The 72,089-nt window shown below is 46.2% G+C and overlaps 1 protein-coding gene across 1 annotated transcript; it reads right to left on the bottom strand.

The window, feature by feature from the left end:
• Positions 1-42,555: 42,555 nt before the first annotated feature.
• LOC119441571 (uncharacterized) lies at positions 42,556-47,868 on the bottom strand. Its single transcript, XM_037706183.2, has 4 exons — positions 47,499-47,868; positions 45,817-46,516; positions 44,656-44,858; positions 42,556-43,436 (listed from the first exon to the last, which is right to left on the bottom strand). The coding sequence occupies exons 1-4, from the start codon at positions 47,687-47,689 to the stop codon at positions 42,950-42,952; spliced, it is 1,581 nt and encodes a 526-aa protein (XP_037562111.2). The 5' UTR covers positions 47,690-47,868; the 3' UTR covers positions 42,556-42,949.
• Positions 47,869-72,089: the final 24,221 nt, after the last annotated feature.

Raw genomic sequence — 72,089 nt, 5'->3', positions numbered from 1 at the left:
GTCCATCTGAGAAAGTGAGCGAGGTCAAATATTGTTGAAACACAAGATTAACCGCCTCAAGGTCCTTAAAGAAAAGCGAACGGCGTGACGCCAGATGAATACGCGTCTCATCAATGAAGCGAAAGCCATGATTGAAAGCGCTGACAGTGCAAAGATTTCATCTTTGATCGAACGACTACAAGCAAATAATGAGGACTTGGACAAGCTTAACACCGAGCTCGAAGAAGCTATTCCCGAGGACGCGTTCGCGGCATAATTTGAAACTGTGTTGACTTAACAAGATGCTGCGCAAAGAATGTTGGGGGAGCTGAAGGATCGGGAGTGGCTAGTCAGTCAAAATCAGGGTTCTACGACTGCCGCTTCCGCACCTGCAGGTTCGTCACCTGCACTCGATGATCGCGCCCAGCGCAAATCAATCAAGCTTCCAATTCTACAATTGCAGACATTCGACGGACAGCTTTGTCAGTGGCCTGCTTTTTGAGAGCAATTCAAGGCATCTGTGCATGAAAACGAAAAGCTGACGAAAGAAGAACGATTTCAATATCTGAAGAATCTTCTTAGCGGTACAGCAGTAGCTTCAATTTCTGGTCTACAAGCGACAGGCGAGTGCTACGACGACGCCATCGAAATTCTAATGAGTCGTTTTGGCGATAAGTGTCGCATTGTGCAGGAGCATCTACGCCGTCTGGACACACTACCAGCACTTGCCTCCTCAGAAGATGTATACAATTTTCGAAGGCTATTGGATTATGTGCAGGGCCATATCAGAGGCCTGAAAGGTCTAAACGTCAGTCCTGCCAGCTATGCAACTATGATGACGGACAGTCTGTTGAAGGCATTGCCAGCAGACATTGTCATTGGCTATTACCGAAAAGAAGCCAGTTCAAAGTCATCACCGTCTGCTATCGACAGTTCAGGCTCTACAGCAGCAACACTCATCGACAGCGACAGCCGATGAGGAGTTGCAAGAACTCTTGACCTATCTTCACGTGGAAGTTGAAATCCCAGAAAGAAGTGAAGTTTATGACTTTAAAGGAAAGATATGTGCTAAACCACCCGAGGAGCAAAGAAACTTGCACTCCACCTTACCAACAGCAGCTGTCATGCAATCTTCCTAGAAAGTTAAATAAAAGGACTGACTATTCTGTGGGTCTTCAAAGCACTCAACTCCAGTTTGTGACAGCGGCATGAACCATGAAGAAAAGTAGAAGAAAATACAGCGTCCGCCATGGACTGCAATCGATACAATTACTGTAAATAATGTAAATACAGTTGTGCTTTACCATAGGCCGTGACTGTCTTCATAACAGCTCTCGTTCGTTCGTGGTGGCTGAGGTTTTATTGCAGACATTTCGGGCATGGATAATCGGAAAAAAGCAGAGGGCCTACATTCGTGGAATTGTAGACAGTGGAAGCATGGCACGTTCATTCGTGAAGATATATCCAAGACACTTGGCTTGAAAGAACTGGGATCTTTGAATTTAGAGCTAAATACTTTTGGACAGAAAAGCTCGGTTACCATCCAACATCACCTTGTCGAACTAAATCTTTGCAGTCAGTATGACACTCGGGAATACCTGGTGCAAGCCACTGAAGTACCGTTCGTATGCAAGGATGTTGTTCAAGTACCACTCGAGCATGACTTTGTTACAGCCATCGAAAGCGACAGACACCTCATTGCAGATAAGCTGTTGTTAGCAGGCATGGCAGCTGTTCCTGGTATTAGCCTTTTAATTGGTGCTGACCAGCTATGGCAATTCATGTCCGGAGAAATGAAACGATACCATTGCAAGGCAGACTTGGTGGCGCTGTGTTCTGCATTTGGCTGGACGTTACAAGGACCACTTTTGTTCAACACCTCTTTGGAAGCAGCACTCAACGCATGCGTATTGCGAGTAATGCATCTACCGACTCTATCGACCATCTACTTCATAAGTTCTGGGAGTTAGAGAGCATCGGGATTATGCCAGTCGACAACACTCCAAATAAGGAACCTAATATGGTGCTAGAAAACTTCGAATACGATATCGCTTTCGTCAACGGTCGCTACCAAGTAGCCCTTCCGTGGAAAGAAAGCTGTGGACAACTAGAAGATAACCGATTGCAAGCACGGAAGCGACTGATGGGTCTCAGAAAGAAAATGAAGAACAATCCAGAGTTTGCCGTAGAATATGATACGACCATCAAGAACTATATGAAGATGGGTCACGCCGACAGAGTACCTAGCCAAACTGAGGCGCAACCCTCTAAGCTCTACTACATGCCGCATCACGCCGTTGTGCGAAGCGAGTCTACAACTACTCAAGTACGAGTAGTTTTTGACGCATCCTCTCACGATCCTGATTCATCGTCTCTCAATGAACATCTCGAGAAAGGACCAAAGCTACTAGCCGACTTGGTTGCTCTTCTCATAGGTTTTCGTATGAACCGTATTGCTCTGACGGCTGACATATAGAAAGCCTTTCTCCAGATTAGCGTAAAAATTGAAGACAAAGATGCGTTGTGATTCCTATGGTTCAAGGATATACCCTCTAGGAGAAAACCAGATCCTGGAATAGAGGAATGGCGCATGACAAGGGTGCCTTTTGGAACAGTAGCAAGCCCATTCCTACTCAACGCCACACTCCAACACCACCTGAAGGGAGTAAAGGATCAAACAGAAGAAACGGCCAAGTTACTTGCTGCTTCTTTCTACGTTGATGACCTTCTTATAGGAGCAGATAGTGAGGATTCAGCTCAAAAGGTATACAGAGACGCAAATGCTATAATGGAAGACGCTGGAATGCGACTAAGAAAATGGTCATCAAATTCTAAACTGCTGAGAGATCTTATTGCCACGGTTGAAGGAGATAGCGCCCCCTCGGGAGCTGTCAAGATATTGGGACTCTTGTGGGATCCTCTAACAGACAAGATGACAGTCGCCGCAAAATCAGCGCTATGCTTCTTGGGAAAAGATCAAAAGCCATGTAAGAGATATGTTCTGCAAGCAGTGTCAAGGATATCTGATCCGCTTGGAATGGTTGCACCCTTCAGCATTCAAGCCAAGATATTGTTTCAGGAGTTGTGGCAGAGACAGGTAGATTGGGATGCAGATTTGCCTTCAGACCTTGCTTCACAGGAGCAAAATTGGTGCTCAAATCTGCAGAACATTACATCTATTACTATCCCATGTTAGGTCAAGACTGGGCTCGAATGTCACTCCATGCAGCTTCATATATTTTGTGATGCAAGTCAACGGGCATATGGAACTTGCGCATATTTGAAATTTCTTGACCAAGAGAATTGTGCTCATAGCCACCTCATAATGGCGAAGTCAAGAGTGGCGCCTATGCAGAAGGTGACTTTGCGAAGACTGGAGCTTCTTGGCACTTTGCTCGGGGCAAGGCTAGCGAAATTTCTGAAGACTGCCCTTCAGAAGTGCACGTTAGAAACATTCTTTTGGACGGATTCCAAGGTCACGCTGCATTGGATAAAAGGGTCTCCGAAGAAACGGAAGCCATTCGTCGAGAATAGGGTGGCTGAAATTCAACGCTGTTCCGACAAGAGCCAATGGCGACATTGTCCTGGGACTGATAATCCTGCAGATTACCTTACACATGGAGTTCAGCTGCAGTTTCTCAAGACAAATGCAGTGTGGTGGAAAGAACCACCATGGTTGACAGAAACTGAAGATGCATGGCCCATGCACACCCTGGAGGCAAAAGTCGTCGTGCAAGTTTTACATGTGAGAACGTTGTTGCCTATTTTGGACCTTGAACGCTACTCAAGCCTCACAAGAGTATTACGAATAACAGCCTGGGTATTTCGTTTCATCAAAAGCTGCAAAAATAGATGCATCGGGGGCCAACCACAGCTCACAGCCAAAGACATTAGCGGCGCTGAAAATTACTGGATCAAGGTGGCTCAAGAGGATATTTATGCAGAAGAAATCAATCAGCATGAAAAGGAACTACAGCTGAATCGCAATTCAGATCTGAGAATGCTTCATCCTTTTCTCGACATGGAAGGACGGTTGCGTGTAAGTGGACGACTGCAAATCTCACAGGAAGCAGAAGTTAAACATCCTATCTTGTTGCCTCCGCTTCACCAACTAACAAAACTTGTCATAAGAGACTGCCATAAGCGTACACTCCACGGTGGTCTGCTAGATACCCTTGCCGAGCTTAAAGAGAAATTTTGGGTACCCCACGGAAGACAAACTGTAAAGAAACTCATCAGAGGATGCAACGCTTCTACCAAGATACGCTTAAAGCCCAGCAGCGCATCTGTTGCACCATTACCAAGTGAATGAGTACGCCGATCTGATCCCTTTCAAGCGGTTGGTATCTCTTTTGCTGGAACTCTCTATATGAAAGACAGTACGTCGAAGGTCTACATAGTGTTATTTACTTGTGGCGTCGCAAGAGCAATACACCTTGAATTAACCACCGGACTGTCAGCAGAAAGTTTCCTGCTCACGTTTCGATGATTTTTATCACGTCGTGGATTGCCTGCCGTAATATACAAAAACAACGCGCAGGCTTTCAAGAAAGCGTCGAAGGTAATCCCCTCCTTGGCAAGGGTATTGTTCAGTGGAGAGCTACAGGACTATTGCTCTTAAAGAAGAATAGAATGGAAGTTCATCACAGAAAGAGCTGCATGGTGGGGCGGCTTCTGGGAGAGACTGATAAGAACTGTGAAAAACCAGCCTCCGGAAGATACTTGGCAAGGCAAAGCTTACACCACAAGAATTAACGACGGTAATGTATGAGGTAGAGGCAGTAGTAAACTCCAGGCCTCTCGCTTACTTGTCAACGTCACCAGCAGAAATGGAAATACTTACTCCGGCTAATTTCTTACCCGGTAAATGACTAACAAGCCTTTCTTATCACAACGAAGATGTCGATACTTCAGGGCCAAGATCTACGGTCACAAGAAAGTGGCTTCATCGCAAGCAGTTACTGGAGCACTTTTGGAGAAGATTGAGGAGAGAATATCTTGTTAGCCTGCGCTCAGCGTGCTATGCCAATGTTCAAGCTTTGAACAATCTGAAAGCTGGTGATTTTGTGCTTCTTTAAAGAAAATGCACCACGGCAATTATGGAAGACAGGGCGAATCCGAGAAGTACATCGAGGACGTGATGAAAATATCAGAACTTGTTCGGTGAAGCTTCCAAACGGCTCTGTAATATGGCGACCCATCCAACTTCTGTATCCAATTGAACTTTCTTCGCTGTAACAGACTCGAACTGCGCGCGTTTCCGGGGTACGGAGGATATTGAATATTTACCCTTCTTGGAAGAGCTAAAGAAAAAGAAGAAGCCAACTGCACAGCACGCGGGAGCACGGACGCAAGAAGACGACAAAGTAGAAGAAAGAGACAGCGCCCGCCATGGACAGCATTCGATCCAATTACTGTACATAATGTAAATACAGGTGTTTCACCATAGGCCGTGACCATTTATTCTATAATTGCTACAGAACAGAGGGCAGCAGAAAAGGCGGTGAAATTGGGACATTTATTCATTAATGTATGAATTGGCAAAGGGTCAAGCAGGAATGCAAGGAGCATTTATGGCTAAAAGGGAAAGTGCAAGGGGAGCAGACACTCCTTGGCTTTGTATACCTGTGGATAGGAGCAAATGCCAAAGAGGAAAACAAAAAAATGCGGAAATGCATATCAAGTGAATTTAATGAGCTAGGAGGAGGGTGCGAGAATTATACTAGGAGACAGGAACGCACACATAGAAGACATGGACGGGTACACAGATTCAACAGGCCACATGATGCTAGATATGTGTGAAAGGCATAACTTAGTTGTATGCAACGGTACTGAGAAGTGTGAAGGGCAGATAACATGGGAGGTAAGGAGCCTGCAGCCGACGATAGATTATGCACTAATATCACATAGGATGCGTGATAGGCTAAAGGTAATGAACATAGATGAATATGTCTCCAGAAGTCTTGGTAGTGATCACAAACGTATTAAGCTGAGTTTTAGAAGAAGGCAAGATGAACAACCAGGTGGAAAGCAGCTGGAAATAGCAACCCAACAAATTGAGGAAGTAATTTCAGAGGATACTAAAGCAGAAAGGACATATGCAAATTTAACTGGGCTATTTGAGCTAGAGCTTGCTAAGGTACGAGTCAGGCCCAAAGGGAACAATACATAAACCCAAGAGCGGGTGGATGAGGAGGTTAAGAAGGCCATAGAGAAACGTCCGGAAGCATCCAGGGAACACAGATATTCAAAGCAGAGGGGTGAACCAGAAGCTGATGTAGACAGAAAATGGGACTTCTTAAACTGTAGAAGGGAAGCATCACATTTGATCAATGAGAAGATTAGAAGAAAGGGGACCCAATGGTTGTCAGAAGTAAACAAAAAGGATAGAAAAGCACGGAAGCAATTTTGGAAACAACTCAACTCCTTGAGTAATAAGACTATCCTAGAGCAGGGTTTTATAGTTACAGCTCAAGGTGTTTGGGTAGGAGGAGATGAAGCACTGGAACATATAAGAACAATGATGACAGAATAATTTAAAGAACGAAACGTAGCATGCGCTCAATCAGATGAGGATAGACTGGTTAGTGCAGTGGCTCTACTTGAACAAAGAGAGTGGGAACGGGCAGAGAAGAGGGTTCCTAGTAGCACGTCGACAGGTCCGGATGGCATCCCAATTAAGTTAATAAAGACATTGGGCCCAAAATCTAAGAGAGCATTAAGAGAGGCAATGAACAAAATGATAATGGACGGTAAAGCCCCCGACGGGTGGAGACTAAGCAGGATGAGCATGACATATAAGGGAAAGGGGGACAAAGCCGACATAAACAACTACCCTCCCATAACAGTGAAGTCAATGGTTTACCGGGTAGTGATACAGATTATAAAGGACTGACTACAGACATGGGTGGAGGGCGAGGAGGTGCTGGGGGAACTACAAAATGGGTTCTGGAAACAAAGGAAGTTAGAAGATAATCTGTTCTCGTTGACGCAGTGTATTGAAATAGTGGAAAAGGAACACAGTCCCCTATGGCTCGCATTTCTGGATATCAAGGGAGCCTATGACAGTGTAATCCAAAAGGATTTGTGGGACATACTGGGCACTCTAGATGTGGAAGATGGAGTAAGTAATCTTTTAAAAGACATCTAAATAAGTAACAAGGTGCTTATAAAATGGGAAAAAAAGGTATCTGAGCCTATAGAGATACAGCAGGGGCTTAGGCAGGGGTGCCCTCTGTCACCTTTGCTGTTCATGCTGTATGTACAAGGATCATAAAAAAATTTGAGAGGAGCGAACTTGGCTTTAACCTTTCCTTTTTCAAGCAAGGAGAATGGATTAAACAGTCATTACCAGGACTGATGTATGCGGATGATATCATACTTATGGCTGACAGCAAGGAAGACTTCCAGGTATAATGGACATCTGTGGTAAAGAGGGAGATAGTTTAGGTTTGAAGTTTAGTAAAGAAAAATCGGCAGTCATGATTTTAATGATAATCAGGGCAGCGAGCATAGGATACAGGAGGTTACGCTGGAGGAAATGGATAACTACAAATATCTTGGAGTGTGGATAAACAATGGGGCTGAGTACCCAACGGAACATGAAAAATATGTAACGACTAAAGGTTTCAGGAATACAGGTGTGATTAAAAATAGGGCACTGTGAAATTACAATAGGTAGGAAGTGGTGAGTGGAATTGGAAAGGGGGGGATGGTCCCTAGTTTGACTTTCGGCAATGCAGTCCTGTGCATGAGATCAGAGGTTCGAGCAAGGTTGGAAATTAAGCAGCGAGGGGTAGGTAGGCTTGCTTTGGGAGCACACGGAAATACACCAAATCGGGGGTACAGGGTGACATGGGATGGATGTCATTCGAGGGCAGGGAAGCTAGCAGCAAGATAGAATTTGAGGAGCGATTGAGAGAAATGACGGAAAAGCTGTGGGTAAGGAGAGTTTTCAGTTAATTGTACATGAGGAATGTTGACACAAAATGGAGGAAGTGGACCAGAAAATTGTCAATCAAATATTTGGACTGCAGGAGGGTGCAAATCAAGAAACAGTGGTTAAGAAAATAGTTAAAGAAACAGAGAGGGGTCTGTGGAAATCAGGGATGCAGACGAAATCAGCACTGGGAATATACAGGACTTTCAAGTGAGAAATCGCCATTGCCAAAGAAAATATCTATGATAATTCTAGAGGAAGCTCTTTGTTGTTTGAAGCCAGGGTAGGAGTGTTGCGGACTAAGATGTACCGAATCAAGTACCAAGGTATAGACACGTTTTGCGGTGCCTGTGGAGAGAAAGAGGAAATGGCTGAACACCTCACACTTTTCTGTAAAGGGCGTAACCCAACAGTGCAAAGCAACGGGGCTGATTTTTTCAAAGCATTGGGGTTTAGGGACAGTGGATAAAAATAGACTTTAAGCGGGAAGAAATAACCAAACAGAGGTTATCTGATTGGTGGCTAAAATCAAGGCAAGGGTGAAATTTCACCCTCCACACAGTACAAATATATGTTAATGGTCACGGCTTGGTGGCGTGTGCCACCGCTCGATTTGAAGAGTTCAGCCTCATCCATCCATCCATCCACCTTCAACGGGAACTTTCAAGGGGGCGCCGGCTTGCTCTCGCAAGCAAAAAGTAAAGAAAAAAAGCGGTTTAGGAGAGGAGACGGTGGAGGAGATGGCGGTAGTTTTCCAAAGGTAGAGGGTTTTAGGTTCGAGGAATGCCACCGACGCGAGTTGAGGCAGGAGTGGCCGATTCGCAGACAGCGGCAGAGGCGGCGACATACAAAAAACTTCATGGCCTCAGCTTTGGCACGGGTGATTCAAATTGAGGAGTTGACGGCACTTTTCTGCGCAACATACGTTGGCGCCCACAAAACGATGATAGACTTCTAGACAGATAAGCTATCGAATTAGCCTAATATTTTCCATTAGTCTCCCCTTAAGGGGTACGCAGGACGTGCCAGGGCTTACGACAATCTTGCGACTGGGGTATACATTTCGTCCCTGTCAGCAGCCTATGCGGCCGGTGGCAATCGGCAAAACTCGTACGAAGTGGCCGGTTAACTATTGTCCAACCGCCCAGTTTTACGGCCCAAATATGCTCAATCCGCATGGCCTTCCGCATGCCATCTGCACAGGTGCATACCTGGTGTGCCACCCCGTCTACGAGATTGCACACATGTGCACAAATTTCGGTTTACACAGGGTCCGCACGAGCGGATCGCATGTGCACTCCAAATGGACGGTGCGACGTCAATCGCAAGCTGACAACCGTTTGGGGGAAGCAAAGGTGCTCGAGGTTGAGAACTATCGCCAACAACCGACGACACGGATTTTTTTTGTCCATCTGAGCTCAAGTTTCAGCGCTACGGCGAAAACGCGGCTGTTCGCTACCACAGTCTGAGTTCTGCGATCGCATGCGTTGCATGGGCGCAGTAATCCATGCTCGAAACAGGGCTTAATCATTTCATCAGGAGGCCGTACTGGCTCAGTCTTTGTGCCGAACGCAAAATTCTTTCACTACAAAATGCATATTGGCACCTTGGGTATGCATTCTAATGTGTATATACCATTCAAATCCAGAAATAACAAGTAATCTTTTATTCCTTTCCAAATTACTTATCATTGCATACACCTTATTGCAACACTGTGTGTGGAGTAAAATAACCAGACAAATGCCAGCCGTGGTCATTCATTACATCGAAAGCAACTTTGCATGACGCTGGGAATAATGCATTTAGTGAATTACGCTCAAGACCTCATGCTTCTATACCGGGTATTTCAGCAAACACTTTATAAAATTTTTAAAGGTTGCCTGTGGCAGATAGCACACTTCTAGTTCATGAGCTTGTCTACTCGAAGAGGTGGACATTACTTGCACAAAAAATTGAAATGCATAATTGCGTAAATAAATTTTTGTTTGAACTAATTACCTTAGAGGGCATATTGCAATTGACAAATTCTAGCCGTGGAGTTCGCAAGGCTATCTTGGAACAAATTCTCAGGATGACACCAGTTTCGAGATATAATGTCCGAACTTTGTGGAGAAATGCATTGGCGTTTCAGTTATTTTTGTGCTTCAATGCATAAAACAACACTTTGTTAAGAAAGTAACTGGAACGCCAATGCATTTCTCCGGGACGTATTGTTTCAAGACGTCATGTGATCAACTCATCATGTCATCGTCGATGATGTCACCTGACGACATCATGTGATGCCTCTTAGAGAAGCAGCATACTGTGCGCTTCCCGCTTCTTTGCACTGTATCCGGGATCGGCCCACACTTTTATGTGAGCCCGCGGCCTTGAAAAATACTGACCAACTAGAGGTTAACAGCTTCGCTGTAAAATTTATAACGGTGCGCCAACCGCTTCGCAGCACTAATGGGCTCGGCACAGTAAACTTTTTCTTGCCCCATGGCAACGTTCTGTACAGGGCTATTGACATGTCCGCATGGTGCACGCACAGGTTTTGTCAATAGGTAGAAGAAACTGGCTCCCTGACAGATAGGAGAGAGCAATCGATGTTTTTATGAGAATATCAATGAAGTTTAATGTTGTGCAGCAACCAGCAGGCACACACATACAACTGGGCATCTTGGTTAGTGGCGTTCCAAAAGTTTGTGGCACTCGGTGCGGCCCCTCGACGTGTCCATCCATGCGCTCCCTCGTTCCTGCGTTTATCGTCATCCATACTAAGTACGTGCACAACATTAGAATGTATAAGGGTGTTCGAATACCGAATATTTTAATCAAACACGAATATTCGAGAAAAAACAACCTTCGAATATCCATTCCGATATTGATTATTTGCAATTTCTGAAACATTGAAATGAAAAAAAATAATGGTGGGGTCTGTTCGGCAACGAAAGACTTGTTTACCTTACTTGATAAATGTAATGCCAATGTAATGACATTTACAACTCAATGTCAGGTCGACTAAGAAGCTTGTAGGGGAGAAACATAAGCAAACTAACATCTCATCTTGTGCACAAAGACAGGAAGGTAATGTAGAAAAAAATAAAGGTAACAGTATATCCCAGAGGCACGTAGCAAGTGTATAGTGCTCATTCAAAGAGCTAAAGGCCATACTACAGCACCACGCAGTATTGTTAAAGGATCCAAAACATGGCGAGATTGGTCAAATAATAAATTGCTTTGTTTAAATCGAGACAACGAATTCACAGGCTGCCTAAAACGAAACATGCTTACTCAACGACCGCCAACTCTTGCGGATAAGTACCTCCTCCGTGTGTGTTTTTCAAGATCTCGGTCGTGTGTTAACAACTGCGGTTCTGCTAAACCAGAATCATTCAGCCGAGTCTCCATTGACATCAGTTTCTCTCCCTGTAGACTGCAAGAACTGTTGTTGTCCCTTATAAGCATTCGAACAAAACGACTATTCGACAAATTCTAATGGTGAATTCGCGAAGTGTGTAGGAATAAAATAGCAAGGGCTTCGATTTGTATTCAAAATTTCAAATATAAACACGCCCTCGTAGAAAATAGTCTTCCGAGATGTATAAACGCGCCATTTTCAGTATTTGCAAGTGCAAAATCTCACGGTCACAAATGTATCATTGTGAGATTCTTTCTTCATAAGTGGGGCATGTCGCAATCTAGTGGCATAACATCGCAGACATAAACATTGTCATGAATGTGTCGGAAAGAAAAAACATTTTAATGAAAAACCAACCCCACAGCTATCTAAAAATTAGTTTAGCATATTTTAAGAGGTGGTTATTGTGCAACTACGGTATGTGACACCATGTGTTATGGGTAGCACTCCTCTTACCACTGCGCCTTACCCGGGAGCCTACAGGTACTTCGGGCACCGCTTCCTCAAGGACCAGTTCCGAACCCCGTCCAGCGTCTGCGACTACTTCTAATCGCAGACGCTGTGACCAGTGGCGCAGAATGCGAGAACGTTCCGCCTTACCACCGTATCACCGGTGCCACAAATCTCACTACACGGTGGCACCCTACCACCTTTTGGTTTTTACCACATTGTCAGACTGTGCTAACTTTGGGATCGGCCCACGAAAACAGTTAGACAGTCATGAAAAATCATGGTTAGTTCCCCAAAGAATGCAATAAAATAAGAACACTATTAAGTCTAATATAATATACCACATACACATCCAGGGAAGACACGGAGAATGCGGAAGATGGAAATTCAAGACGATGAGTAACACGAGAACAAGGTGAGAGCAGGCGCCAACGTTTTGACAAGTGGACTTGTCTTCTTCAAGGCGACATATGCCCTCCTCGGCAGAGTATATATAGGCAAGGTTCTTCTAAAGGGGAGAGAATGTAAGGCGGGTGGGTGAGGTAACGTGCGAGAGTGTGTTAGCAGTGAAGGTGCAGAATTGAAAAGAAAGATAATGCGCTACTGATAGTCGGTGGAGGAATTTGAGGCAGCGCCGGGTGTTAGCCTGTTGACGTGTCATTGTAGGTTCCTTTTTTCGTGGAAGGCGCCAGGACGACGTGGAGGGTGGTATCTGCTCCGCTGGAGGAAAAATGGAAAACTTAGAACAACACTTTACCGGAAGCCTACGGATAGCCAGCAGTATTTAGGCTACACCAGTCATCACCCGTGACACTGCAAGTGAGGAATTTTTTTTTCGGACGAGCGAAATGAATAAGAAGAATCTGTAGCGAAGACAATGATTATATCCACCACCTAAATGACCTTAAAGGAGCAAGGAGTGTGTTACTGTGCTTTTAGGTGCAAATGGGACCGGTGAGGACAAGCTTCCTTTGTTGATACTGGGCAAGGCGAAGAAGCTGCGATGCTTCCGCAACGAAACGGCGCCTAAAGACTGCATATATAAATATAAGTGTGCTTGGACAAATGCAGCAGTTTTTGAGGAGTATGTGCACCTCCTGGTTCTAAAGTTCAAGGCAAAGCATCATCGTGTGCATTTCATTGTAGACAACTGTCTCAGCCATGGGAAGATTGGAGTTTCTGCCAGCAAAGACAATCGCAATATTGCAGCCTATGGGATCCGGGCATAATTGACACCATGCGAAAGCTATATCGCAAGTGTCTTTAACAACATACGCTCATCGCATATTATGACAACAAAGCCTATATCGACCATACATTTGTTAAACCATTCATGGAAAGAGCTGGCATCTGCAAAGTTCGCAAGATGTTTTGTGCATGCCGGCTCTCCGCGGTTGCACTTAGGCAAGCCTGGTATGGATAACTAGGTTTGCAATGATCTCTACGAAGCTATGCACAGATTGTTGGCGAAGAGGTGGAAGGCAACTTCGACTCATTCGCGTTCACTGATGTTCCCTTCGTCAACCCAGCTACGGATGCCGACATAGTAGATTTGGTTGAATATGAATCGAATAATGAATATGAAGAGATTTCCAAAAACCTTTCAACAAACAGCCGTTTTCACCATTATTATAAGATGTTTAATGTCTTTGTATTCACAATGTTAGCAAGTTCTTGGCATTACACTGCATGTCATCACGACTTGCTTATTAAAAGCACAAATAGAGGATTAGGGATAAGTAAGCAGTTTGTTCGCAAACCCAGGACTCTTTAAAAAGTGCGAATAATCGTGGTTTATGACATAAAAAAAATAACTGGCTTCCTGAGCCACAGCCTCCACTATGCAACTTCTCGTGTTTCATGTCTCCTATGGGCACTATGATGAAATTTATCGCAATTTTGCTAGTGATTTAAGTTTCATCTGTCAAGTGCGACGTTAAATATTAAAAAAAGTTGTCGCAGTTTCACCTGAAAGGCGAAGCATCAATTGCGATAGCAAATTTGTAGAGAGCTATACGGAGTAAGGATAGTAGTTTTATCAGCTGTATAAATTTGGACATGCAGCAGCACCAGCAACGCGCAGTACTGTTGTCGACGCCGTCGGCGTTTTGCCCGCGTTCGCACAAAATGCGTGCGGCGTTGGTGACTGTTGCCGGAGCTTGTGATACAAATAGGCACTTGGTGCCGCAGCTAAACGTCGCCTCCCTTCCTTTCCCTCCCTACCCCCCCTCCACGGCCTCTCGCGCGTCGGAAGAAGGCGCGTTTGCTCTACATATATGGTGATTGTAAAGGAGGAAAGAGACGCAGCCTTCACTGCTAACACACTTCTGCAGCCCTTAAGGGAGCAAGGCGCAGAACGCGCGTTTGTTCTCCGCCGTGGGTTCACTCCCCGTGAAAGCGCGCGTCCCTCGCGCCCCTTCACGCGCACATACAGCGTTGGGCACGCGGCGACGATTTCATCTCCATTGACGTCATACGGAACCTCAAGGTGACGGCGACGCCGACGGCAGAAATCTGCTTTGGAGTGTCCATATAATTGCTATCGCAATAAAAAAATATTTGTAAAGTATTTGTGTTCTTGAATATAGTGGCTATTCGAGCCTAAGGTCAAATCGAATAGGACAATATCCCATTCTTTATTTGCAAGTTTCAAACATCGGCACACGCCTATAAAATGTGTTTATACACTGTGTTTAAAGACAAATTCAACACTTTTCATAATAGGTGTTATAGAACCCCTTGAATTAACATAACCTAGTAAAATGCAAAAGAACACACACCTGGAATGGTAGGCGAAGAACGAAGTTGACATGACTGTCAAGATTTCAGAACTCCGAAAGATGGCTTCGCACTTCATAGCCGTAGTCCCCGTGGAGCACTCGGAACTGTTTCACAGAAAGAAGAGACAAGAGATCAAGAAGTAAAACATTTGTGACACTTTGGAAGATTTCACTCACCAACACACTGCACAAAATGTCTAGTGAGCGGAGATTTTTCAGCTGTAACAGATGAAAGCGCTGTGCGAGTCATGGGCAAAACATTAAATCTGTGTCTCGCACAGACTCCCTTTTTGCCAAGCCAAAATTTACTGTATTACCAGGGCTGCTTCTATACATCCTCCACGCCTTGTACATTATATTGCACATTGCCTTAAATGTTCTTCATAATTAACTCGAAAGTGATCACTCAAAATTTTCATCCCGGTTATGAAGTCCGGTGCATGTGGAACTGCATGGAAGTGGTTTGCTCATATACTTGCCATCAACTTTCAAGAAATGTGACACCAAATTAATCTACCTAACAGACAGCGGAAAACCACCAAAGACAATTTTAAAGCGAAGTTTTTCTTTCCCTCGTCTCCCTACTTTGTGGGTGCAGGCTGCCGACTACTGCAGTCTTGCTGATTACAAAACTTGGACCACGGGGTATCTGCCCGAATAGACAACTTGGGAGCCTGGCTACAGGCAACTGGGATTATGCCTAGTTAAAGGGCCCCTAAACCACCTCATATATTTTTTGAACATTTCAAGTAAACAAGCGCATCGAGTTCAGAATGCCATCACGATTAACGATGCCAAATGCTGCAGTGCTACGCGTCGCGGGTGCGCCACAAAATAAAAAAAAACAATCCCGTCCTCCTCTCCTGGCTTTTCCGGTATCCCCAGCGGTCGTAACGATGTCATCAGGGTGCATCTGGTGATGTCAACTGCGGTGACGATGTCCATTGGTCGAACAAGAACCTACGACTTCCGGTTTGTCTGCTAGCAGCTACGTGCACTCCCTGCTCTTCTCGTCGTGTGGCTCACTTGTGCGCCCTTGCGAATCGGTAATTACAGCCCACAACGCAAGTGCCAAATCAGTCACGCTCGTGCAGTCGTTCTTAGTGGTCTGATTAGCTGCGCGAACAGAGTGCGACAGTGTTGGCCTTTCCAGACATGCGCACAACACAGGGTCCATAGCGGCATGCTTCACATGAGCACGGGCCAGCACGGCAGCAACAGCGGGTAGCCGAGAAGTGCTTAGTCGCGGCTAAGACCCGTCCACGTTACCGGCACGGTAACTCGCCGCATGCCGTTTGCCATTCGCGGGCCACTGTTTGACAGCGGTTTTCCTCGCGAACGGCGAGATTTCCTTGCTGTAAAGAGAATGAGACCGGGACCCATTTGTGTGGCAGCCTCACTGCCGCCGATCGCTCGACGACGCCGATATCGTCGCTAGGCCTTCTCCGGTTCACTTGAAAGCTAAAGCAAACGGCGCTTTGGAATGAATCGCTAACGCTCACAAGCTGCAATATTTTCTTACCGTTGTTGTCGCTCTTCGCAATAATTGTACACAAAGAAGAAAATACGCTGATATTAGCGTAGCCATCAGCTGCGATGCGAGCACAGATGAAGCGATCGTCTGCCGTCAGTAGCCGTGCACTGCAGCTGAGCTCGACAAGTATTGGAGCTCTCGTTAGTGTTTCACGTTTGACAATGGATATCGTTTTGCATATGATGTACAATTTACGCATCATTTTATCTAGGGGAAATTATTTTGCTTGTAACAGAAGCTGCAGCTGATGTTTGCGTCGCCGGTGGCGGAGGCGCGCGCAGCTTCGCGATCATCGATTGGCCCGTCAGTCGTGCGGAGGGCAGTGTACCAGCCGAACTGCCATCTGCTTTTGACACCTCTCACGCGGCAGACGTTCTCACGCGGCACTGGGGGCCGGTTCGCCGTCGGTGTATTTGCCACTAGCCTGGACGTGCCTTAACCGGATGTGGACAGCGTTTTGAGAAGCGCGTTGGCGATCACGTATGTCACGTGACATTTGGAGGAGCACTCAGCGAGGAGAGACCAGCCAACGAGGAGAGTAGCGAAAGAAAGAGCGAAACTAACGAGAGCCGTGTTCCCATCATCAAATGCATTAACTGCGCTATTACAGCCCCATTTCGAAAAATTCTCGCAGCTACGTGTTCATTGTAGACTCGTGCACAAAAACACCACAACTAAATTTCGACCTCTGGGTGGTTTAAGGGCCCTTTAAGACTTGTTTTTGGGATAGTTTGTTCTGAATCGTACTGAACAAATAACAGCGCAAACTGACGATGGCGAGATGAGTAGGCGACACACACACATGTGCTGACTTTAATTTTCAGATGTGTAGAAAATACTATAGTCGCCGACCGATAAATCAGACACCGATAATCTGGACTAGAGCACTGCACGGGCCGATTTTTGCGGCGCGGGCCCGGCCCGGGCCCGTTTTTACATTGGGCGGCCCGCCCGAGCCCGATCAAAATTTTATGGCGAGACCCGGGCCAGGCCCGGGCCCGGAAATAATCTACGTTACCCGCCCGGCCCGGCCCGCCCCCCCCCCTTTACCTTAAGCCCGAGCCCGGCCCGAGCCCGGCTCGAAACCGGCCCGAACCCGGCCCGAGACCGAAAATACATGTTTTTCAGAGTTGAGAAGCCCGAGAATAACTCGCAGAAAGCCCGAGCCCGGCTCGGGCCCGCGTCAAAAAACCCGAGCCCGGCCCGGGCCCGGGTCAAAAAGCACAGGCCGAGCCCGGCCCGAGCCCGTGAAAAAACTGCTCTACCCGGCCCGGCCAGGCCCACGGGCCGGCCCGGCCCGGGCTTTCGGGTAAGCCCGAGCCCGTGCAGTGCTCTAATCTGGACATGCTAATTTGGAAAGCTTCCCGGCACCGCCAATGGCCCCGTAGACTTAATGTGTAAAGACGACAGAGATTTTGGACAGCCACCAGCTCTACATTTGATTATCTGAACTCCATCTCTGACTGTAGTGTACGCGAATTCTGCCGCCATTATCTCCTTTGGCACCCTTGATAAGACATGAAGTATGGCCTCAGAGATACGAGACATCAAGTATGACCTCAGACATTACACGTAAGACGGTAATCCCTAAGGCCTTGTCTCGGTCGCAGCACTATGCCTCAGATTAAATTACAAATGGTGATTCTGGAGGCTTTGCCTGAATTGTGAGGTCGTGTCAACATCGCATCCTATTACGGCATCCCAGCGCATGGCCCGATCTCGCCATTCCGTTTGTTGGCGTTCCAGACAGCGCTCTGCTGGCTCCAAGAAGTCTTGCTCGTGAAGTTATCGACAGGCCGCGTCAAATGGCACCAATGATCCTCTCGCAGTCTGACTCCGAATGAATCTTGAGTCCCAGTCCGAATGACCTCGACTCCGCAACTGAAGAGCCTGAACTGCCGCCTACCACAACGAGCTCCAATGCGGACATCATTGATGACCTGCTAGGCTGTGGTGTGCCGATTCCTGCCGCTGTTTTTGAAGACTTTGCAGACGTCGACAGCGCGGTGTTGTGTGCAGAACTGAACGATGACGGCATAATTGAGCAAGGTTACCACCGTCAAACAGCGACTCTAGCTCGGATGATGATGTGCCATGTGGATCTGACTCAAGCCTTTACTGTCCTTGCATCAGCATACAGCGGCAACAGAAAACCGGCAGAATAATAGGCGTATTTGGTCGCACGTAAGCGGAAGCGTGTACAGCAACGAATCGACCACTTCTTTGCACAGGGGCATTAAAACCTAAATAAAATGACCTTTTTAGGGCACATTCGTTTTTACGGACATTCGATAGTTCAGGCTTATTTACGTTCCCCGTGAAGTCCGAATTATCGGTCGTCGACTGTACCAAGATGGTGCACAGGATCTAGCATCTTGAGGGCGCTGGGTGCACCAGACTGGTAAACTACAGCGCCGTAGTCCAAGTGCGAGCCTATAAGGCTCTTGTGCAATGCCATGAGGCACTTCCTGTCACTGCCCCATGTTGTGTGCGACAGGATTTTAAGGATATTCATTGCTCTTAGGCATTTACGTTTATTATACTTTATGTGGACAATAAACGTAAGCTTTGAGTCCAGTACGATGCCCAAGAATTTGTGCTCTCCATCACAGGTACGCATTCTCCATGGAGTTCAACATTGGGCTCTGGGACCAGGCACCTCTTCCTTGTAAACAGGACACAGGAGCTTTTTGGGGGATTTACTTAAATCCATTTTCATTCGCCCATTTACACATTTTGTTCAGGCCTAGATGAACTTGTCACCTGCAGATGGAGAGGTTGCATGACTTGAATCCTATTTGCATGTCATTGACATATGCCATCACAATGTGCACAAATAAACTATAAAAAATGAGTACATAATGAGTAGGCAGCATGATTATGAAGCACAGCTGAAAGTACCCCGCAGAACCATAACATGCACCTGTAAGGATCCAAAAAGTAATAATAAAAAACAAATAGTTGCTGATCACTAGTTTCTTACAAATTCCTGGCTGATGCTGTGCAGCATGTTCACCAAGATTGCCTTGTAAGTGAAATAGGATACCTTCCAAACTTTATGTGAAAATCCAAAAATACCTTAATAAAATCGTTAATACCCTGCCAAACCTTACTACGATACATGAGAGCACTGCTGAAATTCCGGCACACCTCACTGTTCTCAAATATAGCGCTGCACAGTGAGCATTTCACAGGTCCAGTTGCTTCGCAGATGCAACAGGAGTACCAATCATGATACAAATTGCTGTAAGCATAGACACGTAACACGGGCCGTGACACTGACATTTGCTGCCATTTGCGCTGCCACTTGTACTGCATCAGCATGAAAGCAACAAGCACCGTCACCCAGTCCACGCAACATGCACGTTACAGATACACAGGAGAAAGCAAGGCTCAAGCGAGCGCTCAAAAGGAGCAGTAACTGAACTGACCAAACTCAGCATCGATCTCCCTCGCTCCTATCGACGCTGCCAGTGCCGTATGGTCTGGTCATGTCTGACATTTCTCACAAAGGTAAAAGCAAAAGTTTACACGGCAATGGCACTCAATGCTTCATGCTCCCCAACGAGGCTTCCTCCGCCCCATGCCTTCTTTCTTTCGAAATCCCGTCCATCACGCCACGGAAGCGTAAGAGCGGACGCACTTTGAAAAACGAGCAGCACTGGAGAAACAGGGAGGGGGATGGAAGCATGTTGTGGCATGGCGCCGTGCATCGACACTGAGTGGCGGCTGCTGGTTTTGCCGGCAGTAGGATGGCTTCGGCATTCAGGAGGCTTAGGAGAGCACCTCTGAGAAAACAATTGCTGCACAGGTGTGACGACTTCTGGAAATGAAGGTCTCCAGTGATGACGATGACCAAGAAACTAGCAACTTTTCACCTGCACCTCCCCCCCCCCCCCGCCTCGAAATGGTTAGGGGCTTCACCTAAGACCACGTCAATATCTTGGCGAACTTCTAGGGCCCATTATCCGGTTTACAGAACTTAAATCCGGCTTAATTCACTGAATTCACTCAAACATGAAATGTTTCTTCTGCACCTTGTTCAGTTCATCAGTAATTTTTAGGGAAAGTACCCTTATACTTCCAATATAGAAAAAACACTTTGCACAACGAAGGTGTTATTTGTATGTGGTCTCGACTGCATCATCCACACCGGATAATAAACAAATTCTGTTAACATTAAAGTGAAACACTTTGATACATGATATCAATGATCTTTGTTACATTGTATCGCCATCATGCGGGAACTAGCATATAACAAACAGTGCACTCAAAAGGTATGATGATGTCTTGCTATTTATTACGTCTGACTGGATCGCCATGCTCATCCTGCAAATGCGCAATCTCACGGAAAGTCACTCGCGTTTTGTGCACACATGTGAACATTAAGTCTCAAACGCAACAAAGAACCACAACAAATGTTGTCACAAGCATTGCAGCCGGAAAGGAAAAAATTCGAAACAAAAGACGGGTGTTTCCTCTTCCATTTGCAGACAGCGCTCATACACCTATATTGATATGCTAACACAAGCAGTAATTATACACAAGCATTGCAAGATCAAACTTTAAAGACCACCAAACAAACATGTTTCTAGCACTCTCTCACTAACAGCAGCCGAACCCGCAACGTATCACTAAAAATGTTAAAATAAATGAAACTATGGGATTTTACATGCCAAAACCACGATCTAATTAATTATGAAGCACACCATAGGGGGAGGACTCCGGAATGATTTGTACCACCAGGGGTTCTTTAACGTGCGCCTAAATCTAAGTACACGTGTTCTTTGGTTTCGCCCTCATCAAAATGCCGCAGCCATGGCCGGGATTTGAATATGTTAGATTGCGGATGGTTTTTGCGCTGTAACTACGAGCTGATTATGAGGCACGTCGCAGTTGGGGACTGCAGAATAATTTCGACCACCTGAGGTTCTTTAACATGCACCTAAATCTAGGCAAGTACACATGCGTTTCTGAGTATCGCCCCCCTCAAAGTGCGCCCGCCGTGGTCGGGATCGAACAAGTGCCCTTGAGCTTAGCAGCGCAGTGCCATAGCAACCAAGCTAAGACTCGCATTTTCTGCATTTTATATTGCCGAAAACCACAGCGCATATTACTTCTGCGACAAGCATTTCTTCCCGCTCAACTTTCTTAGTGGCGTACGTGAACTTTATTCATAAAGGAAGTTCGCAAGTGCTTTGCTGCCTTCTCTGTTATGCAGAGCATGCAGGTACAAAAAGCTGTGTTTCAATATGTGGGACTATTTCCTGTTTGCTAGTATTGCATAAATTAACCGACGACACCTAAAGTGAACAAGAAATACATTTAGCCAGGACCCCGACAGCTCAAGAAGTGAGAATTCTGCTACATGGTCTTTCTCGCGCTTCAGCCAGGTCTCCGTTGATATATACGAAGCGCGACTACTGGCTCAGTACCGCAACAAGGTTCTAGTCGAAATTGACAGGAAAAGGAAACGCTCGACACACACATTTATTCACTAACGTAACAAAGATAAAGATATACGGAACGATGACGGAATAGAACATGAAAATGACAGCGATATCTAACACTTATACAGTTTAGACCACTTATAATGTAAATGCTTATAGTGCAGGACCGGATATAATATGGCCTTTTCAGACTCTCGTTAATTTTCCAATAGCACTCTATGTATATGCGTATCACTTATAGTGCAGTTGCGGGACACAAAATACCGGTTACAGTGCGGCTGCCGGGAAGTTCGGCAGTCAACCTAGACAGCAAACGTTCCCCTCAAACCACAAATACCATATTTACTCGAACCTAACACGCACTTTTTTTCCGATAAAACAGGTCCGAAAATTGCGTGCGCATGAGAATCAAGTACGACCCTAAATCTGCGCAACTTATACCCATCGGCATTTCTAAATGGCCGTCTCGCACGCGCGTCGAGCCTAGCTACCGTAGCTTCCTCCATGTGCTGCAGTACACGTGCTTAGGCAATAGTCTACCGTCTGTCCTCACGTTCTCTGCGTCTGCTTTATCAGAAAGACGTACCGAGTTCATCATGATGTCGCATTTAAAAGGAAAGTGATCATGTGTGCGGAGACGGACGGAAATCGGGCCGCATCATGGGCCTTCGGAGAATCTGAAACTTGTGTTCGGGACTGGCGCAAACAGAAGGAGAGGATTTTCGCCAGCAAAGCAATGTGAAACAGTTTCAGTGAACCGAAACAGGACGCAATCTACGACGATCCACTTCGGCGATACGATCACCTTGGCCCTATCTTGAAAGCAATCTGTGACGGGAAAAGTCCGCCGCGCGCCGTGTTTTCGCTGCTGATACGTCGCGTTGAAGCGAGAGGCATAGATAGCACAAAGGTCAATTCGCTCGCCGCGCCTCGTCATACGTTCTGACAGTTCGTTTCCGCGGTCAACGAGTAAGATGAGTTCATGTTTGCTTGTGCACGCGTGACACCACGCTTGTTAATTTGTTTAGTAAGCGAATACGGAACCTAGAGCATGGTGACAGCGACGGCAAAAATGCGCCTGAAGTGTTCATTATCGCAATAAAATAGTTGTTTTGGTTATAGTGCAGTACCGCTTATAGTGCGGATATTCGCGACTCCGGTGACTTATGTTATAAGCGGTCTACACTGTACTACTTGAATGGCCGAGTGCCTACGGCTGCGCCCGTGGTGCGATCTTCCTGGACGAGCGGGGCAGCTTCCAGTAGCGGGCTCTGGCTGCGGGGATGGTCGACCACAGCTCCCGCATGTACTCATCCTCCGTCAAGCCCACGATCGCATCCTCCGCGTTGGCGGTACGCGACCTTTACAACGAAGTGACCTGTATAACGAATAATTTGGGAGGACCGAAGCACTTCGTTATAAAGGCATTTGACTGTACCCCATTTAGCACTATCTGAAGAAACGATTTTCCCGAATTTAATTATGAAGTAAAGCTTGGCAGACTTGTGTAAAACGGGAACCAAAATGAGATAACAAAAATGAACTTCATATTCTAAATAAGCACATAATACACCTCAAAGAATGAATATTTAAAGAAATTCTTGGTCTAACACCGGTGTCACACGGGCACTTTTGGTGTTGCTCGGAGCCAAATCCTCGCAGGGGCCTAAGTTTTCCCAAATTCTTTTTTATGTCAGTCACCATTTCGACAACTAACAGACAGCCAGGCCAAAGTGGCCGGGGTACAGTTGCTCTTGCAATAAAAAATTCGAAAATTACAAGCCCTGCAGCTCTGCCAATATTGCTTCAACAGCCCATTAACTCCGCAATATCTATATCATTGGACGATATCTTGTGAATTCCGATTAAGGTTAAGGAAGAAACGACTGAAGACCAAAGTCAACTCAGTCACCTTCTGGGAAACAAAACTCACGACGGGCTGTAGAAAAGCTATCATATTAAATTATCGTATTTACTCCATTGTAATTCGACCGCGATTGCAACACAAGGGGAGACTTTTCATTGCATCCATCAAGAAAAAATAAAACCGCGAAAGCAACGCGAGGGGTGACTTTTTGTGGCGTCCAGCAAAAAAAAATGAAAACCGCTAAAGTAACGCGAGAACACCGGATGCATAAAAAAGTCGCAGTTTTGCCCGAAAGCGAAGCATCAATTGCAATAACAAATAAGCAGAGAGCTATATGGAGTAAGGATGGTTTTATCGGCTGTATAAACTTGGACACATTCGCTTGCTAACTGAATTAACAAGCATGGTGTCATTGCGCACAGGCAAACATGAATAGATCACCCTCGATGACCGCAAACAACCGCTGTCGAAACACTGGCGTATGCCAGCGCGGCGGCAGCAGCGAGTTAAGTGACCTTCGTGCGGTCTATCGCTTCAACGGAAAGTGAGTGGCGAGAACACACAGCACGCACAAAGCTACGAGCCGCTGACGCACCTATAGACTCTGCCGCCGACACAGATCACTCTCAAAATACGGCCGCGCAACCACGTGCAACCCCTACATACTCAGTTGCAGCCGTAGTAGAATGCGAACCCCCCCCCTCCCTCCCCTCCTCCCGATGCCTCGCAACATTGGGTGCCTCGCGTTGCAACAGAAGATGGCGCATTTCCTGCTCGCTTTCCTCTCTTTCGCGCGGGCGAGATTTAAACACAATTGTCACCTGCCTGCACAGGCTTTCACTCGCACATACAGCGTAGGGCGCTCGGCGACGGTGTCATCGCCATTGGACGAAACCTCACGGCAACGGCAGAAATGCACCTGGAGTGTCCATATACTAAGTGCCATCGCAATAAGATTACCCATTATCACGGAGAAGCAATGGTATTGGAAGGAAAAGACAAAAGCTGCAGAGGCCAAAGACACACAGGTAGGTTAATTGTTTAAGGGAATGCAAAGGCTATTAGATAACATTTTCTGAGTGCTACATCTGCTGAGTCCTCTGGAACTATCATGAACTATGCAGGTAATTCCCTTAAGCAAAAACACACGGTCCAGAGATTCTGTGATAAGCATATTTTCTTCTCCGCCTATGAATGTGTCTTGAAACTGAGAATTGTAATCCAATTTGGCACTGCAAACATTCTAGCGCACCTGTCGGTCTCGGCGTGTGGTCCGTATACTTTTGCTCAAGGGTGTACACAAAGAAGCTACCGCAAGACACCTGCGGCAAAGCTGAATGTTTGCAGAGTTGCCACAGAGGGACATTCGCTCATGCTCTGCTAGTGTTTGTTCCCTTTAACAATGGATCAGCCTATACATATTGTGAACATAACATAACACAGATGCTTCAATAGCATAATGATGCGCAAGGCGCCGAGATCAAAGCCTCTGAATCGAACATCTGCACATGTCATGAGGTCCGAAAGACAGCTCCAAAGAGGCCGCCCATCTTTCCATTTCTTACGTTGAAAGAGCGTGTTGGTTTTGGCAAGTTGGTAAGACACAGTAACAGATTAAAAGCACAATAGCCAACGAAGACAAGAAAAGTGACAAGATGCGCGCTGACTGAGAAGAAAACCTTCTTGTCTTCATCGGCAATTGTGCCGTTAATCTGTTGTTATGCTCTACATTTACTTTAGAAAACGTTATAACTAAGCTACAAAAGATGCATAGGCCTAAGAAACATATACTGAACACAACATAACACTGACATTGTGATAACAAAAGCATGCAATGACACACACATCCTGAACCTAAACGCAGGTCTCATAGTAACCCCGCCCCCCCATCTTGCTCTCCTACTGCACAAAAGAAACCTTAGGTTGTGGCAGGTTAACGTCGCTGCTTTTTGCTGTAAATCTGTTTAGGCTGTGGCATGACTCCTTATACTAATCATCTCCAAAGGAAAAATGTCTTTCTTCAGTAGGTTTCTATGCAACAATTATCACCCCAAGACCTGGTTTACTACAGATGCCTGTCATATGTCGTCACACTTATGAAAAGAAGCTTTGCAAAGGGTTCCCTACTGCATAACAATGAATATCTCTCACTATCCACCGTGCGTATCTCAGCATCTCACCTTGGCTTGGGCTACAGGGCGGTGTGACGACGTCGTTGAAACTGCTTTTGGAAGGACAAGGTTCGACTGCAGCTTCATGTGGTGGCTCTTCTTTAAAGATTTTCGAATCTAAGATTTCCAGCTCCTGCAACCAAAACATGCGGATGGCACATTCTACAAAGTGGACTACACACCTAATGTGCAACAGGATGTGTCCCGTGCTGCCAGCATGAATTGAAATGCAAGCAGGAACAAGACTGACAGAGGCGCTGCTATGGGCAAATGCATTGAGTTGGAAAGAGTGTCTGCAGTTGGCCTGGCTGACGTCACGTTTTGCTAAACAGAAAATATTTAACAGTGTAACACAGGACAGAGTTGAGCTAACAGCACACATTGTTTAACTGAGCACCAGACTAGTACGCAGCAAATTACATGCAATTATTTACTTGTAATCAATAAAATGTTTTCGTAATTTTGCAATTCTTTGATTACTTTTTTACTTGGCTAACATTTGTATAATTACTTTCTTCAGTAACCAATTTGATGTGACCGGTTCCTTTTATTGCCAAGCCAATCTGGAACAGGCAACAAAGCACTAAGTAGTTGATTTAGCAGGAACTACGGCAGAATGCCTACACATGCCATGTATCAGCCTCACAGGTGCGGATGTTCAGACATGCATACCCAGGCACTCTGTATTTGCTTACTCAACTTAACATTTCACCAGGTGTTGACTGATAAACTGAACCATGTCGGGTATGGCACAACAGCGATGGCCAGTTCAACCGTTATGCCAGGAAATCACCTGCAGAGAATGCAAGAGCGGTGTGTTTCCAAGGGCAACAGTAGGTAGAAAAATCGTTGTGCAGAAAAGCTGGCACCAGACAGGTTCTTGCGGAGGGGACGTGCAAGAGCGAGGAGTTTGCACGGCAGCAGAGTTCAAAGAGTGGCAGTACTTTCAAATTATCAAGGAACTTTTGGCGCAGAGCCGATGACACTGGCCGCAATAAAGGCACTCGAGGATTCAACGATACTGTGCGAGGTTCAAGAGAGACTTTCTCGACTGCAACTTCGGATCGAATTGTACAGTTTGTGATCGGCCCTGGTTCGACAACAACCTCTCTGAAATGAACGGGATACAGTCGGAAGAACAATGGCACAAGGCGGTGGACGTGTTGACTGAATGCTTTCCCAGTGAGGAGGACTAGCGGGCGAAGTTGTCATATACGTGAGGTAAGGAACAATGTTGCCGCCACTGTCGCGCCGTACGATGTTTCATCCACCACCCAAGAACTAGAAAGTGCGGCATATTGTGCCGACGTGGGCGCCGTAAGGACCGCCGACGGGACAGTCGTTGCCACCGTGTACGTTCGACCTGCCTCTTTCAAGCGTGACATAAAGAACTTTATGAACGACCACTTTGCATGGCCGCTCGGTCCGGCTGACGACGATCAAACTACAGTCCACGACGTTGGCGACTTCAACGTGAATGTGTCGCAGCCAGATGGCAATTGGCTGCCCTCGTTTATGCTCGAATGGTTAGTGCTACAGTGCTACACCGATCTCAAGGTGCCAACGACCACGAGGTGCTCGTGTTTGGAGTTAACCTTCGCCAAGAACCTGTCCATCGTCATCACCGAACCCTCAACCGTCTACCATAGACCAAAAAGCACTAGTAACTTAGGTGAAAAAATAAACACCAAAACATCTATGTATACCGTCTTTACAGCTTCACTGGTCATCCACCTTCACAGAATGCAATGGCTCATGAATATTTAGATGAGTGTTCATTTTTCAGCAAATTGTCTGGTGCCAATTACACCTGCTTCAGAAACTATACAGACTAAACTCCCTCGATGCAAGTACCCCTCTGGTATATGGCATCTTGCGTTGCCACAAGAAAGCAGCGCAAGTACTAACAGAATTTTTTTCATGCGTTTTTTGCAATTTCGCTCTACCGTCTTTTCAAAACTGCATCGCTAAGTCAACCAATTTTTTCACAAAACATGACGCAACATTAGGAAAATTGTAGAATGAGACATAATCTGTAAACTTAAAGGAAAAAATTAAGGAGAGTTGGTAAGTAGGGTTTGGTGAGCCACAAGCTGCGCCGGCACGTTGAAATGCATACCTGGAGAGCAGAGCACATGTGGACCCTTGCCATCAACAGCAACTCGATCTTCGATGGCACCAAGGCATGGACGGACATTTCCTGGGGCCACAGCACAGAAACTTGAGCTCTCCAGAGCTCCCGGCCATCTGGTTTACACCAGCATCTAGTTTAAGACAACAATTTACCTCGGAGTCGACTGATTTTCCTATTCAAATGTGCAAACTGCAGTAATGATCTTTGAAGACTGAGCTCAGTCTCTGCCTAGTTAGGTTTACCAAGAACTTAAGTTCAGCCTTTGGCTCTTTTAGAATACAACACAGTTAATCTAAACCAATAAAAAAATGAACTAGGCCCAAGCAGATGTCGAAATCATGGTGAATGGCATGGTAACTTCAAGGTAGCATTGCTACCAGTCCTATTTTTGCACTTTTTTTAGCTTGCAAACCCTCTTTGCACAATAAAATTGGCTTTTCTTGGTATTGTACAAGGGTAATGCACTGAAATAGCTCAACTTATCCCTCTAGTATACCTTTCACCCTTGTGGTATTCAAACGAAACAGAAAAGTAACTTTTAAAAATAAAAATTTTTCTTTTTTTCCGTTTCATTGGCGGTTAACCTTTGCGCAGCTACTAATGGTGCAAGAGTGCAAACAAAAGAGCTTAGTTTATCCAGTATTATTACCCATATCCACCATGACCTAAAGAAAGGCAGATGATACAATGCCTTTTCATGTCAGGAAGTTTTACCAAGCTGCCAATAACTGCACGAAAAAAGCATTCTTTACTGAAATATTGTTTCAGGAAATATGTTCGAAAACTGTATGGAAAATTGCATAGATGTTCCAGTGAACATTCATCAGTTGCATTTGTCTATTGTTTGCAGGTCAATTAACTGAAACATCAATCTAGTTTGTCGGTGATATTGAGATGATTTTTTGAAACTCATTTCATCTAATGGAATGCTACTTCTTGGCTTGATAGTAACCAAGTTAACGAGTTAAGCTAGTATTTCGCAGACAAGAGGCTGCGGTTTGTCGTGCATGTCCCCTCAACAAGTAATCAAGCTGATGCGACAGAATTGCGCTATCTGCCGCACACCATTTTTTAATAAATGTTCACGAAGAAAATTGCCAGGTATTTACAGTGATAACTACAGTCTGAATGCAACATGATATAGACAGGACAAGTGTAGATCTCACATATTCTGTTTTGGGATCTGTCTTTAGCATTGGACATACAGTCGAATCTCGATAATTCGAACTCGAAGGGGCCCGAAAATTTGTTCGAATTAAAGAAGTTCGAATTAACGGAAGGACGTATTTTTGAAGTATTCGAGCACCATAGCACGATGAACGAACGGTGCGAGTCGGGAAATTTCGCGGTGCGCAAGCGCATAGCGAGTTGCGCCCACGCCGGCCAGCGCTCGATTCCCGATAACGGCAGAAAACGAAACTTCAGGGAGCGGACGGCGCCGACTTGGCGACGGGCGCGCAAGCGGAGACCGTCGAAGGTGAGAGAGGATGGCGGCAGTAAAGCGGATTTGGCGCCGCTTCGGTGGCTCCCCTCGCCCTCTTTCTCAAGTCCCTCACAGCTCCCTCACCTTCGACTGTCTCCGTGCGCGTCCGCTGGCACCGCCTGTACAGCTGGTTTGGCGCAGATTAGCCTCCTTGAAGTTTCGTTTTCTGCCGTTATCGGGAAGCGAGCGTTTGCCGGTGTGGGTGCCGACGCCGCCGGTACGGCCAGCTTAGGGCACGGCCATGGTAGCGGCCAAAAACACGCGCGTCATGCTGCGGCAAGTTGCCGCGCGTCAACGCCTTGCCACGAGGCCACCGTGGCACGCGCGTCTCGCCGCGCGGCAGCGCGATAAGATCTCCCGCGCTGCGCGAGCGCTCGTTGTTTCATGCGAGAGACGACGATCGTCGATTGAAAACCCGGCGCGGACCGGCGGTGCTCCGGTTGTGATGGCTCCGTGACGTCACCCTCGTCGCTCTTGATTGGTTCTTCATCTCGCCGCAGAAATGGGTCTCGAACCCATTTCGCGTGGCACGCCGCAAAACCCCCGATTCCTGCCGCTTTTGCCGCGCCCGGCATGACGCGTTGCCGCGCGTTTTTGCGGCTAGCGTGGCTATACCCTTAGGCCCCTCCCTGAAGTTTTGTTTTCTGCTGTTATCGGGAAGCGAGCGTTTGCCGGCGTGGGCAGTTCGTTGGCCGGACTGGGCCTCCGCCGCTGCATGAAGGGGTCTCTCCTAAGCTTTTGCTCTATGGCGGTGTCGGAGCAATGCCGGTCGGAGGCGCCGCCGCGTTATTCGGCGCGCTGCTGAGAGCATTGTAGGTCGGCAGTATGTTCGAATTAACCGTCGCAAATGCTTTCGCGTTCGAATTACCGAGTGTTTTCGCCCATTGAAATACACATAACTTTGACGGGACCAGAGCGTCAGTTCGAATAAACCGGCAGTTCGAATTAAGCGTGTTCGAATTAACGAGATTCGACTGTCTGTGTCACACAAATCCGAGCGAATGTGCTATGTATGATGCCATTTGCTCAAAATGATCCACCACTAAGTAGAAGTGCCTCGAGTATTGGCTGGCTGAAATTCCACACATAAAATTCACACCCTAAAGTCATTAAAGGGTTATTTGTCGAATGCCGTGAGATAATTTCACACAGTGGCTTGTGCAAGCATAGGTTGGCGTACTCACTCACTAGTACACTGACTCACATTTACTCCACATTCACTTCACAGGCATGAGAAAGAGTGTTAGTGGCAAACGGTGTGAGTGGACCTTGAGTATGAACAGAAGTGAGTGCGAATTATTGCAAGTACAAAAGTCAGGGACGGTGAGTTTAAGTGGATGTGAGTATTTGTGCGATTGAGTGCCGGTGAGTGGCAGTTGAAGCCAGTAAGTGCGAACAGAAGAGAGAACACAAAAGCATTGGTGAGCATCACTAGGAATGCGACTGATTGCAGAGGAGTGCAACTAACCACACGCCTGTAACCACATGGTCGTGATTTGTTCTCAGTTGCATCCCTTAGTGCCTTTTTCATCAACATCTTGCAGACAACTATGTGAGCAGTTCGCAAACAATTTACTGACACCGAGGCGTGGTCAAACACTGCAATAGCACTAAAACTAAAACAAAAATTTTATACAGGAATCTGAATAATATCGGCTACGAATATGAACACAAGGAGGAATTAGTAAAATTATACACGCAGCATTAACCTGGAGAGTGCGACGATTTTATCATTTACCCTAAAAGCCCTGCCAAGCTTTGTCTATAGGGAAGTAGAGTAATACGGGTGTCACATGGCGCACTTTTGATCGCAATCAAGCCCGATCTGGATCAAATTTATCGGTCGTGACCGGCAATGAAAAGTGGTCATGTGAAACCGGTATACCACTCCTGAGTCATGTACAAGAAGTAAACTCTGGGAGAACAAAATTCAAATATTATATAGATATGTAGAGAGAAGCAAAACTACTACGATAACGTATACTAAAAATAAACATACAACTACATCGGAACAGGCAACAATCTTTACCAACGAAAACAGAAGAATCGAAAAGCAACACATACAACAGAAAGACAATATTTATACAAGAACAAGGATGTACATTTGCAATAACAAGGTTCACATGCCTGTTATAAAAGCATTAGGGTTGGCATCTTGGGCAATTTACCTTGCAAGGACCGAACCTATGCAAGCTGCCCCCTCCTTAGATAACAAACTCTACCCTCCATTGTCCACTATTTTTGGTTGCAAACCACTGAATTACTTTTGTTATGCTAATGGCAATGTCCCTTTGAGTATGTAAAAATGCCAGTCCAGTCAAGCACCCTTCATTCATTTGAAAACACATCCAAGTTTTCAAACGAGACCTTTCGGCACTGGCAACACTAAAGTGTCATTACCATAGTTCTGTTACCTACATCATTTGAGGTTTGAGTTTCCTCTACCTTTTCACTTAAAACGTCATTGTGGCAAAAAGCCTACTGCATCGTTGTTGGCGGGGACATGTATGGCTTTTATTTCATATTTTCGCTTTATATCTGAAAATCCTGACAATAGAAGTGCATTAGAAGCATGAGCAGTGGCTACCTCATCCGTAATCATTTCGCTTCAAATTTTTTTTTATTTCCACTGTGAACAACATGCACGGACATATTATATTTAAACATATACACAGAACAACGTTTATTTTATTTTTTAAAGAGAAGGAGGTATTCATTTTTTTAAACAATATACAAATTGATTTCTCCCCACATTTTCAACGATATAGTGGAACTCATGGCACATGACATCCTTTGTTCACTCACAGACGAAGTTCGTATGGCAGACATTTCTGTCAACGAACAACTTTCAGTTTGTTTTCAGGTCTTCAGAAAGCCTGGAAGTAGAAGTGCTGTTCTGTGGTTTTTATCAACATGACGGATACCATAGCAACGAGCCTCTTTGCTATATTGAAAGACATTCTTTCGTAGATTTGATCTGCCTGTTAAAAAGTGCCGCGGGCAGAGCTTTGATGGTGTGGCAAACATGAGGGGAAAGTACAGAGAAGTACAAGCTCTCATGCAAGAACAAGAACCCTGCGCCCAATATGTACACTGCCTAGCGCACATCCTGAATTTTGTTTTGCATGATAACGGAGGAAAGTAGACATGTGCCGTGACTTTCTTTACACTGTCACTGAACTGATAAACTTTGTGACCCACTCTCCGAAGCATGTTTCTTCTTTTCAAGAGCTTTGCTTAGAGAAGAGGACGTGAAATTGCGCAAGTTCTCCCTGTAAAGGTGGACGCTAAGACTTCACTGCGATCAGTTCTTTCAAAATAAAGCAGTATCATAACATTTCTGTCTGAGAGCATCGGAAGAGACAAGTGAGGCTGGAAAGCAAGCATATTTTTAAGGATGTTGTTTAAGGTGGAATCGTTTTTCATGTCGACGCTGCTGACAACAATATTTTCACGAATGGAAGCACTGAATACCGCCTTGTAAAAATGAACGCTCATGTTTTGACCAAGCAGAGAAAATGGCTGAATCTTTCACCGAAAAAAGTGTTGCTGAGCTGAGGCAAAGCTTTCCCTTGGTTTGGGAGAAGGTGTTGGCAGAGGCAGGAAAAGTAGGAGTTGAGGACCCGTGTGTTCCAGCTGCAAGGTGAAAGAAAACTTCACACCGCTATCAAAAGGGTTCCTGAGCTCACGTGTTCACATCAGCGAAGCACGTGTACCGCCAGAGATACTACGAAGTACTTGACAGCGTACTGTCTTCGTTAAGCAACAAGTTTCCACTTGAGATGTGGCAGCTTACGGCACACATTGAGCAGTTTGCCATAGGGAAGGAAGACAAAGCATATACAAAGTTCTATGGTGACGACCTTGAACCAGGACGCCTGATTTTGCACATGCTGATTGACATCGTAAGGCAGCAAACGTCGGCATCATTGCATACATTCGAGGACGTCGTGCTCATGTTTTCGGTGGACAAGGCCGAGCACCGGCGACACCGTTTGCCGAAAATGGCCAACCTGCGGAGCCTCGAGCGGCTAGTCACACGGCAATTTTACGTGTATTCACCGGCTTCTTTCAAGCTCACAAAAATGCTTTTATGTAGCACGTACTGAGCAACAGAAAGCTGTATCAGAAGTTTTACATTGTGCGCAGCAATTTTCTCATTGACACTTTTCATGTAATTATAATGTTTGAGAAGTTGCTTAATTAGGAATAATCATGCAATCAGGCGGAATGCAAAAAATAATCTTAGCATCTCCAAGCGACGGCAAACAACAGTCCCTTGGGTCTGTCCAGCTACATGGCATTTGCATATTTTGAAATCTGGGTGCATGATAGTTGGGACTCCTGACATATATATATATATATATATATATATATATATATATATATATGAACGAGAACAAAGGGAACCGAGGGGCTTGATTTTTATTATTCATATCATAAGAAGCCAACAAACAACGCCACTAAGGAAAACATAGGGGAAATTACTGATACTTACTGATAAATTAATTGAAAATGAAAATGGATGAAAAAACAACTGTCCGCAGGTGGGGAACGAACCCACGTCTTCGCATTACACGTGCAATGCTATCACCATTGAGCTTCCGCGGAGCCGTTTTCCCATCCACTTTCTGGGGTATTTATGTTTTACAACTAGAACTAAACATAGAGAACTAACAGATTCTAGAGTAGCGTTATTTAAGGTATAGGTAGCAGACCTATACCCTAAACGTGCGTGAAACACGTAAAACTTTGCATTTGTTAGTGTTAAGTTCCATGTGCCAAGTTCTTCACCAATGAGCAATATTAGAGATATCGTTTTGCAGTGAACTAACGTCTAGGTTACTTGAAATTTTGCGGTAAACAACGCAGTCATCTGCCAAGAGGTGAACTGAGGAGCTTATACAGTCGGGTAAGTCATTAATATAGATGAGGAGAAGTAAAAGCCCCAATACAGAGCCTTGGGGCACGCCAGAGGTAACAGGAGACGACGGTGAGATGGAATTATTGGCAACAACGTACTGTGAGCGATTGCTTAAAAAATTCAATCCAAGTGAGAATTCCGCTGTCAATGTTTAGGCTGCTAAGCTTGTAGAGTAATAGGTGGTGGTTAATCTTGTAAAAGGCCTTGGAAAAGTCCAAGAAGACACAATCGACCCAGGAACCACGTTATAGAATGACGTGTAACGTATGGGTAAAGCACAGCAACTGTGTTTCAAATGAGTGATTTCCTAAATCCATGCTGTGACTTGCTAAAGAATTAGTTAGATTCTAGGAAAGTGACCAGATTAGAGAAGATTATGCACTCCAGAATCTTACCTAGTATACAAGTGAGAGAAATAGGTTGGTAATTAATCACAGATTGTTTGCTTCCAGATTTATGTAGGAGAACCACCTTCGCCTCTCTCCAAGCACGAGGTACCACACCTTGATATAAAGATTGTTGAAATATTTTACCCAAGAAAAGAGATGAGCACAGCTTTGTTTCTTTAAGAAATCTTGAAATAATATTGTCAACACCGCAAGCAGAGGACATTCGGAGGGATTCAATCATTTTCACAATGCCAGGCACTTCGATCTCTATTGGAGACATAGGTAAATAATTGCGCATTGACAAAGAAACAGACATGCTAGTAAATGAAACTGAAAAATTGTGGGCAAAGTTATCATTCAAAAGTGCTGCACACTTCCCGGCAGGTACAGGAAAGCCATCAGTGTCAACAAGTACAATTTCTCTGTTGTTAGTATTTGTTACAGTTTTCCAAAACTTCCTCGGGTTATTGACAAGCATTGCCGGTAGGGTGTTTGATAGGAACTTAGCTTTAGCGTCTGAAACTGCCAAAGAATATGCTTATGTAGCAGATTCGTAGGCACGCCAGCGTTCGTCAGTACCTTGCAATTTCGCCCCGCGAAACAAGCGTTTCTTTTTATTAGAGAGACGCTTCAAGTATGTATTATACCAGGGTGCGGAGCTGCTTATAGGTATAAACTTCTGAGGCATAAAAATTCGAGTAAGTTCATAAATTTTCTTAACAAATCCCAGTTTTCCTGCACGGTTCTGTGATCAAAATCATGTAAGTGCCATAAAAGAAAGATAGTTCGTGATTAATTGCTTCAAAGTTTGCGGCATTGTAGTCGTACATTACCTTGCGTTCCTTAGTAGCAGCAGGTGTGCTGCTGTTTATGTAAAAGTGTAACATCCAGTGACCGCTAAGACTAGGAAAGGAAGATAGTGAATGAATAGTTTCAAGCATTGGTGTCAGGATCAAATCAAGAGTGTGCGATGAAGCACTGGTAACACGAGTTGGAATAGTCACCATATGCATTAAAGTAAAAAGGTTGCAGGTATCAAGGAAGCATTGGCTGTTAGAAAAAAATGGCATGACTTGTGGTAATGATGACGTCCACGCTATGGAAGGATAATTAAAATCGCCAAGAATAGTTATTGACGCTATTGGATACCGCATTATAATTGCATTAATGTTATGAAACTCATGAGCAAAGCTAATGTCCGTATCCGGAGGACGGTAACAGACACCAAAGACATGAGTCTTATTGTTAGCAACCACCCCACACCATATCACTTCCAACGTAGATGTCAGGTTAAGGAGGAAAGACTTGAAACATTTGGAATAGCAAGCAAAGTACCACAGCCCTGTCTTCCATCTCGATCGCAGCGATAAATTTGCAATGACTTGGAAATAGTAAAAATTTCACTGTCGCGAACATCAGAATTTAAACATTGCCCCGTAAATCGATCACGTCGACTCCACATGAATCAATAAGACCTTCGAAAGTGTCACGCTTCTTCATGATGCTACGAATGTTGGTATACAGCACAGAAATAGGAGGCGATGCTTTTCCGCTGCCACTTCCCTTCACTGATTGTTAAGAAGTAGCATTAAAGTCTGCGCCTGTGACAGAGATGCAGAATTAGAATATGAACATGCTTGACGGTGGCGGTTGTGACCAGAGAAAAAGTGCATCCTATCTTTGTTGCAAGCTCTGCTGCCATGGGTGCGAACATGAGCAGTAGTTTCGCAAACCTCATCCTTGCTGGCATCATAGGCAAATTTGTGTGGTTAACAACAAGCTTGTCGTAACGGAGCTGAAGAGAACGTCTACAGGGCAACCATTTGGCATGATTGAGTAGCATCTTGCGTGCAGTTCTTGTTGCTTGAGAGTAGTCCTCCGATACCAAGACGTTATGGCTTCTTAACCTCAATCGCCCCACCATAACAAGTTCTTTTATTTTGAATGTTCAAAATTTAGCTATGACAGGGCGACATCTTTCATTTATGTATGAACATCCTACACGATGGGCTCTTTTTATCGCATTCGCGTCAAGCTCTGAGTCAATAGTACTCTAGAGTAAATTAATGACTGCCTCTTCAGTCGCTTGCCAGGTCTCATTTTTATCGGGTATACCAAAAAAACGCCAAGTTGTTTCGTCGTGCTCTGTCCTCAAGTTCATTCAAACACGTCATTGGTTTGAGTGATAGTGCCAATTGCCTCATTCGTTATCTGCAATTCCCTTTCGCGGTCCTCAACCGCCTTAGTCCTAGTCTCAACCGACGCAAGCCGCTTTTCAATTTCAGACAGTTTGTTGATCACAAGTTTTTGGTTCACTTTGACCTCATCAATTGCCTTCACTAAGTTGGACTGGACTGCGGCAGACGAATCGCAGCGTGCACTAATCTTAGAAAGCATTGACACAATTTCTTTCTGGTGCCAATCATCAGGAACGGTACTATGCTCAGCGTCATCTGCTGGCCCAGGGACTTTCTTAGCGGGCCCCAGATTTCCTTCAACGTCACCGCAACATAAAAGTAACGAACAATGGACATCAGTGCACTCGCGAGACAAATCATAGAACACTTGTGGTTGTGGAAGCAGCAGTAAAAAACAATTACTTGTCTTCTTAGTATATAAGGAAAAGGTTTGACCTACCTCTATAACATGAAAGCGGTGCTCGTAAGCCATTGCCACAGTTGTACTGCCTCCACGCCCACTGAACCAGTGACATTTGCTGTCGCCGCTTAAATAGCTTGATAAGGTTGATGTCCCAGACGATGGTGATGTTGCGAATGGCTTGAGGGGTACCGATGTGCTGAAGAAGGCACTCGGATCCTAAGAAAGGCCACGGTCTTGTGAGGGCTGTAGCTGTGTGGCGATGGGGTGCACTGGCTTACAGGGACAGGCCACGAAGGGCAACCAGAACAAGACCTGTATAACATGAAAGCGGTGCTTGTAAGCCATTGCCACAGTTGTACTGCCTCCACGCCCACTTGACCGTATATTAGCGATCTTCCATCTTCGTTGTCATCCAGAATTAGACCGATCACCGATGACTGCGTCCTATATCGTAATGTATCCTGCATCACCGACCAGCTGATTTTACAATGCGACCTTTACGTGATAAGTTCATGGTGCTCATCCTGGCTAATGCCACTTAACCACAGTAAAACAAAGGCTATGTCATTTACTGTGTTTGCCATATACCATCATCTTACAAATTAAATGATAGCTCTGTTGAACTGACATCAACATACAAGTACATTGTCCTTAATTTACAATCTGACATCATGGGATTACCATATTAACACAACCTTTGCTTTCGCGAATCTTCTCGTGGCCGTCTAAAACGTAACAATGTACAAATGCCTATTCACCTTCGGAAACTTGCTTACACCATGTTAATCCGACCTAATATTGAATACGCATCTGCCATCTGGAATCCTTATAAACACTGCATTATTAACAACATCGAAGCCCTTTAAAACCGTGCTGTTCACTTCATCTACACTGAATACTCACCTTTTGCTAGTGTCACCTGCTTTAAAAAATCGCTCTCAATTGCAAGAGCTTTCACATCGCTGGTAACTTGCTCGCTTATCATTTTTCCATAAACTTTATCATCACACATGCCTCCATGACGACTTTTTCCTGCAACCAGCAGCTATCTTTCCTTGCCAGGACCATCCTAACAAAGTGAAACAGATAATTTGCCGCTCTAAACACTCCACTGAATTTTTCATGCTACGCACAAAAAAGGATTGGAACCAGTTGCCATCACACATCGCTACAGAAACTAACATCAGCAAATCTCAAGGCCTCATTCACGATTACGTACAGGCAACCATCCCCGATTAATATTCCACTGGTTTTGTTCTTCTCACAGTGTGTTTATTAGCTAGTTTTTTAATGTTTCATGTATTTTGCACTTTTATTCAATTTAATTTGCTTTATAATTTTGCTCTGTACTTTATTTGATACCGAACTTTGTACTTTTATTTAACGACCAATAACTCGAGCCCGAGTGTGTTGTTCATGTAATGTGTAAACATATATGCAATATAGCTAATCCACTTTTTGTACTTATTCTACTGTATTATTTTTTAATGAATTTTGTATATGCCTGAACTGTTAATTATACTTCTCTTGGAATCATGTTTGCACTACTATATCTCTACCGGGTACACGAGGTATTTGAAAACATTATTCCTTATCGCCATAGACACCAGTATGCTCATATCTACCTAGGTGTGTGGCTTCTTGTTGGTTGACCCCTTATCATTCATACTGCACAGTTTGTTCAAAGATGGAAGCATACAGGTTGACGCGGGGAATGGAACGCAATGCAGTCCTCGTCGCCCTGGCCGCACACCACAGTGACTTGGAAATTATCACCTTTCTGAACGAAGCAAAGTCTTTCGTTTATAATGTGTGGACAGAACTGATGTGTTCTAGTGGTGACATGGCATCTGTGGCAAAAAGGAAAAAGCACAATGAGCGGTCAGACGTCGTCAGAACCCCTGATTTTTTCCGGCGGCTACAAGTCATTGTCAGTGACGACACAGGGAAGGTAATGCACGCCATTGCAAAGGAGCTTCAAGTCACAGAGTCGACTGTCAGGCTCGCTGTGCCCGAGGACTTGAGGTACCGTTCCTATGTCATGAAGAGGGGGAAATCCCTGTCCGATAAAACGCCGGAGAATCATCTGCTCCGGCCCAAGCACTTGCTAAGCAAGCTGAAGAGACCCGAGGAGCTGGGCATGCTGTTTTTTTTTAAATGAAAAGAACTTTGACCAAGACCAAAAAGTTAACCTCTGTAACAACAGGTGGCTTTGTGCAAGCCCTGATGACGTGCCTACAGTGATGCACAGAAAATTTCCGTCGTCTACGATGGTGTTAGCCGTCGTCAGCAACGAGGGTGACGTCATGCCACCACACTTCTTTTGCAGAGAGACTTCACGTTAATGCTACCGCGTATGTGGAGGTGCCTGCCACCGTTGTAAAGTCCTGGATAGACGCTGTTTCGAAAGGAAGACCTTGTGTCTTTCAGTAAGATTCGACTCCCACCCACATCGCCTGCGTCACCCAGGAGAGGCTAGCTGACCAACTACGACCACATCACTCCCAACTTGTGGCCTCATATTTCTCCAGATTTAAATCCACTCGACTACTATGGCTGGGGCATCGTTGAGAGAGAGGCCAAAAACAGCCACACAATACAAAATACTCGCTGAAGGCCGCCATTGCCGACTCAATGGCCAACATCTCTAAGGACCACCTGATCCATGCATGCAGCCGTTTCCAAAGCCGAATTGAATCGGTTATTTCTGCGGATGGTGGATTCATTAGAGCTTGAGAATAGACCCCTTTCGTAAAAGGGCGCCTCTAGCGCCGCGCACGCGAACTACGAGCAGCCGCCATGTTTAGGTCACCGTAGCAGACGACGCAGCCTGCGACTGCCAGTGCGCGACGTTTTGCCAGCGCGGTAGCCAGCTCTCGCGTTGTGAATTCAACCAAAAACGTGTTGCGAAGGATGGTTGAAACGTGCTGTGTCCCGCTGTGCCACCAACGAGGCTACCGCGACGAGAACGGAAAGGTATGCCACAGACATTAGAAAATTACCGATGTAAATAAACACACGTGCGCGAAACCAACGTGTCAATTATGCCATTATAGTCGCGGAAGCGCTAGGTCTTGTAGGTGTGTTGTGGATTTTTAACACGCTGCAATATACTTGTCTCTCTTCCCCCGCTTAATTTATTTACTTTTTGTTGCGACGCTAAAGCTACGTAACAAGCGCGTGCGCTGAAAAGGGCAGCGCTTCATCACGTGAAAGCGTAGCAGCATGCTTTGTCCCGAAGCTAACAAAGGTAAACAGGCCGATCGGCGATTGAAAGCGCGCAGCGTAGAGAAAGGTAATAGCGATAATGCCTTGTTTACGACGCCCCTTCAACTTGCCTGGCTACAGAAAGCAGCCGCATTTTGTCAGCACTACCCGGAAACGCTAGTTGTGAGATGTGTAAACGATATATCGGAACTAAGCTTCAAGCAGCAGGGGCCGTTCGTTCGTATGTCACATACAAATGTGAGCATAAGCAACGTTCGTTAAATGAACAATAACCGTGATTTCACATTTTACAGAATAACTCCACACGCATGTACTGATAGGTATGACGCACGAAAAACGCGGCAATGATGTTACATGTGTTTTTTGCAGTTTATTTACCGCTGGTTAAAAACATTGCTGCTCCAGGTCACATTCCACAAGTTCCCTACAGACAAGACACTGCGTCGCAAGTGGATCCATGTCATTAGGAGGGACCCCGGAATAAATTTCACCCTAGGACAAACAACAAAAGTGTGCTCCAAGCATTTCACGCCTGATGACTTTGTACCAAATGTGGCAAGTGGGAGGCGGTATTTGAAGGACAGTGCTGTGCCTTCAGTTTTCCCTTTCTCAAAGGTTGTTTCCCGGCCCCGTCCTACAAAACATTTGCAAGAAAGAAACCTCCGAGGCAATAGTCAGCTCGTTTACACGCATCTTGCACCTTCAGGTGATGATGCAGAAAATGCAGACCGCCAGTGTCCCAGCTCACCAATGGACAATGCAGCACCCGAAAACACTTGCATGTTGCAAGAAAAAGTCTGTTGCTCCTGTCGACAAGAACTTCTTCAAGTTCAACAGCAACTGAAAGAAGCAACAGCAGAGCTTCTTCAACTGAGAAAACAATCCGAAGAACACGAGAACTGCAGCGCCATGCTAATTAAAATAAAGAGTGAAGTCCAGCAGAAGAGCGATGAATTTGCAAAGCAGTGCCAAGAGCTGCAAAACTGCACCAACATGCTAGCCAAAACACAGATGGACCTTGCACGAGCAAAGGAACAAATTGTTTCTCTCACACGTATGAGTGAGCAACGAATGACAGAGTACGTGGCTACAGTTGAGGAGCTGAAGAGCAAGTTGTCACGTGCAAATGAGCAGAAATGGAAATTTTGCATCGAGAGATTTCAAGGTGATGACAGCAGCATTCAGTTTTATACCGGGTTGCCAAATTATGGGCACTTCAAGGAACTGCTACGGCTTGTAGCGCCAAAAAGTGAGAATACCAGCCCATGCATTCCCACAAAAGTGCGGGGCCGCCGACACAAGCTATCTCAAGAAAACCAACTGTTCTTGACTCTTGTCAAGCTGCGGGTAGGCCTCTTCCACATGCACTTGGCACATATTTTTGACATTTCTCCAAGCACAGTGTCCAGAATATTTACAACCTGGATTAATCAACTGTACGAAATGTTGACAGACATGCCATGGTGGCCAGCACGGGATGTTGTCGATTCAACTATGCCTGAAGAATTCAAGCAAAAATATCCCAAAACACGTGTAATTATTGACGCAACTGAAATCCGATGTGAGGCATCAAGTTCTCTAGTTCTGCAATCAGGAACCTACTCGTCATACAAATCAGCCAACACTTTCAAGGGACTCATAGGAATTTCACCTAATGGACTGGTTAGCTTTGTCTCTGAACTCTACATGGGATCTATCTCAGACAGAGAACTGGTAATTAAAAGTGGCTTTTTAAAGAGAAACTTCGATGCAGGAGACACTGTGATGGCAGACAAAGGCTTCAAAATCAAGGACTTGCTGGAAAAAATTGGTGTTGGACTGAACTTGCCACCATTTCTGACAAAAGAGCAATTCAGTGTTGCAGAAGTACTAGAAACAGCTGATATTGCATCTCTGCGCATTCACGTCGAGAGGAGAATACAGCGCATCAAGACTTACCATATCTTCGACAAAATAATTCCACTCTCTCTCGGCCCTATAATCAACCAGATCTGGTCAGTGTGTGCTCTGTTGAGCAACCTACAGACCACAATAGTGAGAGACTATGAATGAGGCAAGAGGAAGCAAATGTGAAATTTCTTTAATGCAAGACACCAGAATTATTTATCTTATAGTAGATGCATCAAACAAAAATCTGTTTTTCCATACAAATGCATGTTGCTGAGTTCATTTGAAGCCCCCTGAAAATAAACTTTTTTTTTCCTTTTCTGTCACATGCACTTAAACATTCTGTTATGGTGTTAGTATTGTGGAGTTTAAGCTGATTTTAAAAGTATGATGGACTTGGCAATATACCTTGAATCATTGCAGCTTGTGAAATGATCAAACAATACGCTAGTTGTCGTGAAGGGCATGCCAAGTCACGGTTATTTGAGTTGTTGGATCAGTGTGATTGCCAAGCACCGTCTGAATCAGTTTATATGCTGCTGCACCCTACCATTCATTTTAAGATGTTCAAGAAAAGTGCATAGCTGGCTCACAATATTCTTGAACCCTTTCTGCAGGCAGTGCATTACACAGACATAAGCGCTGTGGATACCCAATTTTGCTGCGATTCACTTCTGCTACTATTTTATTCGCTCTCAAAATTTACTATATGTACTACTGGGCAAAGAGACTACATTTTCTTGCCATAGTATGGCAGAAGGGTCATAAAGTAAAATTCATCTAGCTTGACTCTCATTTGTTCCCAAACATTCTCCTCAAACTTGATTCTTTGCACACACACGAAGTTATCCGAATAAATGACAAAATCTGCCCATGTTAACTCTGTTACACCCATTTGACCTATCACTTGGGCAAAGTATGGATGCTCTATCTTTAAAGAAGGGTGCTGCAGATTGTCGAAATCTACACAAGTGTCCCTGGCAGTCAAAAGTTTCTCAGAGTCAGCATCCTTTAAGCTATACGGGCACTTCACTTCGACGCATCCCCATGGTGGATCTTCAGATGGATCGTAGACAATGGCATCTGGTGATGCGCCAAGCCATGGATACTCGGGGTTAACAAAAAGCCCGGTGCACTGAAGTTGGACATCCCGGCCTGTGTTTCTCAATGCTTCTTCGTACCGCTGTAATGCCTTTGCCTCGTTGGCTATGCCATACCTGCACATGATAGACATACAGCACATAACAGGAAAAGTTGATTCCTTTCTACATAGAACAAAACATTTATGAAGTCACGACTGTATAATTTGTTCAGTATTAGAAACATCATGCTGATCTCGCACAATCACAATCAGTGCTAGAGAAGCTTTTACAAGCCGGCAAGAGAAAATGACTCATCATGAAATGAGAGATGTAGCGGATGTTTGTGACAAATGCGTGCCCAAATTGTCACTGTTACAAATGGGGGTGGACCCAGTCACATTAAGCACACGAAATGACAAGCTGGACCATGCAATGCAACACAGCACCTTAAATTTTATGCACCGCACCACCTTGTGTGGACACACCCCGAGTTGCAAGTGTCCTCTGATATCTTCTTCGTCTTTCTGGGGTTTTACGTGCCAAAACCAGTTCTGATTATGAGGCACACCTCCACTCACGTCACCTGCACCATGTGGACTTTTATCGCAACCAGCCACCAGACGCCCTGCTGGACTCATGGTTAATGGAAGGAGACAGGACTTCCCAATTAGCGTTTCAAAAATCTGACTATGAATAACAGATGGCACAGCTACAAGGGCTTGTTTATCAGGCAAAAAATTATTTTCATTGTCAGTTAAAAGAGCACGAGCTCTCAAATTTATAAGTACATTGTTGCTATATCATTCAAAGCACGCGTCAAAGCTGATAAAGGTGCTATTTGGCATTTATTTCCTTATAAGCCTACATTCATGGCCAAAAGGGTATAGCATCAGGTTGCTTCGCTGTGAGAATCGCATTTGAGACTATTCCGAAAATTTTATGAAGCAACAGCTTCTACTGAGTGAGGCAGATGACCATGACAGGCCAAGTCACGAGGAGGTAGGCAAAGGAAATTTTGCTTTATTAAGTTTCTAATAATAAGAATAATAATAATAAAAAGCAAGTGGATGAATGAGGCATAACATATAATTTTTTATATGCGCATCAGTCGCTTAGTATCTCGGCCAAGCCTTACAGACCGGACATCTATAAATCCTGAACTTTATGTACAATTTCTTTATTATAAGTGAAAATAATGTATGACAAAAGTTAGCCTCAATGTTAGAAGTTGGTCAAAATTGTAAGCAATATGTCCAAGATGAGATACTGTTTATCTAGAGAAATCACCTCTGGTATTGCTCAAGGCGGAAATGTTGAATATGCCAAATCACAGAAGTATATATGAGTGATTCACCTGACAGCAGGAACCCTGGATAGGTCCTTTGATGAAGTTAGGTGGCCAAGACCTTTATCTGTCCATTGTCTCCGCAATAGTACGGTGCCAAAGTTAGATGCTGTGAGCCGGTACTTCCTTTCTTGGCACCAAGTCAAGCTTTTCCGTTGCCTTCGGGAGTTCCTCTCCAACAACTGTGCTTCAACAGATGTGAGCACAATTTTCTGCGAAAAAGAAAATGTTCATACTACTTACTACACGTGGTGCAAGATAGCTTTCAGACTAGCGTTGGTTGGCTTCAGCAAGCAGGTTATTCAGGCTCTGTTATTGTATCTACTGCAGGTTCTTTACTGAAAACCATCAAGAGATCCGGGCGCAGCAAAGAGCCGCGGGGATCTGAGAACAGGGGAAGTAGAAAAACTGCTGTAATACCGTACTTTGATTACATCTCCAATTGTGTAAAAAAGATGCGAGGCCATGTCGGGGTAAAAGTAGTTCATCCGGCACCCCACAAGCTGTGCAAGGTATCACGGCCCAGCTATGTGCAAAGAACCGCTGGAACCAGTACATGGAATGCGCAGAGAAGGTTGTGCACGAGATTCCGCTTACACGCGGAAAGAGGCTTGCAATGCCAGGATAGTGGTTGTCAGCGAATGTCCAATAACTGCACAGTTGTCGCCAGGCATAAGAATCAGACATGAGATCATGGAGGTGGCCGAGATTAATCTCCTGGGTGGAAACAGTGTCAGTGTGGCTTTGTCGGGGCTATCACAGAAAGAGCTTCTTTATCTTACTGAGGCTGTGTCATGCACAGTTAGGCTATAGGTGCGTGTGATATCGATTTGGTCTTTATATTTTCTTTCTTCTTTTTTGTCACGTGTTCTGTAACATTAAAAATTAAGCACCATTTCAGGCGAAAAACATGTACTATCTATCCTGACGGCAAGATAAAGAGACACAAAGGTTGGTCATTCGAGTACACAAATTAGACTGCAGTCTATAAATTCACTTGTTTGTGTCAGAGAGGTAGCTGGACAAACATTCAGCAAGTGTTCTCCAAACACAGTGTGCTGACAGTTCTACAACACTTTAGACCTTCGGCAGGTGAGTGCTATTACAGTAAGTGAGCTCATACTTACATGTGATTCATTAATATCTATAAAGATAAAGAAATCAATGTACCTTCAAGATGCGCTGTTTATTTTCATCGAAGTCACCTGGGATAGCCGATGGTGTGCTGTCAGTGAATGATACCATCTCTTCAGGCAGGCGCGGGGGCACACTTGAGTTAAAGCCTCTTTCAAGTGTCTTGCATAGAAAAACTCTAAATCCATGTGGAGCAAGAGGATGGTGGTATGCCAGTGGTGACCCATGAAAAACTGTCCCACACTTAGTAATGCACATTGGTGCACGGTCTGCAGCAGATAGCACTGCTACCAATGCACTGTCCGCTCCAACCTTGGCCAAGCCACATGCAAAAAGCAGGGCATCACTCCTCTTCTCGTCTGCACTGCGCTGTTTGAATTTTTCTATGTATAATCGACATGGCAAGGGCATGTCTCGGCCACCCTCATCCACTCTTCTCCAGTCCACACTTTGGAGGCTGCTTGCTTTCACATGTTGTGTGCGAGGCCGTCTCCAAACTTGCGGCAAATCTGTGCACGACAAGTGGGCTGGAGCTTCCTGGAAGCCCTTTTCTTGCAGCAAAAGAATTACTTGCAGGACAGCTTGTAAGTGGCTGCAGGCTTTTCTTCCTGCTGGACATTCACAGTGGCCGCCAAGAACCCTACCGTCTCTACTCATTGTCACGTGAACAAGATATGGCGCCTGGGTTTTCTTCTGGCTCCGGAAGCATCTCGCCCGTATGAAGAACATGGACTGCCTACAAAACAAGACAGGCCATAAGCAATCAAAGCGATAAGGCAGGCTGGTTGGTTGCTGGTACTTGCTTTCATGGCTGCTGTGCAAACTCAACACACACACACACACATAGACTGCATGAGCACTACGTCCATCCAGTCCAGTGCTTGTCCGGTCTACTTGTTTTCTGCATGTGTGTGTATTAAGTTCGCACTGCAACCATTCACGCAACCTCCAGGTCATAGGCACTTTAGTATGGTGCATTCATGGAACACCTTAGAAAAATGTTGTGCTAGCTTTGGAATACATTGGGCAATATATTTCTCTTTCCTTCGTTTTTATCGATATATTACATGTAGATTGCCTTCAGACTAAATTGTCCAATAATCATTTTATATCGCTTTATTTCTGGCTAAACTGTGTAACGTGCTAGCACAGTGCTACAGTACAAGGGTGAACACGCGACGATTTTCCTTTTATGCTCGGATGGTGAGAGATCCAACTCCGGCTTTATCGCGTCGCCAGCAATGTTCGTTTGCCTTTTCAAATTTGCACACTTGAAACTCTGGTTCACGGCGTCTCTGCTTGTGGCGGTAGCGCCTGTATGTTTAAGCACTCTCAAGAGCATTGAAAGCTGACTGAGTGTATCGTCGCCACTCGCGTACGTCAGAAAAAGCACGTCCCTCTTCCTGGGCCAGCTCGCACAGAATATTTGTTTGCGGTGAACCTAGAGTAAACTGGGCTTACCACAAACAAACACTCCGTGCGAGCTAGACTTGAGCTTTAGCGATTAGGCCGGGAAGATTAATCTATCTATTGGGATTTAGTCTCATAATTACAGAAGTGTTGTTTGTAGGAGCTACGTCTACGCAGGCGATTAAGCGCACGGAAAAGTGTAAGGTTGCCGCCTCTTCGTCAGCGCTTGCATAATGCAAAGCGTCTACAACGACGGCAAGCTTCACGCACATATTAGAAAACGGACACAACTGATCGTAGCTACTCACATTTCTTGGTCGTAGCAGGCACTTATAGTTGAGGCTACGACGTAACTTTCCGTCAGCAGCTTGTAGCTCCGACGAGCTTTATTCTTCGACCCCGAGGACGACGCCAGCCGATTCAACTCGGAGTTCAACAGCCGCGGCAGCCGCGCCAAATCGTTCGTCCATCCCGTCGAAGGGTAATTGACGCCGCTCATTACGGCGCCGAAATCAGTTGCACTGTCTTTGCAAAGCAAGGCACGATCGCATACATTTACGGGGCTTCCGGAGACAGCGAGATTGCAGCCGGCTGGCACCACGCACGGATACACTACACGGACACACGCACGGACTCACAACCGCATGACCTAAACATGGCGGCTTATATCCCAGAATCCTTTGCAAATCGAAACTGACGAAAAGCCCACCGTCAGGTGGCGTATTTATGAAAGGGGTCTATAGGGGCCCCAAAGAGTTTTGCTGGTGTTAGCGTTGGGGCATGCAGAAGTGAAGAGCTTTAGAATAGGGCTTTGCATTTGCAAAAAGAGTCTTGCGCTTGCAGCGTCACTATGGTGTCAAAGAAAAACTATTATAAATATTAACATAAACTAAACCATTCTATGATAAGAAGAGTAATTTTGACTTTGGTGTTTTGCATTTAATTACAATTTAGAGGTTATTCTATTAGAGGCAAGTTATTTGTTGCATTTTTATTTTGAGTAACCAACTTTACGTACCTTCACCAGCCAAGCTAATCCATGTTAGGCCTACGAGCCATGAAATCGACAATCGAACTTGGAATCAGCGGCGTCTAATGAATCAATCTTCATTACACACGTAAATTGAGAGAAAGCGATAACCGCTGTCACTTCTCCTACCTTACGAACTTCACATATTACCATGAATCGAGCCCAATTTGGTGTTTTAGACTCATTGCTTCGATGAGTGCCACCATGTTTGTTGACGCAAAGCTTTTGGGGCACCCACTAAATCAGTGAAATAGTGTGCCCGACGCAAAGCCCAAACCACACAGTTTGCGTCTCGCGCATGTGCAGTGGCCTCGACACTATTTCATTGCGGCCCCTATTTTAAACCTCTCTAATGAGTAATTGTGAAAATAAACCATAAGAAAAGTATTTCCCAGAGTTTGGTGAAATTATGTTTATTTCTGCTGGAGATATTCTATGCCTGAAGCCAACAATGTGTTCTCAAATACCTCGTGCACCCGGTATTTGTACCAGAACCCCTATGTAATACCCTCAACCGGAGGGCCTTTAGGGGTAACTTGTAAATAAATAAAAAAATAAATAAATAACCATTCATTGTTTTCTACCTTTCAAAATCTGCCCACCCCAGAGCAGTGGTTTTACTTTTAGCTGTCTAGATAACAAGATATACGTGTAAAACGAACTCATGTTCGAATCTGCCAACTAGGTAAAAACCGAAGTATTCTGCATGTCACTCGCTGACGTCGTCTCCCTTGTATTTCTCGCCAGACACATCATTCTATTTCATTCACGCCGCAAGAAATGTGCGGGCTATTGAAAAAGCCAGTGATAATTTAGCAACAGAGACTGCCGTCGATGGTTCGATCAGGAATATTTGAATCTCACCCTTAACGGCCTTGCAAAACGCCGTTTGAAGCCCCGCTCCGCAGTGTTTCAACAATCCAGGGCAGCCAGGAAGGTCGAGGGATCCATGGCACCTGGGAGAGAAGCTGCATCGAACAGTTCGATGATCAGTTGCATCATGCCATAAAACAGCACGCGTCAAACAGAAGCTGCTGTTCGAAACACGTACCGGAGTTCGACCCCGCAGGGTCGGCCGTGCTACTCAGCTCAGCGCTCGAACTGAGCGCGTTCTCCGCGAAAATATCGGAGTATGTCTATGTTGACGTCGAGTGCCGGCCCGCTGGACTAACCTGGCGTTAAAGTGACCTAGAATTGGCATACAGTTGCAGTTGGCCTACTGCGTTTATAATAAAATCTGAACGTACTCGCGAGCGCACGAGCAGAACCATGCGCTGAAGCGCGTTGCAACTTGCAATAGCACGACGACGGGAGATGTCACGTGACCATAATAGATCTTACAAAAATGGTGATGATGCTACAGTGCCTAGAATGGGGAAATGTGTTGAACTGTTGAACGCGCTGGCTCGCGCATGGCTCTTTGGGAGGAAACCGCCAGGTGGCGCTGACACACGCTTACACAACATGATACTTAGTAGCGCAAAACTCGAAATTAAGGACAACAGTGAAAGACGAGAGGGAAGGAAAGACGAGCGCTTCCTCTCGTCTTTAACTGTTGTCTTTTATTTCGAGTTTTGCGCTACTAAGTATCATGTTCAGTAAACACCAACTCGCCCAAGAAGAAGTTATTTTCAAGTACACGCTTACACGTCGGCCGCGACGGCGGATAGCAGCCGCAGTGCAAGGGCGCTGCATGGAATGCGATGATCCGCGTGCGCAGCTTAATATGCAATAACAAAAAAAGAAAGCTTCGTAATATACTCCCTCGTGCATGGCGGTAAATGGCGATAGAGTAGCTATGCTAGCCCTTTCGTAACCGTAAAGCGCCAAGGTAACAATCCGATTGAGTGCGCATCGATGGTAGAATGTAGCATGCTTTAACCGATTTACTCCTGCTGACACCTTGTTGAAGGCTAAGCAAGAAAATTCCCAGTGGTAACTTGGAAGCATACATTTTATTTTTGACACACTGATTACGCAAACACCTCATTTTTGAAGAGTGGCTCACAATCCACTTAAGGCGAACCATTCTCAGTCATCGATATTTTCTTACGCGACGCACGTGAGCTGGTGCCTTTTTCTCACGAGAAAAAAAATGTTAAAATTGTTCACAAACAGTTCAAACAGAAAGTTGTCAGACTTGGGTTATTCTCTGCTAAGTGACGCGCCTGAGCTTCAGGTGCTTCTTTTTTTCACGGGAAGATGCTATCTAGCTTTTATTGAGTGCCTTCGTGTAGCAGTGCAAACGGTTGACCAAAAAAGAATTTTGTAACCTGGTTGGTAGGGCTGGGTCCCTGGTGGACAGCCCAGTATGACATCGTTTTTGTGGAGGCAGAAAACAAGCTCTTCCAAGCTGTAACTCTGCAGCTTGTTGTAACTGACCCACATCGAAAAAAGTGGTTTCAAGGCCGTCTATACAAATGAGAAAATCTTCTCTGAAGGGTAAATGAGGTCTCCATTGATGCAGAACTTGGTGAACATCGCCATCAGTTTGTTGGCTCATCAAAGCATTCCTTGCACACAGACTGCAGGATTGTTTTGCGTGCACCATACCTTGTCACGCAGAAGACTAGCCGCGAGTCGCTCATCCTTTAAGGGCAATCATGGTCAGGGAGCATTGCGGATTGAAAAGGACATACTGGTGGGGTAGTTGGTATGGCATTATTTACATAGTAGCGCAGAAGCACATCGACGGCAAAAGAAACAGACAGGGCACAGCGCTAACAACTTAGCGTTTGTCGCTTAAGGCGTCTGTGTCAGTTAAACTTGCTGGGTTGATTTGTTTGTGTGTCTTCCTTCTGCCTTTCTTTTGTGCGGTGATATATATATATATCTTCTCTCGTGCAATAAATCCTCAATTAGTTAGCACTCTGTTCGGTCAGTTTATTTCGCCGTCCGTGTGCTTCGGCACTACAGTGTAAATAAGCATTGTAGGACTTCTTTATCATGCGAGAAGCTTCTTCAACCTTCCCACTATCCAGCAGTGTGTCCAGTTCATGGTTTACATCCTGACTGCTGAGAAGTGTCAGATCGCCCCCTTCACAGTTGCCACTGCTGGGAACTTTGACCAAATAGTAGAAACTAAGGCAGTTCATGGTGAGCAAAAATTGGGCAGCAATACGATAGTACCATTCAGGCACGAAACAATGTTTTCGCGCCATGAGTACACATATAGACTTGCTGCAGCACAAAAAGAAACGAGGGTGACTTCCCACAGATCAGGGCGGGCAGCGTCACTGAAGCAGCATAGCCGGCGCGACTCGCACCGGGTGACGTGTCAACGACAGCGCGTGCTGCCTCGCGGCTCCCTACCGGTGGCTTCAATGTGGCCCATAGGCGCTGCGTGCCGCTCGTCACGCTTCCCCATTCTAGCCACTGTACTGATGCCCCCGATTTGCTTTTGTATGTGACGCATGACGTTTTGCCAAAGAAACTGAAATGTAGGCACTGGACCTAAGGTTCTTGATAAAGCAAAGCAGCTTTCCTCCTCAGTAAAAATAAAGCAGCTAGATCAAAACATACAATTATTCCATCAAAAATGCCGTCTGCTTCAGTAGCCTGGATGCGTGTCCTCAGGAAACGGAATGAGACATCACAATATTGGCGCCTACGTGCTTGTTTTCCGTCTTGAAACAACATAAGCAACCGACCAGTGGTGACGAGCGTGCGTTCTACACCGCGTTATGGCTATCTCGTGAAACGCAAGCCAGGCTCGTGTGGCCGAGAAGTGGGCGAATATCATCGATAGCGTTGCGTGCGCCACAGGTATCCGCTTGCGCGACGCGAGCGCCGGTGCTGCCATCCGTTCTTCACTTCGCTGCTTACTCGCACCGCGTGAGGAAACTTCAAGGTGCCGCCTTGCGTACATTTCATTTTATAAGTTAAAAAGGCACCGTTGAGAGTCTACCCATTGTCATAACCTTTGATGATGCGAAAAGTCATTAATCTTGATTAGAATACAAACGCGGTAGTGAAAAGTGGAAGTCGTAGGAGGTTTGTGGTGTTCAACCAATGTTATTTAAAATAAACGTGTTTTAAAAAAATGATGGCCCAAAAAAATGCCAGCACCACCCGAGAGCGATGCAAATGCTATGAGCACGTGTTCTTGTGTGCCATTCGTCTCTACATGACAAAGTATTTAAATCAGCTTTGAACAATGTATGGGTTGAGTTTTGAGTTATGTCCCAGTCATATCTAAATGAACACTATGCTTAAAAATTACATTCTGTGGTTTTAAGCGCCAAAACCACGATATGATTAAGGCATGCGGTAGTGGGGGACTCCAAATAAATTTTGACCACCTGGGGTTCTTTTATGTATACCCCAATGCATGGTACACTAGCAATGGCACTAAACAAGCTCTTGCTTGAACAAAAAAGCATAGGTGTGGTGGCAAAGCCATCAAGGAAAACTTGGACGAAATGGATGTACACGCAGTCATGCATGACAAGAGAGGGCAGCAAGCAAGGCTATGTGCTGAGCAGGAGAGAAATAGATGAGCACATGGATTCTAGCCTTGTGAGCTGCAGCAACTGATTTTTCTGTTCAGAGTGAACGGGTGTAACACTGGAGACGAAATGGTGCTATGAGGTTTGATGTAGAGATAAGCTGTGGTCAGGGATGAAGCACAATCCTTGTTTGCAGTTCAGCTTAAATTTCCAGGTGATCCGGCAGGTACAAGGTTTTTATGCAGCAATTAATAATTCATGTATTTGGTCAAGTCAATCATTACAGAGTGAAGATGTGGCGTAAGCAACAGGCAGCCAGGCACTATCACATGACAGTACATACACCAAAACTAAGCGAAAGCAAAGGTCAAGGAACGCAGTGCCGATGTAGACAAAAGGTCACAGGGAAGACCAACAAAATGACCAAGCATACTGAGCAAGAAGGGGACAGAAAAAGTACAAGAGATAACACGAAGCAGAACAGTTTGACAGTGAGGGCGAAAGCAGCGCTTAAGAATGAACACAAATTTCACAAGAAAGCAGCAAATTAATTTTTCAATTATTTCTGTATTTCCAATATCTACAGTGCCAGTAAGGCATTACTGCAGAAGGGGATAACGAAGTGTACAAAAGTAAAAGTGAGAAAAAAACGCATGAATATAATAATAAAACAATACAGTCAATGCGATATGTATACTTGTATATGTACAATATAGATCCATAAAAGAACTGAAAAATTCTGTATCAGACATACAAGCGATAACTACCTGGGTAGTTTATCCCACATAGTAATTGTATGAGGGGAAAATTAAATTTTAAAAACCTCAGAGTGACATCAGATTGCACAAGTTTTCCAGTGATGATAATTTCTCCTTGAAATAAAATATGGAGGAGATGGGTAGGTTTGCGCACAGATACTAATTTTGTTGAAGTAAATTCAATCAAGCTGTTGAAGCTCCTTATCCAGTCAGCGCTTAGACAACTCGGGCAATCAGCTCTTACAGATTCCAGAACACGGAAGACCAGAGGATGACTTTTACAGCTGCGAAACGACAAATATTATTTGACCAACTGCTGCTTCCAGTAAAGAAGCACCTGCAAAGACCAGAAGTTATAAAAACAAGGCTGGCAAAGTTGCAGAAAAACTAAACAGACTGCACCAACGTTGCACTAATAGACATGATTCCACTGCATGCATGAAGGCAGGCTACATGCTTGTCTCGTGTCAAAACATTCTGCTTACGCTTTTCTCTGCTGCTCAGTGATAAACATGGCCTGATCCAGCTCCGCAGGATCACCATTCTCACAGGAGCACGGACACGCGCACTTCACGTCCCCATACAAATTTAGCATCAATCTTTCAATATTTTAAGACTTAACAACGGACACAGCCATGCATTGTAATTCCCATTGAATAGACACGGGTAAAATTAGACAAAAACCTAGCTGAGTACCTTAAACGTGTGTTTTATAACCGCAGCCACACACTATCGAAGCCTCGGCTGCCGTCTCGAGTACTACACTGTATCACGACCACGTAGCCGCAATCAATACGTTGCTGTACAGCTTTTACAGCGGTCTAGGGACATAAAATGCATATCCTCCGTGACATTTCAAAACATTTTAACTCAAAAGGGAACATCAAAAAATGCTTTCGAAAAGTCACGAAAAGTCGTGACATACGAAAAGTCTGGCACGAGCGAAGATACTACTCCAGAGCAGGCCCAGTCTACTACGGCCCCTACTGCTCCCCCGGGAAAATCAGTGATGTTAATTTGAAGGTAGAGCACCGTAAGGCACGATAAAGGTTTATAATTCGGCATGACAGACTCGGCACGAACGCCGCAGGCGCGAGAAAGTCTGTCCGACGTGACACGCCCGTGCGAGAATTATGTAACGCCAACGAGGAATCTACCACGACGTTTACTGGGTGCTACGTCTGTTTCAACACACAACTGAAGTGCTTTCGTTCACGCGAATCTCACGAACGGTTCAATATGCACGGCGTAATGCTTTGGGCATTAAAGTTATCCAAATCGGCGTCAATCTCTCACGTTCGTTGATGCCCTCGCGACAAAAACGCTACAAACTCACCTCGTACAGTCCGGGGCCGCAGAAGAAGATGCATGGTGTGAAACCCTACTAGGGAAAAACGGAGCAAGGAATGGACCTTCGTAGTACCTAGGCAAACACAGATTCAAATGTATTCAAGGAACAAAAAGAAAAAGAAAGAGGAACAAAAGCTGCAAGAACCTCCCCAATGCTCGCGCCTGCGCACAAACCCCCTAATGCATGAACGGCTCGTAACCAGTGTTGCCACCTCGAGAAAAGTTGGATGAGGGGAGGCAGCGAGAGAGCTAGCCTCCGCTCCACCATTGCGTCCACGCACGCGGCTAGACAGTTCGGTGGCAGACAATTGGCTTTATAACCTTATGGTTAGCTAAATAAATAGTTTACATTTGAGATCCTTCATGCATAACGATTCGCCTTGTCTCAATGATCTACGGCATGTGATTAATTTTAAGCTTTCGAAAAAGTTTGCAAAATGCGAGAGAGTAACCATGAGCAATTATGGAGGCCTAATAAACTAACGTGCATAAAAAAGATTGCAAACGTGCGTCTTGAAATCCGTCGTTAAATCAGGAAACGAACTCTTACTAATTCGAAAAGCAAGGCGATGGCCTTGACGGAGAAGTCTTAGTCCTGGGAGTGGTGTTTGTCACGTCCGAGAAAGTGGTACAGGAGACGTGGACAGACCTTCGTAAGAAAGCAGAAAAGGAGCTGCCAGTGCCATCAAACTTATCGTTGACGTTAGCCGAGCGCAGCTACATAAAATCCAGTGTTTGGGCGGCATTATACTACGTCGCACGCATAGCGCTTCAATCTCCTTCCTGTTTCGCCATGGCCCGGAGGTGATAGTGCGGCGTGCCTGACCCTTGTTCTGCTCTATGTGGCTGCCCTTCTCCATGGCAGGACACGGCGTGGGTCCTTGAGGATTCAAGCCAGGTGTTCAGCGGTTTGGTGATCGAGACGTCGTCGTGGCTTTTTTTTTCTTTTTAGTTGAGGTTTTTAGCTTTGCAGCCAGCTTAACTTCGGCTAGACGCGGCCGCCACGTGGTTTTCACCGCGATGGTGGCCCCTTCGCGGCTTCGGCCGCTTACGTTCTTTGGTCGCATGCCGAAAGGAGCAACCAATTTGGACATTTGTAAAGCGCTCGTACAGCGTTTTTCTCAGGCGGAGCTGAAGGCTGTGCAGGATTTTGGTGCCGGTAGGTTCGAAGTTACGTTTAAGACTAAGGCCGCGGTCGATCGCTTTTCAGCTGATCCCGCTTTGAAGGTTCGCGATGTTGTGATTCAGTTTGAGTATCGTGGTGTTCGTTCGAAGATGGGTAGCGTTTTTGGCTACCCCTCGGACCTGCCAGACCAGGCTCTCTCTACCGAGCTAGAGGTCTTTGGAACGGTCCTAGGGATCTCCGAAGAGTGCGTGCCGGGTTTCGCTAGCGTCGGTACAGGCAACCGGCGCATTCCGATGGAGATGTCGCGGCCCGTCCCTAACCTTCTTCGCGTTGGTGATAGGGTAGTGCAGTGCGAGTACGAGGGTGTTGCACGGTTGTGTCGTAGGTGCAACTTAGAGGGTCACCACGCGGTAGCGTGTGAGACGCCGAAGTGCGCACGCTGTGGGCAGTTCGGTCGCGAGAGCTGCGACACTGCGTGCGTACGATGTGGCGAAGATCACGCGGTCTCGTCGTGCCCTGTCCGTACCTACTCGTCAGTGGCCTCGGGCTCTGAGCAGCAGCCATCTGCGACAGAGCCGGCGGTTGCTTCGGTGTTAGGTAGCCCCACAGTTGCGACGGAAAACGGAAACAGCCAGGGCTCCTTGAGCGAGGGAGACACTGCCGGAGGCGATGCAGATTAAGCGGCTCTCGATGCGCTTACTTCCATGTCTGCCGCGGGGACAAGTGGAGGTGGCGAGGTGGTGGTCGCGGCTCCCGTAGCTGCCCCCGCGGCTGCTGACTGAGGCTCGGGATCACGTTGATTTCGCGCCTCGTCTGAATCGCAACACGTCGTCTGCGCCTGCACAGAGTAGCAACATGGCAGCGCCCTTGCGGTTCCCGATTTTAATACATGGGTGCTATGGGGAGCTTTTCCTCTAGAGTATATTATATTAACTCTATGGCGCCTGCATTATCAATGGGATCAGCCGGCCGTGAACGGTGGATGATAATTGGGGAATGGAATCGAGCGGAAGGGATTGTTGCGAAATCGCGACCTTGTCTTTTGTTCACTGTGTCTGTTATCTTTTAGTTATTCTTTTAAAGCGAAGCTGTATGTGGCTTGGTCCTGACCGAAGGTGTGTGCGTCCGCAGGGTGGGTAGAAAAAAGTCACGTCGACAAAATTGAATACACAGTAGCCTATTAAAAATTAAATTGTGGGGTTTTACGTGCCAAAACCACGATATAATTGTGAGGCACGCCGTAATTGAGGACTCCAGAAAGTTGGACCACCTGGGTTTCTTTAACCTGCTCCTAAATCTAAATAAACGGGTGTTTTCGCCCCCGTCGACATGCGGCCGCTGTGGCCGCGATTCGATCCCGCGACCTCGTGCTCAGCAGCCCAACACCATAGCCACTGAGCAACCACGGCGGGTACAGTCGCCTAGGTATGTAGGTACCTTAACAGAAGTGTCAAAACCGGTGATGGATGACCATTACGTGACCGTCTACCCACCAATCCACCTATTAAGGTGGATGAACAATACTTAGGCACTATCCCTAGGGTTACTTGTCAGATAGTGCGTATGTATTCTTCAAGTCGCGCATCTTGCACACATACGTTTCTGACCTATCAGAACGTTACTGGTCGTAATATGACGGCGTTTGCTCGGTTTCCTATATATATATATACAGGGTGTCCCAGCTATCATGCAGCACGATTTAAAAAAAGAGGTACGGCGTTACGCGAAGAAAACCTAGTGCGTATTGTTACCGGCACAGTGTAGTAGCCGCCAGTAATTTTTATTACCGAGTTCTTATTAGTCAATTGTAATTAATTATCTAACTCGAGAAGTACTGTCCTAATTATCAAAGTGTCAGTGAGAAAATTGTAGAGCAACATGAAAAACTCCCGGTACAGCTTTCTGTTGCTCAATAGGTGCTACATAAAAGTTTTTCCGAGCGTGAAAGATGCCCACGAATACACGCAGAATTGCCGCGCGACTAGCCGCTCGAGGCACATTGCGTGTATTCGTGGGCATCTTTCACACTCGGAAAAACTTTTATGTAGCACCTATTGAGCAACAGAAAGCTGTATCGGAAGTTTTTCATGTTGCTCTACAATTTCCTCGTTGACACTTTGATAATTAGGAGAGTACTTCTAGAGTTAGATAATTAATTACAATTAACTAATTCGATCTCAGTAATAAAATAATAGTGGCGGCTACTACACTGTGCCGGAAAAAATACGCACCAGGTGTGCTTCGCGTAACGCCGTTCGCTTTCTTTAAATCGTGCTGCGTGATAGCTGGAACACAATATATATATATATATATATATATATATATATATATATATATATTAAATGGAAGTCAGGGCCGGAGGAGGAAGATGTTGTGACGCCACGGCGGAGAGGCCACAAGCCGGCAGCCGAGCTGCGCAAGGCACCCGCCACCGAGGAGCGCCCCAAGTGCAGCGCCCGGAGCACACGGGGCTGCCGTGTCTCGGCAGCGGCCGCTGAGGAGGAGGAGGAGGAAGGAGAGGAAGAGAAGGCGCCTGCCCCGAGCCGACGCAGGGGTGCCAAGTGAGGTGCCCAGCAGTCGGAGCCGGAGTCGAAACGGCGCAAGACCCAGACGGGAGCTGACAAGAAGGAAGAGGAAGAGGAGCAGGATGAGGAGCAGGAGGAAGAGCCCATGGAGACCACTGATGAGGAGAAGGCTGAAAAGAAGCCAGCCTCTGGTGAGTGTGCACCGGCCCTTTATCCTCTGTCGGCTGTCTTTCTTTTTTTCTTCCTGACTGCTTTCAACCACCTCTACTGGTTTTTCTTCATGTGTAAATTCAGCACACATGCTACATAGGTGAACTGCTTCCTTGTTTCTTTCATCCATGTCTTTCATCCATATAACAGTTTATACAGTTAAACCTCAATATAACGAACTTCTATATAGCAACATTTTCGATATAACGCAGTATTTACCTTATAACTTTTTCCCCATAGAGCACTATGTGTTTAAACTGCAATATAACAAAGAGTGTTTGTACACGATTTCAATATAGCGAAATTTCACTAGCGCCGCGGAGGAATACCGAGACAATAAATGGAAACTTTCGCAGACATGCAGATAGTGAAATGGTGTATTTTCAAGTGGCTGATTGCGAACATAACTTACTGTACGACGAAAAGAGATTCCTGAAGCAGAGCAGCATCATGTTCCGTATAAAGTCCAATGCGACAAGATCCTATCACGCCCCGTGCGCCTTTTGCTTTAGGTGCGACTGAAAATGTATGGCATGGAGCATGGCAAAGGTATAGAGTGGCGCCTGAACCGGCAAAAAAGATATCGCTGAGAGCTGGTAGGGCTATACTAGTCCAGGTGCAACCAAATTAGGAAGGCTCACTAAGCTTCAACAAAGTCACTCCCTCACCAGAACAGGAATTGTCCTCCCTGGTGCAGTATTCGGCCACTACCTCCCTCAAGACTCCTACGATTAACCAATGGCCCTCATTCCCCAGCGGCTGCTGCGGTCGTCAGACCTGCGACGCGGCAGAGGGTGCTAAGAATCTCTGGGTCCGGACCGGCCGCCACTGGAAACTGAACCTGGCAACGTTCAACACGCGCACCCTCTCGAGTGAGGCTAGCTTACCAGGGCTATTTGAGGAATTATCAGGCATTGCCTGGGATATTAGTGGCCGTATTGAGGTTAGCGGAAATGGTGAGGCTTATACAGTGCTGACTAACGGCCACGTCCTCTGCTACAGAGGTCTTCCAGATAAGAGAGAATTCGGGGTAGGATTTCTCGTCCATAAGGACATCGCGGGCAACATTGATGAATTGTACAGCATTAATGAGAGGGCAGCAGTAGTCGTAATAAAGCTGAATAGTAGGTATAGCATGAAGGTAGTACAAGCCTATGCTTCAACCTCCAGTCACGACGATGAAGAGAGAGATAGAAAGACGTTTATTAAATATAAAAAATTGAAAATTCTAGATGTATGAAAAGGCAACTGTAGTGGTTTTTCCGGTGAGGTGCCTAGATTAGGTCAATGGTTTTGCTTATAAGGTGGATGAGCAAGCTGTCATATATAGCTTTGCGATGTTGAGGGGTCCTTCTTGGAAGGATCCAGTCATTGAGTCTGATGACTGAGCTCTGCAGCCCAGCAACGCAGATTCTTCGCAGTGAGGATAGGCCAGGACAAGTCCATATCAAGTGGTGTGCTGTGGCTTGCGCACCTGTGATGCAGGTTCCACAGGTGTAGTCAAGCGACTTGTCAATGTATTGGGCTTTGAACGCAAGCGCGACTGCCTTGCCGGTGCGTTGATGGCGGAGTGCCACGCGTTCCCGGCGTGGAAGGCCAGGAGGGAGGGAGTCATGTCTTGTCGTTAGGGCAGAAGCGCTTCTAGAGAAAGCTTTCTATGCTGTCGGAGCTGCAGGTGAGCATCGACATCGTCGACATCTTCTGCCGATCGGGCTGCAACGGAAACGGGGCAAAGAGAATGGGGGGGGGGGGGGGTTAAATTTGCTCACCGCGCGAGCGCGTCCGCTTGCTCATTCCCTCCTGCGCCCATCTTACTGGGTGTCCAATGAATGTGCAGCTCAGTTCCCTTGTGCCGCAGAAGTGTTGCTTCTTCGTGGATGGCGGTTGCCAGCGGGTGTACGTCAATCTTGCTCAGTTCGCGTACGGCGTCTTGCTAATCCGTGTATATGTGTAGAGGGCTGCGATGCTCGAGACGGCCATATCTGGCTGCTTGAGCAACCTCTAGAATCGCTTGTAGTTCTTCACCGGTCGTACTTAATGGTATGCTATGAGTAGTTGCTGTGTTGCTGCCGTCGCTGTTTGTCCAGGCAGTACTGACGTGATTCTGTGAAACAGCAGCGTCTGTGTAAATGCATTGAGCTGTATTATCGTTAAGGATGGCTCTGTGGTGATGGTAACGCCTCCGACTTATTTCATTTCCTCCCACGTTGGTTGGAAGGGGGTGAACAATGGCCGACATCAAGGGCAGCCACGGCGCCGAAAGTGTCGGGAGAAGAAGAGCTTGTGGCTTCCGACCGACCTGGGCGAGTATTCTTCGGTATGAAGACGTAGCGGCTAGCCTCAGCACGTGGGCCCGTCTTGCGTCCTCCCTTAGTTCTTCAAGCGTGTTAATTTGTGCCTCTGAGTAAAGCACATGGGTTGGAGTATGCTTCGGCAAACCATACGCTATACGTATACTTTGACGATGAGCTGCTTCGAGGCGACGACGCATCGTTACCGTGGTTCGTGTGTAAGGGAAGCCGTACAGAATTCTCGATGTGATGAGATTTTTCGTCATTATAACGAAGGTGTCTTCTCTGAGGCCCCACTTACGACTGGTGAGTCTTCGGAGGAGCCCTTGTGTTGCTCGGCAGCGGCCTCAGTGTCTGTTAAAGCCATGCCGTGTGGTTTCCTGTGTCCGATATAGTGAGTCCAAGAATTCTGAGGTCCCGTACTTTTTCGATCGGGCTTCCTTGTATTTCCGGCACATTCATTAAGGCTACTGCTTCTTCCTTCATCTTCTTGGAACCGAGCACAATATACTGTGATTTTGACGGGGAAGGAGAGAATCTTAGTGCTGAAAGACGACACTGTGTTGTATCTAGAGCTGCTTGGATGGCATCTTGGTACTCACCAAGTGCCCTCCCGTGGTTCATACTGTGATGTCGTCTGCGTATATTGAGTGATTCAACGTGTCTATCTTTGCGAGATGATACGAGAGACGGTGCATGGCTATGTTAAACAGTACATGGGACAGCACGGAGACTTGCGGAAGGCCATGTGTGATGTAATGAAGCGGCGAGAATCGATCTCCTATCTGGATTCGAAGAGTGCGGTTTGTCAATAGTGACGTGAGGCATGTCACTATGCGACCTTCTAGTCCTACTGCGTGCATTTCTTGCAACATCTACTCCTACGTTGTCAAACGCCTTATGTATATCAACGGTGGCTAGTATTCGAGGGCCTTGCAAGCGCTCAGAGGTTAGATCGTCATGTATCTTAAGGAGGCTGTCCTGCGCCGACGAGCGAGCACAGAAGCCTGTTTGTGTGAGATCAAGCTTTCGTTCAACTTCGAGGGACCAGTGAAGTTTTTCGGCCACCATTTTTTTCATGACTTTGCCCAAATGTGGAATAGGGCGAAATAGGGCGAAGGTTCAATGCTATCGTAGCTGGCTTGCCTGGTTTGGGGATAGGAATGGCCAGGGAATTCTTCGACCCTTCCGGTACAATTCCGGTTTCCCATACTTCAATAATAGGCTTGAGGAGGTCTCACATTCCTTCATCTGGGAGATTGCGGAAAGTCGTATATGTCAGGTCCAGGTGAACTTCAGCAATTCACTTTCATGAGTGCGTACCGCAGCACGGCTATATTGAATGGATAATCAAGCATGTGCGCTGCATCGGTATTCTGCTGGGCCGTAACAGTTGATCCGTTGACTGTTGCAGTCGGAACGGCGAAAGGGAAAAACTGGGTAACGAGTTGAGTGGCGAAATCTTGCTCTGATATTCCCTGTTTGAGGGCAATGGTGCTCGCGGGCTGTTTTGTTTGGTTGGGTTGATCAAGCATAGATGCCAGGCGCCATAAATGAGAAGGATTAGTACGATGGTTGTGGTGGTGGTGGTGGTGGTGGTGGTGGATTGTAGCAACAGGCGGGTTTAGCCTGGCGATCAAGGCCGGCAATTGCTCCGCCTGAGCGTCTCTTACAATATCGCTGAATGGTTTCACCATATGTCCATCAAACCAGTCTCTCTCAAGAATTCCATAAGGAGACGTGAAGTTTCTGTGCGGGCTATAACTGATCCCTCGGGAAATACAAGGTGTTGCAGGCACGTATGCGGAAGGTCCTTTTTTTGTAGATTCTCCAGGAGAGCGTCCCTTTCAACTTGGAATTGCTGGCATGACCACAGAAAGTGTTCAATATCTCCTGTCTCATCACATGCCGTACAGTTCGGAGAATTGATTCGTCCCGTCTTAAATAACCAGGCCGGTGTACAAGCAGATCCTGTCCTGATTCGTTATAAAAGTGATGCTTCCTCTCGATGAAATCTCTTGGTTACGCAGGGCATATGTGGTGGAACCCAAAGCGACCCAAAGTGATTTCGAATGTCCGATTTTTTCACTTGATTACTCTTTGGAGCCTTGATTTTGGGAGGATGGTAGAGCGCTGCGTAGGCAAGCGCATCAGCTTTTTCGTTGCCAGTAATACCAATGTGGGAGGGAATCCACTGAAACTTTACCGTGAAGCCTTTGTTCTTGAGTTCTTTCACAAGGGCTAGTGATTTGCGTGGGAACTTGGTGGATGGCAGACCGCGGTATAGTTGTTGTAACGCGGCCTTTGAGTCCGTAAGGACAACCACCTTCTGCGAAGGCAGAGACTTTAGTTTGCGCAGCGCAGAAGCTATTGCTACGCCTTCTACAACTGTCGACGAGGCCATACAGTCTAGACGGCCAGACCATGTATATCTCAGAGAGGGAATACAGAATGCAGCTGCACAGCGGTCTTCGTCTACTTTGACAGAGCCATCTGTGTATACTTGTAGGTGGTTCGGGTAAGTTGTGTGCAAATGTTGTAGGACTAATGACTTGGCTTCTGCAGATGGAATGCAGCTCTTTGACTGCAATCGTGGTATACTTAAGTCGCATGTGATGTCCTCGAATGTCCAGGGCGGTTCTATCTTTTCCCTCTGTCTCGAGCAGCGCAATCCTAAGACGCGAAGTGTGTTCAGTGCTGCATAAAAATGTGACCGTGGCCTGTTACTTATACGTCTTAACAGGGCTTTCCCGGGCGTAGACTCACTCAATCGTAGTAACTGGATCATGAGACTCTGGAAAGCCTGAAGTCGCAGAGGGCGTGACTTAGCTTCGTAGAGCACTTTCTTGTTCGACGCTGGCTGAGGGACTCCAAGGCAAAGTCGAATACCTTTTCTGTGGATGGCTTCTAAGCGCTCGTATTGGCTATCTGAGGGTGACATCAGGGGTAGCTGGTACAGGATCCGACTGGTAACCAACGCTGTATGTAGCCGTAGCATCGATGTCGGGTGGTTGCCCCAGCGTATGCCAGCGACTCGCTTGAGCACATGTAGCCTCTGTGACGATGACGCCACAACGTGGTCAACAGCGCGGCGCCAGATTAGCCTGTGGTCCAAGGTAACGCCAAGAAATCGGACGTTGGTGACTTGTCGAATGTGGTATCCGTCCATAATCAGCTTCAAGCGTGTAGATTTTCTTTTAACTCCAGGAAATAGTATGAATGATGATTTCTCTGCTGATAGTGATAGTCCAAGCGTTGTCAAGTGGCCTTGAATGGCATTTACTGCTCCCTGGGCTATTCGTGCGAGGCGCCGATGCTGGTAGCCGGAGACCCATATGCAGATATCATCGGCATATATAGATATCTTCACTGGTGTTCGATGGTTTAGTACCCTTGGAGGCTAGCCATGGCGATGTTAAACAATAAGGGAGATAAAACACTTCCCTGTGGCACGCCGCGAAATATACCTATTTCATCGCTCAAAGTGTTACCAAGACGGACTCTGATACGGCGATCATTGAGAAACGTATGTATGAAGTGCAAGAGATGACCCGTGACGCCTATAACTTGTAACTGGCTGATGATGGCTGTTGGAGACACGTAGTCGTAAGCCTTGGAAATATCCATAAAAACAGCAAGTGTCGACAGGCCATCCGCACTGTAATGTTCTATGTGGCTTAGCAGGTCTAGCACATTGTCTTGAGCACTTAGACGCTGGCGAAACCCAGTCATGCACGGCGGTAGTTTTCGACCCTGCTCGACAGACCAAGTGAGTCTTGTGCACACCATCTTCTCCATTAGCTTCGCTGCACAGGAGGTCAGCGATACCGGTCTGTATGAGTCCAGAGCTGCAGGATTCTTTCCAGGCTTCAGAACCGGTACCACCCATGCTACCTTCCATAAATGTGGGAAATCCCCTCTAGCCCACACTTTGTTAAAAAATGCCAGCAAGTCACGTCGTTGCTCAATAGGTAGGTTCGTCAGCATCTGATTACTTATGCGGTCAGCTCCCACTGCACAGCGACGTCGGAGGCTGCTCATAGCTAGCTCCATCTCTCTGAGTGTAAAAGGAGCATCCATCGGAGACGACGATAGCGGCGGAGGCGGGTTGGTTGTGCCGGCTGACCTTCCAGAAGAGTATACTTGGGCAAAGGCATTCGCAAGACAATCGAGCGTCTTGCCTAACTTCAATGCTAGGGCTTCAAATGGCTTGTTTGGTCGAAAGTTTCCAGCAAGGTTATTAACGACCCACCATATCCTTGGAACTGGCGTGAAGACCGATAGGCTTGCACAAAATGCTGCCCATTGATCTCTTCTTAGTTTCTTCGTGTAACGTCGAATCACCGCGTTAATTCTGTTGTATACTGTCTTCATTGGTGGGTCGCCCTTCGTCCTCATCAGCCTCCGTTCCGCTCTTCTACGAGCAGCGCATAGATTTTTTAGCTTTAGATCCGGAGCGGGAAAGTGGTCGGGTAGCTTCAGCTCAGCGGTAGCTAATCTCTTGCTACGTAGCATGTCCGCGAACAGGTCTCCAGATGATTCACTTAGGCCGTCCCTGTATGTATCCCAATGCGTGACAGGACAGGATTTTCGGCCGTTGGTTGTATATCCAGCAATGTTGACGAAGACAGGAAAATGGTCACTACCCATTCTATCTTTACTCGTCGTTGACGATGCGAGGATGTCTGCTGAGTATAATGTCAAGTCAATGACTGTAAGAGGCCGGTGGTCGAAAAAACGTTGGTTGTTTGTCATTCGCCACGCAGAGTCCCTCAGTGTCTAAGGCACTCACAATTTGCTTCCCACGTGCATCAGTCACCTTGTCGCCCCAAAGAGTATGGTGTGCGTTAAAGTCCCCACATATAATCCTCGGAGCCGGGCAGCGGCTGCAGAGGTCTCTTATGATCTCTCCCATCGAGACCTTCTGGCGAGAGCTCACATACACGGATGCCACGCTGAGGCTTCGGTTTCCCAGCCGCACTTGTACAGCAGTGACCTCCAAAGCACTGCTGCAAAGGTCTTGAACTGGGAGAACGTAATGCGGTATTTCACGTCTCACATATAGCGTGGCGCTTCCATTCGGAAATGTCGGAATACTTTGGTTTCCATGTGCGACGTAACCAGCAATTGTTCTGGAACTTGGAAGACCAGCCTCGGACAGGGCCAATATTGGCACAGGCATGTTGCGTAAGAAAAGCGACAGTTCAGGTAAATGGCACGCAAGACCAGCACAGTTCCATTGCATAATAAGTGGCACCTTTGGGCGAGACGGTGAACATTGTGTCCTGACCACATCCATATTGTTTGGTGCTTTAAGAAGAGGCAGAGCTTAGAATCACTGACTCGAGAGCCAGGACTACTTCGAGCATGTCCTTCATCGAGCTCGCTGGCATCTTCTCTATGTGTGATCGCAGGGCCTTGAAGAGAGCACGTAGCACCTGTTGGCAGTCCTCCTGTGGCGTTTTTTCAACGCAACGCGATTGGGGTCGCTGCAGTATAGACACATAGCTTCGCTGTTCCGGTTGTTCAGCAGTCTTCTCTTCTATGGGGTCTCTGTTCACTGATTTGACTGCTTTAGCCGGTCCGCTGCGCAATGGCACCACTGCGTTCTGGGTTCCTGAAGGAGGCTTCAGGCTTGGGAAATCAGTTTCACTCCATTTGATGTCATCTGACTCTCTGCGACTCTCCGTCTTTTTCTTCGTCTTATTCTTCTCATCCTTTGCTGTTGGCCCCAAGATAAACGTTTTCTTTCGCTTTATTGCCGCTGCCCGCGTAGGACACTTGCTATAACTAGCTGGATGACCACCACTACAGTTTGCACAAAGAACGTTCTCCCTGCACGTGCATGTTTTGAAATCATGCGGTCCTCCACATCTCTTACACCGCTTATCACCACGGCAGTACTTGGCCACATGTCCATAGCGCTGACACTTGAAGCACCGCGGTGGTGTCTCAACGTAGTCAATGGTCTCGTGTCTTGTGAAGCCCAAGTTGATCTTCTCTGGGCGGTCTGTGTTCGGAGCGAACGTTAGAACCACGGTGCTGGTTCGCCTGGACTCCCATTCGGATTCGGAAGTTTGGACGCGTCGCGTGACTCTCCTTGCATGATAAACACCTTGTGGTTTTAGGTAGTTCAACAGTTCCTCGTCAGTGTACCACTTAGGCACTCCTCTAATAATACAAGTGTTTTGTAGGTACGAATTTGGCACTCGTGCTGAGATTGCAGTCCCTGAGATTGACTTGCAACTGAGAAGGGCGTTCACATGTTCTTCTGTCTGTACATCTAGGAGTAGCGCCCCTTGAGCAGTAAATCGGCTCCTAACTGGCGATGCGCCAAGAATTTCTTCAATTTCCGTAGACAGAGCAATGGGATTCACCTTTTTCAGGTCGGCTCCTTCTGTGACAGGTGTAATAATCACTGGGATTCCGACGGTCCTCTCCTTGCGGTGACGCACAAGCCTGAAGCCTCCATCGTCCAGATCTGTGATGTCAGCTATGTCACAGTCATCAATAAGCGTAGACTCGTCGTCTGTTTCTGTAGCTTTATATCTCTTACATTCACGGTTGCTCTCAGGGTCACTTGGTTGCCTCTGTCCCGGTGTCAGGTCAGGCGTAGTCATGGCGGAGCTCCCGTTGCTACCAGATCGGGCTCTTCTGCAGGGTCCTATGGAAGCGGCGGGAGGCGAAGGCGCCCCCGGCCTCCGGTAGGGAAGGTAGCTTGGCGAGTCGTCCGACGTCTTCGACAATTCTGGTTGACGAAACGTCGAAAAAATCAAAAACACTCGGGAGCGAGACAGCAGTGCAACTGTGTCGAACCAAACTTCTTCTTCCTTTAAGATGGTTTCTTCTTCTTCCTAGTACGATGGTTTAGTCCATTGCATGTGCGATGCCATCGCGATGGCGTAATTCCTTCGCGTACCTTCGGGCTGCAGCATTTGCAAGATTATGAATGATGCGAAATTCAACATTTGTTAGGTGGCGTTTGGCTTGCTGTTGTGCCCTAAGCCTTGAAGCTATGAGGTTCAGCATGTGCAAATCCGGAGCAGGATCTTTCCAGCGCGTGCGCGTCACCTTTGTAGTCCTCTGCTTTGCTATATTTAGTCTGCAATTCAGGCAGGTGCTCGCAATCAAATATGCAGCTTTAGAACAAGAAGATGAAGACAACATAGAAGTAATGAATGAAATCATGACTAGGCTGATCTCACAAGCTGCAATGGGCCTTTCTACAAATCGCAGCGCCGTGCTTTCGCCTAGCATATCGGCGCTAGGCACTATGGTAAGCCTGAGCGCTGCTGGCGTGTCGTCTGCTCGCCTCGTTTGCAGCTCGCGGGCGTGCGGGCGGACGAGTGCCGTAATTTCGCAGGAACAGCGCTTTTTTGTGACTTTGCTTCAAACTTCGCTGACAGAAGAGGCGTGCCAAAGCAACATGGATAACAGCCAGCAGGCAGTAAGTGTTGTACGTTCATTGATAATATGATATTAAGTAGCAATATGTACTAGATGAAGGGCTCGTTGAATAGGAAACTTCAGGCGGCTGCGAGTGCATTTATGTGCTGTGATCAATTGGTCTTCTATTCTTCGTTTATCGTGCTTCCGGGTGTGGGTAGTATTTTCTCATTCATTTAATTGCAAACGTATGGATGCGTAGATACTTTTGTGGCCCTACAAAACGTCCACAACATGTTGGTGCGCGCTAAACACAACCGTGTTTCGCACGTCGCACTGCCACTGTGAAAAGCGCACCGAGGGGTTTGAGACCGAACGTGCTGTGCACCTCGAGCAGCTAATACGGCTGTCTCGAATGGTGCTTCTTAACAACTTTTCACGCGCGACGCTACAACTAGTACAGGAACCCTTCAACACATGCGTAGGTTGAACATAAATCGCCGGCGGGTACGAAACGTGTAATGAAGGAGTAATAGCAAACATGCGGCGATAATATATGCCGCTGCGTTTCTTGCATTTCGTTCCAAGTAACGTAAGACAAGCCTTTTCTGTAACGCCCCTTCACAAACCGTGAACAGAAAATTTTTACAAAAATGTTAAACCTGATTTATACCGTGTTCAAACGGGAAACAACATAAGTTACTGCTAGGTTTTACGTGCGAAAACCACCATATCATTATGAGGCACACCGCATGTAAAGGGCTCGGGAAATTTCGACAACCTTGGGTTGTCTAACCTGCACCGACATCGCGCGGTGCATGGCCTCTAGCGTTTCGCCTCCATCGCAATTGCGGCCGCCACGGCCCGGGTCGAACCCGCGTCTTTTGGTCCAGTAGCCGAGCCCCATAACACCACCATCGAGGCGAAACGCTAGAGGCCATGTACCGCGTGATGTTCGTGCACGTTTGGTCAACATTGTCGAAATAGAGGCTGATGATATATATATATATATATATATATATATATATATATATACACTCCCATAGGATACCCTGCATACTTATGTCACACATGGTAGACTGACGGACGGATAGGTTTCCGAAGGAAGTATCCATAAAATGCTTTCTCGTTAATATTAGCGGGGGACCCTGGTCGTTGCTGTAGTTGGACACGCTTAGTCTACTGCCGTATCGCACCAGGCTGATGTCGCCTAACCTGGGTGGGCCCTGCCGCTTCACCAAGTAGTGGCCTTTGAAAATAGCAGGGTGGCACCAGCGGGCGCAGCGATATCTAGGCTCCCGAAGGTCGACGCAAGCTGGCGTCGTACAGCAACGTGCGCAGGGCAAGGATGTTGGTGGTCTCGTACGCGTCCCTGTCGGGGAAAACACTATAGTTCTCGCGGGAACTAGCCGCTACCTAGGGTGCCGGTGTGCGCACTGCGGATATTTAGATTGTGCCGGATTGCTCGTTGCCGGCGCGTGATCGGGCGGCAGCTGATGGGCCTCGATGATGGGCCTCGAATCAGGGAATGAGGGTAGTTAGTTTATACTATTCATTTTTGCGAGCACATGTGTCGCGGTGCGCGAGCGCCTAAAACCACTGTGTATATATTTACATTTTTCTTGCTACAAGGAAAGCGCTGAAAAAATGATTACGCACGACATATCGGTCTGCAAAAGATTGAATGAGATGTGTGAAGGACTCAATAAAAGCTATCTCATCGAAAGTAATCTTCTTTGTTTAAATATTATTAGCTTTTTAATTAACCTTAGGTGACCCGCTAAGTAATTACATAACGAAACTGTCCCGGTGGCTGAGAGGGCTAAATACCGAACTCTGTGGGGCTCATTATCTATATTGTAAAACAGTATGGCTAACGTTAGCTGGAACACCATGTATAGCAGGGAAATTCGACCAACAAAATATTCCCAGTAAGCGCACCTTTAAACTGTGTGTAATCACAGAAGGAATTATGAATATTACCTGTATACATTTAATTCAGCTTAGCGCTATTACAAATATCACTTAACAGAATAGCGGGCAACTTTCACCGGCTTCTGTGAACTTCTTGAATTTCTTACATTCGGCCTACTCTCTTGTAGGGGGCACTGGGTATACGTACCACTCTGACACAGAGGTATAAAAGCCCTTAATGTATGTACACATGTGTATTAGTTGTCTCTGCATACACTTCTCCATACTATATTCTTCCCTGAACAAGCATCTAAAATCGCCTTAGTCCTCGTGACATCCTTGAGCTTCGCTTCGGGTAAAACTTGGATAATTTTTTACCCTCAAGTGACTGCGGTGAAACCTTGTTGTCGAGAAGAGACATATAAATGTTCAGTTCAGTCTTGCAAAATAAAGAATTTAAAAGAATTGCGGTTTCGTCTGCAGCATAATTAATTATCCGTACAGAACACCATTATTAGTAGCTTCAGACCTGCCAGATACCTCAAATAGTTCTACACTGTCTGATGGTGCGATGGATCTGCTTTAAAAATATTTGATTCCCTCTGTGGGCCGCATGTTACACACGCAGTTAGCGGCATTTAATCTCTTCGTGGCTCAATCGCACAGAATCACGCCTTTCCTCTTCTTCCGGCAGGTTGCCCCCACCCAGGGAAGCCGGCTGCATGGCGGTGTAGGGGCGGGACGCAGCACGATGTCGACCGGAGGCTCCTGTCAGTTCCTGCAGCATCGCACTTGTGCCGGCAATTTTCTGGGCAGCCCCATCTCCCGGCTGTTGCACCAGAACAGCAGCAGCTTATCCATGGGTTTCCGCTGGCTCTGGTATTGCGTGTTCCGTAGCTGAGGAGCTGACGGTGTGCTCGCCGCTCTCGCCGCGGCCAGCAACATCCGTCCCTTCACGAGACGCATGGGAGCGGATTGTGCACCTCGCCACTCGCTGGTCTCGTCGGCCGAGACTTGTCGACCGTGTCCCCTGCAACCGCTGTGAGCTAGTCTCCGCGCTGCTGGCACGGGGACAGTGTTGCACTGAAATGGGGGACCGGCTATCTTCGAACGCCAACGCTATTGTTTCGTATTTTTGGGGATTCTTCCGATTTATTTGTGCGAATGTATAATTTTTCCATTCGCTTGAAATAAGCTTTGAAATTGAAGCGGCGTTTCTGAGAAAATTGCAAGAACACACTTTTCATGCGTGACGATGCGGGGAACGAAAAAGAAAAAAAAATGGCTCTCCTCTCCTTCTTACTGTTCCTTTTTTAAATATAATTCAAAGGAATGCCAGTTACGAGAGCGCAATTATTTCGGAGGATATAACGTGATCTTGACAATATCATTTTATCACATGCGTGCCAGTCCAGACCAAAGGTAGTAATGCGATAGCGTTGAGGGCGCCGTGTCGCTGAAAATCCGGCGTCGGCTTCGGCGTTAAGCATCCGCGTCTGGCGGAAATATCATGCCGAACCACATCATCCCTAACCACCTCGACCACACAGGCCCTCCGCGTGGCGCAAGGCGTTAGTGAACAAAAATTGAATTTGTCAAAGTAAAATCCGTCAGAAAAATCGTAAAGTACGACTTCACCACAACCTACAGGCATGATAGCTTCGGATTGTGATTTGAATTCAATTCAATTCAATTCTTACTTGAATATACGAGAAAAAAAGCCTGATAAGCAGCCAGGGATCTTTGAATGCTATCGCCTTCCACTCTTAAAGGCAAATTGAAGCGTCCTCTAATCCTGATGGTGTTTCGCCGTACGAATTAGCGGACTTGCCAAAATCGTCCCATAAAGACGCAGAATATT

The sequence above is a fragment of the Dermacentor silvarum genome, chromosome 1, assembly GCF_013339745.2.
Source record: "Dermacentor silvarum isolate Dsil-2018 chromosome 1, BIME_Dsil_1.4, whole genome shotgun sequence".
NCBI classification, from domain to species: Eukaryota; Metazoa; Arthropoda; class Arachnida; order Ixodida; family Ixodidae; genus Dermacentor; species Dermacentor silvarum.
The sequence above is the reverse complement of the archived record's forward strand: the minus strand, read 5'-3'. Positions and strand labels throughout refer to the sequence as shown.

Bases quoted from the DNA above. Each gene is read 5' to 3' on its own strand.
- LOC119441571 (XM_037706183.2), bottom strand. From the start codon at position 47,689: ATGAGCGGCGTCAATTACCCTTCGACGGGATGGACGAACGATTTGGCG. The intron at 46,517-47,498 runs GTGAGTAGCTAC...CTTGTTTTGTAG, and splicing joins GCCTGCTACGACCAAGAAAT to GCAGTCCATGTTCTTCATAC. The intron at 43,437-44,655 runs GTGAATCACTCA...TATCATGTGCAG, and splicing joins TCCAGGGTTCCTGCTGTCAG to GTATGGCATAGCCAACGAGG.